At 35.3% G+C, this 72,089-nt stretch overlaps 1 pseudogene; it reads left to right on the top strand.

The window, feature by feature from the left end:
- The first annotated feature begins 46,255 nt into the window (after window positions 1-46,255).
- On the top strand, window positions 46,256-47,210 carry LOC131502909 (proline-rich nuclear receptor coactivator 1-like; annotated as a pseudogene).
- The last annotated feature ends 24,879 nt before the right edge of the window (window positions 47,211-72,089 follow it).

The following is a 72,089-nucleotide window of genomic DNA, read 5'->3' as shown; positions in this document are numbered from 1 at the left end:
GTTTAATATTCCAGCAACAGAAACCAACACTGAGTCCCAAATGTATGACATCATGCCCCAAGGTATTAGCCAGCTTACCTGTGGGTAGGCTGATCACACTGATTTACTTCCATTATGGAAGGAGTAGTGTTTTGTCTTTACTGAAATATACACAACTCTGGATATGGATTTGCCTTCCCTACATGCAATCCTTTTGCCCAAATTACCATCCATGGACTTACATAATACCTCATCCACCATTATAGTGTTCTAAATAACATTGCTTAGATCAAGGAACTCACTCCACTGTGTGGCAATATATGGAAGCCCATGTTGCTGAGCCCATGAATTTCCTCCTAAGGCTGTCATCATATCCACTTTCCTACTGGCCCCATTGAGCAATGACAGTAGTCACTAGAGAAAGAGGCCACCTAGTATTCATAGAATGAATAATGCTATCCACTGGATTATTAAAATCATCCTCTACTGAGGTCACTTTTTGGTGAACATTCATTTGCAACACACATATCTTCATATTTTTTCCCATTCAGAAAGGTATATCCACATATCTTTCCACCAAAATTCCTTGCCACCACTTTTCCAGTAATGTTCCTTTCACTTAATTCACCATCCAACCAAACCATTGTCCGCAGCCTATGAGTCAGCTTATAAACGCACATCTGGCCATTTCTCCTTATATGCAAAGTGAAAAATCAGGTGCACTGCTCAAAGTTCTGCTGGATTGGATGATTTCCTTTTGCCACTGTACTTCAGGGATGTCCCAGAAAAGGGATGCAATGCTGAAACTGTCCATTTTAAGGTAGTACTTGTATATCATGCAGAACCATCTGTAAATCAGCCTCTATTCTTATATTCTCTAGCAGCTGGTTGTAAGGAACTCTTCATTAAGCCATAAATATGGTCTGGGAGAGAACAGACAGTGTAGCAGGGGTGGATTCATGATCTTCATGTTACTTACTTCTTCATGTTACTTACATGTGCCTTTAGGACCTGCTTGGGCCAATCACTTATGTGATTTCCATTTGATGATGGAGTGGTGCTGTGCATGTAAAACTTTATGGCTTGGTGGGTCAGATCTTGATGGGAAGCTAAGTTTGAATGGTAACTTGTTGAGCCATAGTTAAGCAATCAAGTTTTGCTAAGACCTAGTAACAGGTCAAGAGATTTTTTCCAAAAGGAGAGTAGTTATCCACAGAGTATGGTGAGCTTCACTCTGAAATCCTGAGGATCTGTGCCATGATTCATCTATAGGAGCCTGCTAAAGGTTACTAAGAGCATCCTGTCTGTCACTGACACTTCAAACATCATTGGATGTATTGGATCATATGACCCAAGTGGCAGAGAAGCTTGCACAGAAGCATGGATCTGTTGAAGGCCATTCTCTTGTTTTGAGTTCCACCCAAATCTACTCTCATGACCTAATAACCTCCCAATGACCTCACCTCCAAATACGATTGCATTGAATATTAGGTTTCAACATTTGAATTGAGGGAGGGGGCAAAACATTGTCCATAACATTTACCTTAAAAAGAATACTTCAATATGCCCCATAACCCACTGCCATAGATATTTAACTGAGGTAGAAGGACTGAAATCTTGTCAGATCCATTTCCCACCCTATAACATGCAAATGTCTTACCATTAAGTCAATAGTAGCTGCTAATTCTTCATAACTATGTCCAATAAGCATAATGTCATCAATGTAACGAATGAGTGTAACATCTTGGTAGAGGAAAAGGTGATCAAAATCCCTGTGAAGTAAATTATGACATAAGGCTAGAGAGTTGCTATATCCCTTCAAACTGGACATAAAGGTATATTACTGGACTTGCCAGCTGGAAGCAAACTGCTTCTGGTGAAGTATATGGACAGGGATATATAAAAACCATTTGACAAATCAGTAGCTAAAAACAATGTACCAGGGGATATATTAATTTCCTCAAGCAATAAAACCACATCTGGTACAGCAGCTGCAATTGGAGTCACCACCTGGTAAAGCTTACAATAATCCACTATCATTCTCCAAGATCAATCTAACTTCTGCACAAGCCAAATAGGATGATTGAATGGGGATGTGGTGGGAATTACCACCCCTGCATCTTTGAGGTCTACAAGTCTTTCAAGTCTTGGCACTAATCTCTGCAATTTTTTCCAGGATGTAGTATTGTTTAGGGTTTACAATTCTGCTAGGTAGAGGTAGTTCTAATGGCTTCCATTTGGCTTAATCCACCATAATAACCCTCATTCCACAGATAAGGGAATCAATGTGAGGACTATGCCAGCTGTTGGGTGTATCTATTCCAGCTGCATCCTTTGGGGATATAACCACAGGGTGGGGTTATGGACCCACTGAGTCCCCTGTGAAATCTGAGCTAAAATTTCCACTAATTGTCTAATCTTAATAAATCCCTAATTTGAATGGTTAACTACAGTGATGTTTTGGGTGTCCTCAAATTGTTGTCCTTTCATAGCCAGGGTCAGGTGGTCCTCAAAAGGTCTGATTATTTATTTTCCCACAACACAGTTGCCCTGGTACAAGACTATTGATGCCTTTGGAGAAATCTGGGAAAAAAGAGTAAATGTGTAAAATTTTGGCAGTGTACTGGAGTCCTGTCTCAAGAGGACCTTTCCTCTCTTTCATTCAAAGAGTTCTGGGTATATAGATTGGCTCAAGACTGGGAAGTGATTAAGGATCCATGACTATTTTTATGATCCAATTTTGACTTTTTTTAACTTCACCTAGAACTTTTCTGATTGTACAGATGGAGTAAGAATGTAGTAGACTTCTTATCTATTTCACTTCCACAGTAACCATAATCAATTATCCAATAGTATATAGGTCTGCATAAGTCAGACTATTCTGATTGCTGCTTTGACTCTACTGTTCATTATAATAACAACCACACTCACTTTGCCTTTGCTGGTTGAGTGCTGTGGTTTGGTTCCCGCCATCTGGCATCTACTTACTTATTGTATTTAGTTTTGCCAATTTAGTGACTGTGATTCCATGAAAAAGTCTTGCTTATATAAAAGAACAATTATATAAAAGATGCTGGGCCCCTTCAGAAATTTATTTCTCAAAGATATGGTGAAAGGTGAAAGGCATACCTTCTGATTCTTCCCTGTGTTGGTGAGTAGGTCTTAAATGACATACTCACTCTAACATCTCAATCACCCTATGCCTTTGAATCCCTTCCTCTACATTGAAACAAGGCAGGTCTGATTTTTCTAATTCACTCACTGTGGACCAGTTTTTATCCATCTTTCAGCCAATCAAAATGTTAGATCTCTTTCTAACTCATTGAGCTACAACATTAAATGCAGAATTTCTGCTTGGTGTGGCCATTTCAATAAGTTTTTTTCTGATCCAACACTAAGCTTGTTCCGTCATTCCACACCTTCAACTCTCCTATCCATTCTCACACATGTCCTTGAGATCTGTCTGCATAAATTAGAAAACGCAAGTAGTTCTTTTGGTGTGTGAAACACATTTTCATGAGTCACAATTTGTACCTCACCTTTAGGGACCTGCTGGGACTTGAATCTAGTTAAAGGTCTAGAAGCAAAGATAAGTGGTAGGGGTGGATCCTGAAAAGAATTAGCATTGTCTTGCAGGGCAAATCCCTTAGGGATGCCATTACAATTTTTTCATGCAATGCAAGGCTAATCCCCTTAAATGATGGTGGGGACACCACTCTCAATGGAGTTGAGTCCTCTTCCACTGGCGAAGAAAATTATTCAAAATTTAGGGATTCAGTGTTTACCTAGTTAATAGTCATTTTGAAGAATTCATTATTCTTATTCACATCAAAGAGGTGGGAAGAAAATCTGAATCTGGTTATGTTACTTTGAATAGTTATATTAATAGTTTGTAAACAATATTTTTCTTCCCATGTAGCATTTATTTTGCCCTAAAGTAAAAGATACATGTTATTCTAATAGTTACAAATAATTTTTAAAAAGAAATGTTATTTGCAGATACAAATTTGAGAAGATATACCTGAATATTCATTCATTAGTAAATTTGCAAACCTGAGATTTTTTTGGAATTAACATTGCTCACATAGGCCTTGTTTTGAGAATGATTTTATAAATACACACAAGCAAATGAAAAATATTCAGTTGTCCATATAATTGCTAGTTGAACTAATCTTATGGAAGCTAAAACTAAATTAAACATATATGCTATAGATAGTGTAGAAAATTGACTTTTTTTCCAGGTTTTTTGACATACAATTGACATAAAACATTATGCTTAAGGTGTACAACATGGTGATTTAATAAACTTACACATTACAAAATGAGTACCACAATAAGGTTAATTAACACATTCATCACCTCACATAAGTGTAGGTATATACATAAATAATATACATACATATACATATATACATATACATACATATATGTATATGTGTATGTATATGTATATATACATTTTTGTGGTAATAACATTTAAGATCTACTGTCTTAGCAACTTTCAAGAATATAATACAGTATTGTTAACTATAGTCACTATGCTGTATATTAGATCCCTAGAATTTATTCACCTCATAATTGGAAGTTTGTATCCTTTGGCCAACATCATCCCATTTTCTCATTTCCCTTACCCCCAGCCCCTAGAAATTACCATTCTACTCTGTGTCTATGAGGTTGGATTTTTTTTAAATTTTTGATTCCACATAAAAGGGAAATCATACAGTATTTATCTTTCTCTGTATAATTTATCTCACATAGCATAATACCCTCAATATCCATTCATGTTGTCACAAATAGCAGAATTTTCTCCTTTCTTATGGCTGAATAATATTCATATGTATAAAATCATTATATAATTACATATGATAATCACATTTTCTTTATCCATTCATCCACTGATAGACACTTAGGTTCTTTCTAGGTCTTGGCTAGTATGAATAATGCTGCAATGAATATGGGGTGGCAGATACTTTTTGAGATCTTTGTTTTATTTTATACGGATATATACTCAGAATTGGTATTGTTTTATCATGTGGAAGCTCTATTTTTATTTTTTTGAAAAACTTCCATACTTTTTCTATAGTGGTTGTATCAGAAACTTGACTTTTAATAAAAAGAATGTACAGAGTGTGTCAGTGGACATTTTTCCATGTCTTTGACATTGTCTTCCTGTAGGTCTATTTCCACAAGATAAAATTCAAGTTAAAATTAAATTAGAGATTTCTGTCTGATATTTTATACTACAGATACTTAAAATATTTACTACAGATATTTAAAATATTTTAAAAAATCAATTTTATGGATTTGTACAACTTAACTACTCACATATTCATAGATTGCTTATAGTTACCTACTTTTGAGGAGAATGTGGTAATATAAAAATATAATCTCCACATATCAGTGGATTAATTAAGTTTTGTAGTGCTCTAGTGACTTACCAGAGTCAAACAGGAATCTAGGTTTCCCTCCAATAATTTCCACTTTATAAATCCTTTTAGGATTTATTTTAAATATCCAAATTTAGATTAGCTATAGAAAAATTATTTTTGGTCACTGTGCAGATGCTTGTTTAATCAGAAAAAAAAGATAATGATTTAGTTTTGTCATAAAGGGGGGAAGAATTTTAAAAGAAGTAAAAATAAATAGTTATGCTACTGATTTAGCTTCTCCTGATCATCTGATTATATTGGGCATTGGGAATGACACCTCAGCCACAATTCAACATCATCCTCAGCATCATCCTATGGCTACTTTTATCTATCCGGTACTTCCCTGTAGTTAACTATAAATGGATGAATGAACTTGGACTTAAAGATGTAAATGTGATTGAAATGGTATTATATACAGATGACTGGGTATTTTTCAGACACCTGAATGAGAGGTTAGACAGGCAGATGCTGATACAATCCACATATTCTCTCCTTGTCCTTTTGATATTCAACATGCACAATTTTTCACATGTATCATATATTTCTCAGTAAAAATAACCAGCATTTGAGAGCTTACTATGTGTCAAATGTGATTCTGGGTACTTTTATGGATTTTCTCCCTTATTTATCACAACAGTCCAGTGTCTAAGGACTATCATTACCTACTTTTTACATATTATTAAATTGAGACCTAGAGAGTTAACTCACCTAAAGCTATACAGATAGTAAGTGGTTAAACAGTTATGTAAGCAATTTGTTTCAGAATCTTTACTCTTAATTGCTAACCTATGTCATTATCAAATCCTATTGTTTTTTTTTCCCCACATACAAGTGCTTTGTTGAATTCAATGGTAGACTGACATATACATAAAATGCTGTGAAAGGATTGATAGCCTCAGGCCATGGGCAGCTACTAGTGGACTCCATAACCTTTTATAATGTCTGAAATTTCTTGGAAAATCATCAGTGAACCAGAGGTGTAAATAATGATGAACATAATGATCAGAAGGAGGCTCAAGATCAGGGCCCAGATGTTCAGGCACCTGGGCCCCAATCACGTAACCCACCGTCTTTCAGTCCTTGGACTTCACAGAGTAGGTGAATGTCACAAAGCCCAGGCAGCACAAGTTTATAAAAATTATGTTGAACAAGGAACAGACTATGTGGTCAGACACAGATGTCTCACTGTGGATGTTGATCATGGTAGTTGTCAAGGGAGGAAAGCTCTGGGTACCCCAAGTAAAGCCACTTCCTGCTCCTCGAGCATTTCCTAGGTTGTGGGAATGGGGATGTAGGCACCAGGGAAGAAGGGCTGGGAATTGTGGTTGATGGTAGGAGTGGAACAACTGTTATTTTTTCTCTTTAGATAGCCTTCTAAGCTGACAAAGTTTCATTTATCAATGAATAGTCCAATGTTTTAATCCCTCGGTATTATTTATATTAAATCTTTATTCCAAATAACCATTTATTTACATATAAAAAGGACTAACAAGAGGTGCCTGGGTCGCTGAGTCAGTTAAGCATCAGACTTTTTGTTTCAGCTCAGGTAATGATCTTGGCGTTCCTGGGACGGAACCCCCACATCAGGCTCAGTTCACACTGTGCAGAGTCTTCTTGGGATTTTCTATCTTCCTCTCTCTCTTCCCATTTCCTGCTCATATCCTTTCTCTCAATAAATAAACATTTTTTTAAAAAAGCAAAAGGACTATCAAAACATAAGTGAAATAAAAATGAGAGTTTCCTCTTAATCTCACAAATGCTACTGAGTTAAATTCTTTGAATTTCATTTTCTTCGCCTAAATCCTGAGGTAATATCTGTGTATTTCTATCATCAACTTGTTATTATTCAAATCAACTTGATATGAGTGAATATTAATTTGGAATATTTTAAGTATGCTTGAAATTTTAATAAATACTATCTTTTAATTCCTTCACACAACACACGCACACAAACTGACACACAATTGTCAATTATGTATTATTAAGTAGTTTTCAGATGAGGAAATTGAGGCAGAAAGGTTATAAACTACACCAAGTAACACAACTACAATAAGGCAAAGTGAGGTTTAAACTGATGTCTTCTGACATCCAAAAACATATACGTTCTAACACATTATACTGAGTACAAATTAAAGTTAACAATGAAAAACACTAAACACCTGAAAGCCATACTTATTATGAGATGGATGGTGATGAGAGACTAGTGTTCTATATAGCTCCATTTTGGTTATAGAAGAAAAGACTGTTGAGTATATTAGAGTAAGCTAGACTGCAATAAAATATTAAAATATGAAATGGATATATATATATATATATATATATATATATAGTTTATTTCTTGCTCACCTAAGAGTCCGGGGTGCTTATAAGTTTGTTCTGTCTTTTCTAAGACTTGATTTCCATGTTACCCAGGCAATTGCCATCCAGGTGGCCAGAAAGGGAGAAGAATATGGAGAAAGTACACTGGCTTAAGAGCTTTGGCTTGGAAGTGACACAGATCAGTTCCACTAAACTAACACTCACAACTTGCTGGCTGGATACCTCAGTACAATTGATACTGAAAAATAAAAAATCAGATTGAGATGGACAGATATACAGCTTTACCACAGGAGGTTATTGATATTGAGTTCAACAATGCCCTAAAATTGATTGTATATAAAGAGGGTATATTTTTTATTATTATATGTAGAGCAATGGGCCAATATACATTTAAGTGAGCACCCATTGCATTTGTACACACACACACACACACGCATGTGTGTGTGTGTGTCTGTATATATATATATATATATATATATATATATATATATATACATATTTGGATAATTTTTCTAAGTGAGAAGATATGCTGAAGACAATTACCAATGAAAATAAACATAATAAAATTGTATAAGTTTCATTTTTTCACTTGTAAAGTTTCTTTAATAGCCACTCACTTTTAATCATTCTCAAATGAAAAATAAATAGAATTGTAATATTGTTAGAATAATTTACCGTTCATCATAAATGAGAAAAGAATAGAATAATTTACTGTTCACATATTTATAATCAAAATCAAATGAGAACAATTCTTTCTTTTATTGAAGCCTTTAGCTTCTAGGCCATCAGAAGACAAAATTTTAGCAAGTAAGGATAAAAGTCACTTAGCTGCATCTGTTATCTTGGTAAACTGTTGGTTTCTTCATTTAAAAAGCCTTCACCATAAAAGGTAGTACAGAAATACACTTTAAACCTATTTTATTCTGAAGACTGAGAAAAATACCGAGATAAGACATAAATGTCAGATTTTGTTTGGAAGACTAAATAAAATAATGGTAATTTGCATGTTGTCATAAAAAAGCACTTTTAAGGGGATGTACAGTGATCATTTTAACTATAAAATAAATTTGGTTATTGGATCATTTATACAGACCTAAGTCACATCTAGAATGATATGGAATAAAGAATAAAATTGTACCCTATGCTGCACCATTTATGCTACCCAAATATCATTATATTACTTTTACATCTTCTTCAAGGTCAATGAATCGACAAACATATTGCCTACATAAGTGCTATATGACTAAAGACTATGTATTTTTATCAATGTGCCACTTGTAATGGTTTGCTAAATTTACCATATGCTTTTATTTCCCACATTAGAAACCTAAATGTGAAAAACACCACCAACAATGGGACAGTTTAACTTGCTTTTCCTTTCTCTGTATATTTCTCAGTTACTCAAGTACTTCTAGGTCACAGAAAGTTGAAATCATTAAATTATTATGGTGCTTGAATTTTCTTTGCAAAAATATGAAGGTGTATATTTATACTAAATTATTATACTTCTTGAATTTTCTTTGCAAAATATATGAAGATCCCATGACTTGCTTGAAAGTTTAGAGTCCATATAGAGAACATATTTGATGATTGTTGAAGTTTTAACCTTGAAACGAATAAAGGATATTTTAACAGACTTTGACATAGGTAGAAGTTGGGCAAATGTCTTCTTTCATATATTCAAAATGTATGTTGATTATAAATACATCACAAAAGTTTCACAATTATTGTAATGTTCAAATATCTTTAGCTAACGGTAATAAATTATAATTGACCCATTAATGTAGTTACAAAAGGTAAAAGGCCATTAAAAAACTGGATAATGGTATTAGATTCTTTCCCTTGAGCTATCTGAAGAGACATGTTACGTTCACCACTTATAAGTGTTTTGAGCTATATAGAATCCATAATGCTTGAAAGTTAGATTTGAAAATATATCATAATTCTGGCATTCTTTCATTGTAATATAAAAATATACAATAAGCATATCACTTTGGACAATTTGATTTTTTTGAATGTCTTTATTGGCAGATGAGTATTTGAGAAACAAAGATGAGTAATATTGAGATTAAACAGATGAGTGAACCTGTCTATTGTTTGCAATTGAACAATACAACCAATCTTCACATGAAAATGACTGTACATAAGATTGAATTCACAGTTTAGGCTGAGGAAAAAAAATAATTTTCCATCAGGTGCATTGTAGTAAATAAAATGTGGGTTTCTATGTTGATTCTAGTGCTTTACTAGCTATCAAAATGAATTGTATCTATTAGCTAATTTTTAAGCAATATTTATTTTAGTTGCTATAAGTACATTTTAAAATAAAACTATCTACAGGGGTTTCTGGGTGGCTCAGTTGGTTAAGTGTCCAACTCTTGGTATTGGCTCAGGTCATGATCTAACAGTTCATGGGGTTGAGACCCATGTCATGCCCGCACTGACAGCATGGAGCCTGCTTGGAATTCACTCTCTCCCTTTTTCTCTGCTCCTCCCCACCCATTTCTCTCTTTCTCAAAATAAATAAATAAACTTTTAAAAAATAAAATAAAACTTTCTATAAAATAAATGAACAGCATAACAAATGAAAAATATAAAATTAAGAGAATATTGTTCTTTAGGGCCCACTACTTTCAATTTAACTCAGAGAAGTTGTGTATACTTCTCTATCTGTATTAGAAAATAATATAGGGGTGCCTGGGTGGCTCAGTCGGTTAAGCGTCCGACTTCGGCTCAGGTCATGATCTCACGGTCCGTGAGTTCGAGCCCCGTGTCGGGCTCTCTGCTGACAGCTCAGAGCCTGGAGCCTGTTTCCGATTCTGTGTCTCCCTCTCTCTCTGACCCTCCCCTGTTCATGCTCTGTCTGTGTCTCAAAAATAAATAAACATTTAAAAAAAAAAGAAAATAATATATAGTGAAACATTATTTTCAAAAGTATATATCTAACTTTCACAGTTCATTGTATTGCTACAGACTATTTGAAAAATATTATATACTCATATCTACAGCCTCTAAAGTTGTTGGTGATGCAATGAATTGCATTATATAAAAAGAAACATAACTACTGTATTACTTATAAATATAAACTACAAGGAGAAACATCCAGGATTAGTAAAGTTCAGAAGAAAATATGATTGAGAAGGATGAATCTTTCAGTCACTATGAGTTTTAGACCTCCCTAGAAGACAGATGAATTAACTTCATTAACTACTGGGGAAGAGTTAAGATGGCAGAGTAGTAGAGGGATATTATGCTTGCCTCACCCCTTGTACACAGCTAGATAAATATCAAGTCATTCTGAACACCTAGGAAATCAATCTGAAGACTGGGAGAACAAACTGCACAACTAGAGGGAAAAAAGAGGCCACATTGTGGAAGGTGGGATATTCAGAGAGGTTATTTGGGGGAGAAAAGAATGGCTGGTGCTGTGGAGGTGGTGGAAACCTGATCAGGGAGAGAGGATAGAGAAGGGGAGGGGGGAAGAAAGAGAAAGAGAGAGAGAGAGAGAGAGCAAGTGAGCATGAAGCAGAGAATTGTACAATGAAAAATATTTCCCCAAAACCATTAAAGGGGAAAATGAGAGGGGCTGATTGCTGCAAGTTTTTACAAGCAGCAGAGCTCAAAGCTTGAGTTTTAGAAGTCTGCACCATCACCCGGGTGATGCGTGGGAAGTGTATAGATGCTCCTGTGGAAAAGGAAAACAGAGTCTCAGGAGCGGACAGCATGGTCTGAGGATCCCCCGGATCACACAGGGAGAGACAGTTCTTCTTGGAGTGGATTTGGGAGAGGCGGCACTACCTCTCAGGGGCAAGAGAGCCTGCAGGCACCATTGCCCTTTCCTGTTCGTTAGCACAGGAACAGTGGCACCTTCTAAGGGCAGGTAAACTGGATGCTGGCTTATTGCTGTGATTTACAATAAACACCAAATCCCTTCACATTCATACAACTGCTCTTCTGGGACAAACCAGCACCAGCCACAACACAGTGAGACACTCACTCAGATGATCATCATGGGTCAGTGCTATACAAGGTCCCTAAAATTTAGAGTTTTGAAACCCAGCTGGTAAGCCCAAGGTAAAACACAGGAGCACTGCACTGCCAAGTGGGCAAATGGCTCAGACACAGACAGGGTGAAGGCAGGGACCTGAGGAATGCCTGAGAAAAAAGGAAGGGAGATTGTTTGCTCTTCTTTGTGGGTCTCCTGAACCAGGAAGGGCATGAACTTTCATCTCCAGGGATGAGAAAGCCAGCTGAGGACATTTTTACCACACCCATTAGCACAGGCAGACTTTAGTGAGCAATACAGTACCCTCAGTGGAGGCTTGACCTGCTTACACCAAGCCCTACACCCCTGAACTCTGCAGGTAATTTGTTTTAACTAGAACAAGTGTGCCTGAGACTCAGAAAAGCAGTGGGGTCCTCCCCTAGAAGACCAGCACAAACACTCCTATGCACCAAGTCTGCTTACCATAGAGTACTGCAAAGTTTCAGCTCTAGTGGAAATAAGATCTAGCCTCTTTTAATAAGCACACCAAAACACACTAATTAAAACTTGCTACACCGTGGATAAGGTCCAAACACTCACCACTGCAGACAAAGAGAAACTTAAGAAGACTGACCTGAGGGAAAGAGCAGCCAAAACACAATAGCAGAGTGCACACAATATACACCAGAAAAACTTCCTGAAGTTCCAGTCTCTGGACAGTACACTCCCTTTTCTTTTTTAAATTTTTTTTTTCAACGTTTTTTTTATTTATTTTTGGGACAGAGAGAGACAGCATGAACGGGGGAGGGGCAGAGAGAGAGGGAGACACAGAATCGGAAACAGGCTCCAGGCTCCGAGCCGTCAGCCCAGAGCCCGACGCGGGGCTCGAACTCACGGACCGCGAGATCGTGACCTGGCTGAAGTCGGACGCTTAACCGACTGCGCCACCCAGGCGCCCCTACACTCCCTTTTCTTAATGTAGCCAGTATTCTCAGGAGCAATGAATATAACAGACTTTACTAGCACACAGAGGAGAGACACCTAGACAAAATGGCAAGATGGAGGAATTCATCCCCCCTAAAAAAAGAAAAAGAAGAGGTCATAGGCATGGATCTAATCTAAATAAAAATCAGATGTAAGTAATATGCCTAAACCAGAATTTAAAACAACAATTATGGGGCTCCTGGGTGGCTCAGTTGGTTAAGCAACTGACTTCAGCTTGGTTCATGATCTCATGGTTCATGAGTTCAGACTCTGCATTTGGTTCTGTGCTGACAGCTCAGAGCCTTGATCTGGAGCTTTGGATTCTGTGTCTCCCTCTCTCTCTGCCCCTACTCTGCTAGTTCTCTCTCTCTCTCTCAAAAATAAATACTTTTTAATTTAAGAAAAATGAAATAACAATTATAAGAATACTAGTTGGGCTAGAGAAAACCATAGAAGACAGCAGGGAGTCCCTTTCCTCAGAGATAAAAGACTTAAAACTAGTCAGACCAAATAAAAAAAAAATGCTAAAACTGAGATGCAAAAATGACCAGAAAGAATTACCAGAAGGATGGAGGAAGCAGAAGAACAAATAAGTGATACAGAAGATAAAATTATGGAAAATAATAAAGCTGAAAAGAAGAGGGAAAGAAAAATACTGGATCACAAAGGTAGACTTTGGAAACTCAGTGACTCCATAAAGTGTAATAACATTTATATTATAGGAATTCCAGAAGAAGAAGAGAGGGAAATAGGGGCAGAAGGATTATTTCAGCAAAGCTTAGCTGAAAACTTCCCTCATCTGGGAAAGGAGACAGGCATCCAAATCCAGGAGACACAGAGAACTCCCATCAAAATCAACAAAAACAGGCCAACACCAAAACATATAATAGTAAAATTTGAAAAATATAGAAATAAGGAATAAATCCTAAAAACAGCAAAGGAATAGAAATCCCTAAACTACAAGGGAAGACATCCCTAAACTACATGGGAAGACAAATAAGGTTAGCAGCAGATCTCTCCACAGAAACATTACAGGTCAGAAGGGAGTGGCATGATATATTAAATGTGCTGATTGGAAAGAAATATGGAGTCAAGAATAGTTTTTCTAGCAAGTTTATTGTTTAGAATAGAAGGAGAGATAAAGAGTTTCCGAGACAAAGCAGAACCAAAAGAGTTCATGACCACTAACCAGCCCTGCAAGAAATATTAGAAGGGTCTCTTTGAGTGGGAACAAAAATGAAAAACAACAAAGTCTGAGAAAAGAGCAAGGAAAATCTCCAGAAACACCAACTTTACAGGTAATAGAAAGGCACTGTATTCAAATCTTTCAATACTCACTCTGAAGGTAAATGGACTAAACAATCAAAAGACATAAGGTATCAGAATGGATAAAAGAAAATAAATAAAACCCACCTATATACTGGCTACAAAAGACTCATTTTAGACCTAACATAACCTATGGATTAAAAGTAAGGGAATGGAGAACCATCTATCATGCTAATGGACATCAAGAAAAATGGAGAGTAGCCATATTTATATCAGACAAACTAGATTTTAAACAAAATATTGTAACAAAAGATGAGGAAGGGCACTATATCATTATACAGGGTCTATCAAAAAAGATCTAACAATTGTAAATAGTTATGCCCCCAACTTGAAATATCTAAATATATAAATCAGTTCATCACAAAGAAACTCATTGATAACGATACAAGAATAGTAGAGGACTTTAACTCTCCACCTACAACAATGGACAGATCATCTAAACAGAAAATCAACAAGGAAACAATGGCTTTGAATAACACACTTAACCAGATGGACCTAACAGATATATACAAAATAAAAAATATAAATCAAAACAACCATGAGATATCACCTCACACCTCTCAGAATGGCTAAAATTAACAACTCAGCAAACAACAGATATTGGCCAGGATGTGGAGAAAGGGGAACACTTTTGCATTGCTGGTGGGAATGCACCCACTCTGGAAAAGTGCAACAACTATGGAAAACAGGATGGAGGTTCCTTAAAATACATACGGTATCCGAACGGATAAAATAAAATAAGACTCATCTATATGCTGCTTCCAAAAGACTCATTTTAGACCTAATGCACCTGCAGATTAAAAGTAAAGGGATAGAGGACCATGTATCATGCAAATGGATGTTAAAAGAAAGCCAGAGTAGCCATAGTTATAGCAACAAACTAGATTTTAAACAAAAGACCTTATCAAGATATGAAGAAGGTATTATATCACAATTAAGTGGTCTATCCATAAAGACTTAACAATTGGAAATATTTATGCCCCCATAAATATCATAAATATCTCTTATGTAGATATCCCAAATATATAAATCAATCACAAACATAAAGAAAATCATTGGTAATAATACCATAATAGTAGGGGACTTTAATACCCCATTTATAGCCATGGAGAGATCGTCTAAGCAGAAAATCAATAAGGAAACAATGGCTTTGAATGACACACCTGACCAGATGGACTTAACAGATATATTCAGAACATTTCATACTAAAACAGCAGAATACACATTCTTTTTGAATGCACATGGAACATTCTCCAGAATAGATCATATATTGGGTCATAAATCAGGCCTCAACAAATAAAAACGATTGAGATTATGCTGTATATATTTTCTAAACACAACACTATGAAACTACAAGAAAAAAATTGGAAAGACCATGAATACCTGGAAGTTAAAGAATATCTTACTAAAGAATGAGTGGGTTAACCAGAAAATTAAAGAAGAAATAAAGAAATAGATGGAAGCAGATGAAAATGATAACACAACAGTTCAAAATTTTGGGATGCAGCAAAAGCAATACAGGCCTAAATCAAGAAGCATGAAAAGTCTCAAATATACAACCTAACCTTACACCTAAAGAAGCTTGAATAAAAACAGTACATGAAGCCTAAAGCCAGAAGAAGAAGGGAAATAATAAATATTAGAGTACAAATAAAACACACTGAAACAAACAACCAAAACACAGAATAGTTCAATGAAACTAGGAGCTGTTTCTTTGAAAGAATTAAAAAAATTGATTAACCCCCAACCAGACCTATCAAAAAGAAAAAAGAAAAGACCCAAATAAATAAAACCATGAATGAAAGAGTAGAGATGACAACCAACATCACATAAATACAAAGGATTAAATGAGAATATTATGGAAAATTATATGCAAAAAAAAGGAAAGAAACCTCTGAGCAATCTACAAAAAATGGACAAAATCCTAGAAAACACATAAACTAAAAAAACTGAAACAGGAATATAAAATTTGAATAGGTCCATAAGCATCAAATAATTTGAATCAGTAATAAAAAAAAATCTCCTAAGAAACTAAAGTCAAGGGCCAGATGGCCTCCCAGGGGAATTCCACCAAACATTTGAAGAAGAGTTAACACCTATTATTCTCAAACTGTTTCAAAATTGAAATGGAAGGAAAACTTCAAAATTCTAAGAGGTCAGATTACCTTGATTCCAAAACCAGACAAAGACCCCAATAAAAAAGAAATATACAGGCCAATATCACTGATGAACATGGATGCAAAAATTCTCAGTAAGATATTACCACATTGAATCCAACAGTGCACTTAAAGAATTATTCATTATGAAAGTGAAATTTGTTGTTTTTCACTATTGTTTTTCTAGTATCTATTTAATTTTTACTCTAATCCTTATTATTTTCTACTCCTGCTTATTTTGAACATAGTTAATTTATCCTTTTCATGTGTCTTAGGCTGTAAGATTAGGTTGTTAATATGAGACCTTTCTTCTTTCTTAATATAGGCATTTACAGCTCTAAATGAACCTCTCTGAACACTGTGTTAGCTGCATCCTTTAAGTTATGCTATATTGTAATTTTTGTAATTCATCTCAAAGTATTGTATAGTTTCCCTTGTGATTTTGTCTTTGTCTTTTTTTTATTAGTAATGAGTAGAATGTTGTTCAACTTCCAACTATCTATTAGTTTCCCAAATTTCTTTTTAGCATTAATTTTCAATTTAACTCTATTGAGATACAACACACTTTTCATTTTTACAATTATTGAGGCTTGTTTCATGGTTTAGTTTATGATCTATCCAGGATAATGTTCCATTTGCGCTTGGGAAAATGTCTGTCCTGCTGTTGTCATGTGGAGTAATCAATAGATGTGTATTAAAACTAGTTAGGTTATTTTATTGCTCAATTCTCCTATAGCCTTGCTGGTCTTCTGCATAGTTGTTTATCCATTATTCAAAATGGAGTATTGTGTCTCTTGTTGAATTCACTGTTTCTTCCTGCAGTTATACCTGCTTTTGTTTTATATATCTTGATGTTCTGTTGCTCACAGCATATATTTTTCATGATTATTATAACTTTCTAATGTTTTGACACTTTTATCATTATAAAATGTTTTATTTCTAATAACATTTTTTGGCTCTCAAATCTATTTTGTCTTATATTAGTATAGACCCTGAAGCTCTCTCATTTCTGTTTGCAGAATACATCATTTTCCATCTTTTTTTCAACTTATTTTTTTTATCTTTGAATATAATCATTGATAAAATATCTAAGGTGCCTCTTACCTAGACATTATATATTTGAATCTTTTTAAAAATTAATCTAATTTGGCAATATGTATCTTTTGTTTGGATTATTTAATATATGCACATTTACTCTAATTCCTGATATAGTTGAATTTATATCTACCATTTTACTTTTGTTTTCAATATGTCCAAATATTTTTCTTCTATTTCTTTCTCACTACTTTCTTTTTCATTAGGTGAATATTTTCAAATTTAATATTTTGATTCATTTAATGAATTTCCACTATATTTTTGAGTCATTTTCTTAGTGGTTGTTTTAGGGTATGCCATATGCATCTTAAAATTCTTGGAATCTTTAGATTAATACGAATTTACTTTTAGTAAGATATAGAAATGTTACTGGTATTTAGCTCCATTCCATTTTACCCTTTTTGTGTTATTATTTGTATACAAATTATATTTCTATATGTTACAAACCTAAGTATGCATTGTGATAATTATTGGTTTTGAAGAATTTATGTCCATTATAAGGCTGATAAAAGAAAGGAGACAAGGTACACATTAATAAGACTTGTTATATTTAGCTTTTTATTTACCATTTCTGATTCTCTTTACTGGTTTTTGTATATTCAGATTACCATTTAATGTCATTTCCTTACTCCATTACAGCCATACTTTTACTTATTTCCTGTTATTGTCAAATATCTTACATTTCTAAATGCATTGGGCGCAACAACACAATTACATAGATTTTTTTCAAATAATTTTATTTTCTTATATAAGAAGAAAATATATGGACATTTATTATTTTATAATTTCATAATTCCTTGTACCAATAATCTTTGTTTTTTGTTGGTTTTTGAATTTAATTATTTGTTTACTATCTTCAACCCAGAGAACTTTCAGCATTTCTTGTAGTATGAGTCTACTAACAATGAATTTTATCAGTTTTTGTTCTTTGGGGAAAATTTTTACTTTGTCTTTTTTTTTTTTTCTTTTGAAAGATAGTCTTACTGGCTATAGGTTTCTTGGTTTACAATATTTTCTTTCAGTACTTTGAATATATCATCCCACTTCTGGTTAAGCCTCCATTTGTTTTTCTGATGGGAAGCCATTAATATTATCTGGGTTCCCTTGTACATGATGATTTGTTTTTCTCTTCATATTTTCAATACTTTCTCTTATTTTTGATTTTTTTGGCTTTTCCACTATGTTTCTAGATATGGATCTCTTTGCATTCTATGCATGATTCATTGAACTTTATGAATGTTTAATTCTTAAATGTTTATTTGTTTTGAGAGAGGAAGAGAGAGAGTGAGCACATGAGTGGGGTAGGGGCAGAGAGAGAGAGAGGGAGACACAGAATCTGAAGCAGGCTCCAGGCTCTGAGCTGTCAGAACAGAGCCCAACACAGGGCTTGAACTAGTGAACCGCAAGATCATGACCTGAGCCAAAGTCGGAGGTTTAACCGACTGAGCCATCCAAACACCCCAAACTTTATGAATGTCTAGTGTAATGTTTTCTAAGCAAATATGGGAAGTTTCAAGGTATTATTTATTTACATATAGATATTTTTGCTCCATTCTTTCTCCTCTCCTTCTGATATCCCAAGTATGTTTATGTTGTTAAATGTGCCCTATATTTCTCTCTGATTCTGTCCATTTTTCTTTATTCTCTTTTCTCTCTTATTTAGATAGGATAATGTCTATGAATCTGTCTTTAAATTTGTTGATTTTTTTTCTCATGCAGTTGTATTCTACTGTTGAGACTTTCTAGTGAATTTTTCATTTTAGTTCGTGTAATTTTCAACTCCATAATTTCCATTAGTTTATTTGTTGTGATATCTGTCTCTTAATTGACATTCTCTATTTGATGAAACATTATCATCATACCTTCTTTTAATTGTTTAAGCATAGTTTCCTTTAAGTCTTAACATATTTAAATTGGCTACTATGAAGTTTTTGTCTGTTAATTTTGACATTTGACCACTCTCATGGGCCGTTTGTGTTGCCTCTTTTTTCACTTGTATGGGTCACAATTTATTATTTGAATGTCTCTTAATTTATTGAAAATTAGACAACTTAGAAAATATATTATAGCAACTATAAGTGTCAATTCCCCTTCACCCTTATCCTGGGATTATTGTTGTTTGTTTATCTAATGACCTTGATGGACAATTTTAGTGATGTGTATTTCCCTTAAAATGTGGAGGACATGAACATAATCACAATAGGATGCATAGAGTTTCTTAGTAGGACTCTCTGCCTTTTTCCCTGATATTCTCTGCTATGTAGTCTGTTTCAATCGGTATTACCCCCAGCATTTAGACTCCAGTAATCACCAGTTGTTTGCTTTATAGTTTTCAACAATGTCCTGGGGCTAACTTTTTCAATATTCTTTTTCAATTGAATTTGGACAAAGTTGTTCTTGATGCCAGTCTTTGAAGTTTGTTCTGACTCCAGGAAGGCTCTTAACTCTCTTTCTCTTGTTCTCTTTGGTAAACTTGCTGGCCTATATTTTATCTTGTTCTTAATTAGAAGGAATTATTATTACTATTATTAAAATTTTTTTTTGATTTATTTATTTTTGAGAGACAGAGCGAGACAGAGTGCGAACAGCTAGGGGGCAGAGACAGAAGGAGATGCAGAATCTAAAGCAAGCTCCAGGCTCTGAGCTGTCTGCACAGAGTCCAATGTGGGGCTTGAACCCATGAGCTGTGAGATCATGACCTGAGCCGAAGTTGGATGCTCAACCAACTGAACCAACCAGGCGCCCGTTATTACTATTATTTTTAAAGAGAGTAAGGCTGACTGTATTCAAGGGGACTAATACATTGGGGTGTCATAATAAAGGAGACAGATTGGGCTCGGTTCTGTGTACAACAAAGACAAGGAACAGAGTAGGGATCAATAGATAGAAAGTTACTAAGAGGAAACATTAGGTGTAAGGGGGATTTGGGCTGAACCAAATTCATAGAACTATTGCTGAAGGCAAATCAAGATAATAAGATATCAAGACTTGGGGATAGGTAATTTGATCAGATATCAAGGTTGGGGGATCTTCACCAAACTGACTCAGCAGCATTCTTGCTAAAACTATATTAAACTGGCCAAGGACAGAGCTCATGATCAGGGACTGGTCAGAAGGAGGACTCAGAGGTGATTGAATTGAGTTTGGTTGAAAGAAAAAAAATCTTTATCTCCTCTCATTAAAGGAAAAAAAGATACATTCTTTGTATTGACCAACATAAGTCCATTTCTTATTTGATGGAGGATATTTGCTGGATAGTGAAAGAAGTCAGGCATTTGATGAAGGAGACTTCTCTGGAAATAAAAGAAAAACAAAGATTAATAATTGGAAATCCAGTTCCTAAGCCCAGAGGACAACTAGTTGAGAATATATCTAGATGTTGGTCCTAAGCATGACAGTGATAGATTTTCTGGTTTGCAGATTGAATGTCTTTGGTAATGGCATTGGATATTCCAGTGAAATTACTGAATCACCCACACAGCAGCAGGAATGTCTACCTGTAATCTGTTGTAATTTTCTTAAAGTTTATATCAAGTCATCCAGATTCAGTTTGCACAGCTTTGGGAGAAGAGCAGCAATTAGGTAGCTATTATTTTTTAGAACACACTTGGGCTTGAACTTCCCAACCTTCTGCTTCAAATAAAGTCAGTTCCATTGGGGAGAACTTAGGTGCGCTTTTTTCTTACAGACTGCTTCTCCACCTGGACAAAATATATGAGCCACTATCTGGGGCACAGGGTAGAACAGGAGTGTCTGGTCTCAGCTTGCTTCTCTTAGCATAAAACTGCCCTGCAAGCAAACTAGGTTGAGGGTATTTAGGACCCAGTTCTCTCAGCCTGCTACAATTGACATAGAACTTCCATCCTATAGGTAGAGGCTGAATAAAGAAGCTTCAAATATCTCAGTTGCAGTCATCAAGAACTTATTCTCTTCAATTAGGAAGTGCAGGGGATGAGAAATTATGGCTTTATGCCCTTCCTAGAAAGTAATGGTAACACTTGGTTGGAAGTTCCGGGGAGAGGGAATTCCTTCTTCTTGACCACACATAATGGAATTTACTTCAAGGTTAGGTGGGCAAAAAGGAGGGAGGGAGCAGGAATACTGTAAGTTTCCTTTTCAGTTTATACACCAAATTAACAAAAAAACTAAAAACGTTAGAGTTGGGAGAATAGTCCTGACTCAAACATCTTAAACTCTCACTATACTTACTATGTGTTAGTAGTTTTTTTGAATAAATATTTTCTCATTTTCTGTGCTGCTCCCTTAACACAATTCCCAGAGACTTTAAATGGTTGGGGGTTCAAATATAGTTTTCAACAACTTTGTTTTGTTTTTCCTGGAAGTGGGTCTGTGGCAATCTTATGTTACCACCTCAGAAATAGTTGTCAATCTCATACTAATTTTGAATTTGTCCTGATTTGTCAGTTGGTAATGGAACTAATATAATATATTCCCATAAGCTACCCAGTTACCTTAATATTTACTAAAATAGTCCTTATAGATTATATCAAATATTTTAATGCTCCTTTTCTGACTGTTACAGCAACTTTGTTCCATTGGAAGAGCAATGCCTACTATAACTGTCAGAAAAAGAAGGATTAAAATTACTTATAAATTCTGAGATCTACAAGTGGAAAATGAACCAGACAATAAATTTATTAGAATGACTAAAATTTATAAATTTACTTTGGGATGAGTGGAATATTTATGAATTTAAGTCTTCTTTTATGAGACCATATATTTTCCTGTTTTTAAGTCCATTTGAGCATCTTTAAAGTATTCTTTCTCATATAAGCTCTATATATTTCTTGTTAGGCTTATATTTTCCCTCTATATATTCTTATATATTACATCATAAAATATGTAAATTATATATATTACATAATATACAATATATTATAAAAAGTATATAAATATATATATAATTTTATGTTAATATACAATTTATTTATTTTAGTGTAGTTTTAGATTCATTGAAATAAAACTTTTTACATACCCAGATGCAGCTTCTCCTACTATTAATATCTTACATTACCACTATATATTTGTCACAATTAATGAATAAATACTGATCAGCTAAAGTGCATAGTTGATTCATATTTCATTGATTTTTACCTCACATCATTTTAAAAAAAATTTTTTTTTAATGTATATTTATTTTTGAGACAGAGAGAGACAGAGCATGAACGGGGGAGGGTCAGAGAGAGGGAGACACAGAATCTGAAACAGGCTCCAGGCTCTGAGCTGTCAGCACAGAGCCCGAGGCGGGGCTCGAACCCATGAACCGTGAGATCATGACCTGAGCCGAAGTCGGACGCTTAACCGACTGAGCCACCCAGGCGCCCTTACCTCACATCATTTTTATGTTCCATAATTCCATCCCAGATACATCTTACATTTAATCATTGTATTTATTTAAACACCTCTTGGCTGTGACAGTTTTTTAGACTTTACTTATTTTTGATGACCTTAAAAGTTTTTAGAAATACTTGTCTCATATATTGTAGCGTGTCCCTCAATTGGAATTCGCATGGTGTTTTTCTCATGAATAGATTAGGGTTATGCACTTTTGGAGGGAAGACCACATAAATGAAGAGCCATTTTCATCACATTATATTAAAGGTACATATTGTCAACATAATTGACTTATCACTGATGATATTAACATTGATAATTTGGCTGAGGTAGTGTTTGTCAGGTTTTTTTTTTTTTCTGTAAAGTTACTCTTTATTCCCTATCAAAGATATACTGTCTGTAAGGAAGTTGACATGTGCATTCCATATTTAGGGAGGGGAGATTTATGGTCTACCTCCATGGAGTTAGAATTTCCATAAATTACTTGAAATATTTTCTCACTGAAGTTTGTATTTTCTTCCTCATTACCTTATCCAATAATTTATTTATATTAGTATAGACTGAAGTATATTTTTTATACTTTGGGTTATTTTATATTTTCATTTATTATTCATTATTACTATAGTTTTCAAATTCTTATAGCTTTGGGCTTTGGGAGTGCTTTTTGTTGGCTTCCACATTCCTTTGATATATTAACATCATTTTAAGTATTTCTTTTAAGCACTTGCTTTCTGGCACTAAAGGATGATCCAGGGACATTTTGTATATATTTTTCCTACTTCTAAAATTAGCCATTTATAGTCAATTTAAAATTTTATTTCATAAATGGGATATTCTTTTACTTTACATACTCAAATTAGTATTTCTTTTCATTCATGAGTATTTATTTTTGTGAATTAGTTCCTTCACCTAATAATTTATTTAATTTTCCTATTTGTCATAGGAGTTTTTCCATGGATTCTTTTAGTTGTCCAGATATGTAGCCATATCATTTACAATTGGGTTAAATAAAATTTTCCTTTCTGATTTGTATACTTTACTTGTTTTATTTTATTTAATTGCACTGACTAATAACTACACTCTATAGACAGAGTTCAGAGATGTTGTGGGTTTGGTTGCAGAACACTGCAATAAATCAAATGATACAATAAATTTAGTCAAATATATATTTTTTTGGTTTCGCAGTGCATATAAATGTTATGTTTATAGGGTATCATCAGAATGGATAAAAAAAAGATTCATCTATATACTGCTTGCAAGAGACCCATTTTAAACCCAAAAACACCTGCAGACAGGAAGTAAAGGGATAGAGAACCATCTGTCATGCGAATGGATGTTAAAAGAAAGCCAGAGTAGCCATACTTAAGTCATAAAAACTACATTTTAAAACAAAAACTGTAACAAGAGATGAAGAAGGGCATTATATCATGATTAAAGGTCTATCCACTAAGAAGATCTAATAATTGTAAATATTTGTGCCCCCAACTTGGTACACACAAATATATAAATCAACTCATCACAAACATTAAAAATAACTCACTGATAATATCATAAAAGTTGGTATTACAGCAATGAACAGATTATCTAAGCAGAAAATCAACAAGAATGACACACTGGACCAGGTGGACTTAACGGATATATTCAGAATATTTCATCCTATAACAGGAGAATACACATTCATCTTGAGTGCACATGGAACATTCTCCAGAATAGATCACATACTGGTTCACAAATCATCTCTTAGCAAATACAAAAAGATCAGATCATATCATGCATATTTCCAGGCTACAACACTATGAAATTCAAAATCAACCACAAGAAAAAAAAATTGGAAAGACCACAAATACTCAGAGTTTAAAGAATATCCTATTAAAGAATGAATGAGTTAACCAAGAAATTAGAGAGGAAATAAAAAAGGACATGGAAGCCAATGAAAATGAAAACATGACAGTTCAAAACCTTTGGGATTCAGCAAAGGTGATCATAAGTGGGAAATGTATACCAGTTCAGATCTTCCTAAAGAAGGAAGAAATGTCTCAGGGGTGCTTGGGTGGCTCAGTTTAGCGTCCAACTCTTGATATTTGATCAAGTCATGATTTCATGGTGCATGAGTCCATACCCTGCATCAGGCTCTGCATGCAGCCGGTGTGGATATTGCTTGGGATCTCTCTCTCTCTCTGACACCCCTCTGCCCACTCTCTCTCTCTCAAAATAAATAAATAAACGTAAAAAAAGAGAGAAGGAAGAAATGTCTCAAATACACAAACTAAACTTACACTGAAAAGAACAGCAAATAAAGCCCCAAATCAGCAGAGGAACCGTAGAACAGATCAATGAAACCATGAGCTGGGTTTGAAAGGAATGACAAAATTGATATACCTATAAAAAGATTTATCAAACGGGGCGCCTGGGTGGCGCAGTCGGTTAAGCGTCCGACTTCAGCCAGGTCACGATCTCGCGGTCCGTGAGTTCGAGCCCCGCGTCGGGCTCTGGGCTGATGGCTCGGAGCCTGGAGCCTGTTTCCGATTCTGTGTCTCCCTCTCTCTCTGCCCCTCCCCCGTTCATGCTCTGTCTCTCTCTGTCCCAAAAATAAATAAAAAATGTTGAAAAAAAAAATTAAAAAAAAAAAAAAAAAGATTTATCAAACAAGAAAAAGGAAAGGATCCAAATAAATAATATAATGAATGAAACGGAGGGATCACGACCAAAACTGGAGAAATACAAACTATAATAAGAATATTGTGAGTAGTTAATGCCAAAGAATTGGGCTATCTGGAAGAAATGGACCAATTCCTAGAAACATATAAACTTCCAAAACCGAAACAGGAAGAAATAGAAAATTTGAACAGACCAATAACCAGCAAAGAAATTGAATCAGTAATCAAAAATCACCCAACAAACAAGAGCCCTGGACCAGATGGCTTTCCAGGGGATTTCTATAAAACATTTAAAGAAGAGTTAATATTTTATTCTTTTGAAGCTGTTCCAAAAAGTAGAAATAGAAGAAAAACTTTCAAACCCATTTTATGAGGCCAACATTACGTTGATTCCAAAACCAGACAACAATTCCACTAAAAAGAAGAATTAGACAATTCCCTGATGAACATGGATGCAAAACTTTTCAAGAAGATACTAACAAATCAAATCTAACATTATATTAAAAGAATCATTCAACACAATCAAGTGGGATTTATTCCTGGGATGCAGGGCTGGTTCAATATCTGCAAATCAATCAATGTGATACATCACATTAATAAAAGGAAGGAAAAGAACCACATGCTCCTAAAAATAGATGCAGGAAAAGTATTTGATAAAATACAGCAAACTTTCTTGATAAAAACCCTCAAGAAAGTAGGGATAGAAGGAACGTAATTCAAGATCATAAAGGCCATATATAAAAGACCCACAGCTAATATCACCCTCAATGGGGAGAAACAGAGATTCCCCCATAAGATCAGAAAAAGGACAAGGACATCCAATCTCATCACTGTTGTTCAATGTAGTGTTGGAAGTCCTAGCCTTAGCAATCAAAAACAAAAAGAAATAAAAAGCATCCAAATCAGTAAGGAAGAATTCAAACTTTCAGTCTTCACAGATGACATGATACTCTTTGTTGAAAACTTGAAAGACTCCACCAAAAAACTGCTAGAACTGATATATGAATTCAGCAAAGATGCAGGATATAAATCAGTGTACAGAAATAAGTTGCATTTCTATACATCAATCATGAAGCAGTGAAAAGAGAAATCAAGGAATTAATCTGATTTACAATTTCATCAAAACCCATAAGATACCTAGGGATAAATTTAAGTAAAGAGGTAAAAGAACTTTTTGCTGAACACTATAGAAAGTTTATGAAAGTAATTGAAGAAGACACAAAGAAATTTAAAAACAGTCCATGCTCATGGATTGGAAGGACAAATATTATTAAAATGCTTATACTACCCAAAGCAATTCACACATTCAATGCAATACAATCTCTATTAAAATAACACCAGCAAAGTGCCTGGGTGGTTCAGTAGGTTGGGTATCCAACTTCAACTCAGGTCATGATACCTCAGTTTGTGAGCTCAAGACTCACATCAGGCTCTGAGCTGAGATCTCGGAGCCTGGAGCCTGCTTTGGATTCTGTGTGTGTGTGTCTCTCCGTTCCTCCCCCACTTGCACTCTGTCTCTCTCTGTCTCAAAAATAAAGATTTTAAAAAATAAAAAAAAATAACACCAGCATTCTTCACAGAGCTAGAACAAACAATCATAAAATTTGTATGGAACTAGAAAAGACCCAGGTAGCCAAAGTAATGTTGAAAAAGAAAAAGAAAGCTGGAGGCATAACAATTGCAGACTTCAAGCTGTATTACAAAGCTGTAGTCATCAAGATAGCATGGCACTGGCACAAAAACAGACACTCAGATCAATGGAACAGAATAGAGAACCCAGAAATGGACCCACAAATATATGGTCATCTAATCTTCGACAAAGCAGGAGAGAATATCCAAATGAAATAGCCTCTCAAGCAAATGGTGCTGGGAAAACTGGACAGAAAGAGAAGAATGAACCTGAACCACTTTCTTACACTATACACAAAAATGATCTCAAAATGGATGAAAGGCTTAAATGTAAGACAGGAAAACATCAAATTTCTAGGAAGAAAACACACAATAACCTATCTGGCCTCTGCTGCAGCAACTACTTATTAGACACGTCTCCAGAAGCAAGGGAAACAAAAGCAAACAGTAAGTATTGGGACCTCATCAAGATAAAAGTTTTCTGCACAAAGAAACAGTCAACAAAACTAAAAAGGCAATTGATGGAATTGGAGAAGATATTTCAAATTACATATTGGATAAAGGGTTGGTATCCAAAATCTATAAACAAGTTATCAAACTCAACACACACACAAAAACAAATAATCCAGTGAAAAAATGGGCAAATGACATGAACAGACACTTTTTCAAAAAAGATATCCTGACGGGGCGCCTGGGTGGCACAGTCGGTTAAGCGTCCAACTTCAGCCAGGTCACGATCTCGCGGTCCGTGAGTTCGAGCCCCGCGTCAGGCTCTGGGCTGATGGCTCAGAGCCTGGAGCCTGTTTCCGCTTCTGTGTCTCCCTCTCTCTCTGCCCCTCCCCCGTTCATGCTCTGTCTCTCTCTGTCCCAAAAATAAATAAAAAACGTTGAAAAAAAATTAAAAAAAAAAAAGATATCCTGATGGCTAAAATGACACATGAAAATATGTTCAACATCATTTATCATCAGAGAAATAAAAATCAAAACCACAATGACATACCACTTCACACTTGTCAGAATGGCTAAAATTAACAACTTAGGAAACAACAGATATTGGTGGGGATGTGGAGAAAGGAGAACATTTTTGCACTGCTGGTGGGAATGCAAAGTGCTGTAGCTATTCTGGAAAACAGTATGGAGGTTCTTCAAAAAATTAAAAATAGAGCTACTCTATTACCCAACAATTGTCCAATACCAAATATGCTTTGGTATTGATCCAAATGATACAACAATGTTGATTTTAAGGGTTACATTCACCCCAATGGTTATAGCAGCACTATCAACAATTGCCAAATTATGGAAAGAACCCAAATATCCATCAACTGACAAATGGATAAAAAAAGATGTGATATCTATCTGTATCATCTATATCACCTATAGCTATATATAATGAAATATTTCTTGGTGATCAAAAATAATGAAATCTTGTAATTTTCAATGATGTGGGTGGAACTAGAATGTATTATGCTAAGTAAAATAAGTTAGTCAGAGGAAGACAAATATCATATGATTTCACTCATATGTGAAATGTAAGAAATAGAACAGATGAACATAGGGGAAGGGAAGGAAAATAATATAAAAAGAGAGAGGGAGACAAACCACAAGAGACTCTTAAATACAGAGAACAAACTGAGGGTTGCTGGAGGGGTGTTGGGTGTGGGGATGGGCTAAATGATTGATGGCCTTAAGGAGAGCACTTGTTGGGATGAGCACTAGGTCTTATATGTATGAGATGAATCACTAAATTCGATTCCTGAAACCATTATTCCACTGTATGATAACTAACTTGGATTTAAATAAAATTTTAATAAATTAAAATATGTTTACCTTATACTCTAGTTTTTTAAATGTGCAATATCATTAAGTAAAAAAAGAAACTGTACATACTTTAATTTAAAAATGATTTATGGGGGCGCCTGGGTGGCTCAGTCGGTTGAGCGTCCGACTTCGGCTCAGGTCATGATCTCACGGTTCATGGGTTCGAGACCCGCGTCAGGCTCTGTGCTGACAGCTCGGAGCCTGGAGCCTGTTTCAGATTCTGTGTCTCCTTCTCTCTGTGACCCTCCCCCGTTCATGCTCTGTCTCTCTCTGTCTCAAAAATAAATAAACATTAAAAAAAAAAAATTAAAAAAAAAATGATTTATGGGCCAACAATGCAGACCATTTTTGTGCTTTCAGTGATTCATAATCCTTTTTAATTAAAAATTGGTTGACCTACATTATACTAGTTTCAGATGTATTAATTTGACAGTTATATACATTACAAAATGTTCACCAAGATTAGTATCATTAGCACCTGTTACCATATAAAGTTATTATAATATTATTTATCATATTCCTTATGCTGTTCTTTTGATTTCCGTGACTTACTTATTTTATAACCAGAAGTTTGTACCTCTTAATCTCCTTTACCTATTTTGCCAATCCCTCCATTACTTCCCCCCTGGCAACTACCACTTTTGTCTATGTATTTAAGGGGCTGTGTGTCTTTTTGTTCCTTCGTCTATTTTTTTTTTTTTACATTCCACATATAAGTGAAATCCTAAGGTATTTGTCTTTTTCTGTCTGACTTATTTCACTTAGCATAATACATTCTAGTGTGAATTGTAACCTTTTTACTGGTGGAAGATTTTGCCTCAGTGTTGATGGTTGCTGACTGATCAGGGTCTTGGTTGCTGAAGGTTGGCATAGCTATAGCAATTTCTTTTTTTTGATATTTATTTTTGAGACAGAGAGAAACAGAACATGAAAGGGGAAGGGACAGAGAGAGAAGGAGACAGAGAATCCAAAGCAGGCTCCAGGCTTTGAGCTGTCAGCACAGAGCTCGACATGGGGCTTGAATTCACCAACCATGAGACCATGACATGAGCTGAAGTCAGATGCTTAACTGACTGAGCCACCTATTGATTTTCCTGTTCAAGCCTCATAGCCTTTCTATCTTTTGAACATATTAAATTTGCTATTCTCTTTGCCTAATATAATTATTTTTAAAGTTTTTTTCATAGACTATTTTAGTGTAGTCAGTCAGAGAAAGACAAGTATCATATGACTTCACTCATATGAGGACTTTAAGATACAAAACAGATGAACATAAGGGAAGGGAAACATAAATAATATAAAAACAGGGAGAGGGACAAAACAGAAGAGACTCAAATATGGAGAAGAAACAGAGGGTTACTGGAGGCGTTGTGGAAGGGGGGATGGGCTAAATGGGTATGGGCATTAAGGAATCTACTCCTGAAATCATTGTTGCACTATATGCTAACTTTGATGTAAATTTAAAAAATAAACTAAATGTAATTTAAAAAGTAGACCATTTTAGTGTGATTTTCTTTTCACAGAAAAATTGATCAGAAAACACAGAGTGTTTTGGGGCACCTGGGCTGCTCAGTCAGTGAAGCGTCCAACTCTTGATATCAACTCAGGTCATGATCTCACAATTCGTGGGTTCAAGCCCCACATTGGGCTCTGTGCTGAATTTCACTGCCCTAAAAATCCTCTGTGCTCTTCCTATTTTTAGTGTCTCCATAGTTTTGTCTTTTCTAGAATGACATATAGTTGAAATGTACAGAATATAACCTTTTAAGATTGGATTCCTTCACTAGTGATATGCATTAAGTTTCCTTCATGCCTTTTTGTACCTGATAGCTGATTTCTTTTTATTACCGAATAAATATTCCATTGATGGGATGTATGAAAATTTTATTTATCCATTTAGATAGTGAAGTACATTTAGTTGCCTCCAAGTTTTGGCAATTGTGAATAAAGCTGCAATAAACGTTCATGTACAAATGTTTTGGTAGATATGTTTTCAACCTAATTTGGATAAATACCAAAGAGCACAATTGTTTGATCATATGGTACAGTATGTTTAGTTTTGTAAGAAACTGCCAAACTGCCAAACTGTTTTCCAAAGTGGTACTATTTTACATTGACATCAGCAATGAATGAGTTCTTGTTTCTCCATATCCTCCCTAGTATTGTTATCAGTGTCTTAGATTTTTGTCATTCTAATATGTGTATAATGGTACCCGATTGTTTTAATTTTCATTTCTCTAATTACATGTAATGGTGAGCATTATTTCACATGCTTATTTGCCACCTATACACACACACACACACACACACACACACACACACAGACATATAGTGAGCTGTCATCATTTAGCTTATTTTTATTTTTTTAAACGTTTTTTTTTTTTATTTATTTTTGGGACAGAGAGAGACAGAGCATGAACGGGGGAGGGGCAGAGAGAGAGGGAGACACAGAATCGGAAACAGGCTCCAGGCTCCGAGCCATCAGCCCAGAGCCTGACGCGGGGCTCGAACTCACGGACCGCGAGATCGTGACCTGGCTGAAGTCGGACGCTTAACCGACTGCGCCACCCAGGCGCCCCAGATTTAGCTTATTTTTAAATCAGGTTGTTCATTTACTTATTGTTAAGTTTTAAGAGTTCTTCATATATTTTGGATAATACTACTTAATCAGATATGTCTTTTGAATTTTTTTACAATATTTCCTGTTTGTAGTTCATATTCTATTTCTCTTTGCAGTGTCTTTCGCCAAGGAAAGTGTTTAATTTTAATGAAGTACTGTTTGTAAATTATTTATTTAATAGATTATGTCTTTGTTATTATATCTGAAAACTTATTGCCAAACCCAATCTCATCTAAATTTTTGCTTGTTATCTTCTAGATGTCTTACCCTTTTGCATTTTAGAATTAGATATGATTATTTTGGGGTTGATTCTTGTGAAGTTTTATGGTCTGAGTCTAGATCCTTATTTTTCTTTTTCTTTTGCATGTGTATATTCAATTATTTCAGTATCATTTGTTGAACAGGCTACTTTTTGTCTATTTTATTGCTTTTGTTCCTTTGTCCAAGATGAGGTGATTATATTTTTGTGGGTCCATTTCTGGGCTCTCTATTCTGTTCCATTGATATATTTGTCTATTTGCCTATTCTTTCACTAATACCTCACTGCCTTGATTACTGTAGCTTTATACCAAGTCCTGATGGTGGGTAGTGTTAGTTCTCCAACTCTTTTACCTTTTTCAATATTTTATTGGCTCTTCTGGGTCTTTTGCCTTTCCATATAGATTTTATAATGAATTTATCAATAGACAAAAGTATGACTTGCTAATATTTTGATTAGGGTAGAATTGAATCTATAGATCAAATTGGAAATAACTGACATCTTAACAATATTCAGTCCTATCCATGAACGTGGACTATCTTTGTTTGGTTCTTTGATTTCATTCATCATAGTTTGGGACTTTTCTTCATCTAGATGTTGTACATATTTTTGACATATTCATACCTAAATATTTAATTTTGGGGGTAGATAATGTAATTCAAATGGTATTTTTTTTTAATTTCAAATGCCACTCGTTCACTGCTGGTATATAAAACATGATTGACTTTTATAATATGAACCTTATTTTCCAAAACCTTGCCCTAATTGCTTTTTAGTTTCAGGAGTTTCTTGTTAACTCTTTCAGATTTTCTACATAAACAACCATATCACCAGTGAACAAAGTTTTATTTCTTCCTCCTAATCTGTATACCTTTTACTTACTTCTCTTGTTTTATTGAATTAATGAGGTCTTCCAATATGATACTGAAAAAGAGTAGTGAATGAAGGTATCTTTGTCTTGTTCCTGACCTTAGTGGGAAAACTTTTAGTTTCTCACTTTTAAGTATGATGTTAACTGTAAGGCTTTTGTAGATGTCTTTTGTCATGATGAGAAAGTTCCTCTTTATTCCTAGTTTACTGACAGCTTTTTTTAAATGAATAAGCATTGGATATTGTCAAATGATTTTTCTACATATATTGATGAAATTATGTGTATATTCTTTTTTTCTATTTTTTTGTTTATTTATTTTTGAGAGAGACAGAGACACAGCACAAAAGTGGGGGAGGGGTAGAGAGAGATGGAAATACAGAATCTGAAGCAGGCTTCAGGCTCTGAGCTGTCAGCACAGAGCCCAACACGGGGTTCAAGATCCTGAACTGCAAGGTCAGGACCTGAGCCGAAGTCGGATGCTTAACCCACTGAGCCACCCAGATGTCCCTGTGCTTTTTTTCCTTTAGTCTATTGATGTGATGCTTTACATTAAATTGATTTTTGAATATTGAAGCAACCTTACTTGCCTGGAATAAAGCCCTCTTGGTCATAATGTATAATTATTTTTATACATTGTTGAATTTGATTTGATATTTTGTTGAGGATTTTTACATCTATGTTCATCAGAGTTATTTTTCTTCAGTTTTATTTTCTTGTAGTGTTTTGTGTGGTGTTGCTATTAAGGTCACGCTGATCTCAAAAATTACTTATGAAGTAATCCCTCTTCCTCTATCATCTGAAAGAGATTGTAGAGAACTGAGAGAATTTCTACCTTGATTATTGGGTACAATTCAACAGAAACCATTTGGCCCTGGTACATTCTGTTTTGAAAGGTTATCACTTATTGATTCGAGTTTTTAATAGACAGAGGTCTATTCTAATTGTATAGTTCCTGTGTAAGCTTTGACAGATTCTCTCTTTAAAGGAATTGGCCTATTTCATCTAAGTTATTAAACATGTGGCCATAGCATTGCTGACAGTATTTATTGTCTTTTAAATGTCCATACAATTTTTCAGTGATCTCTCTTTTTCATTTATGAGATTAGTAATTTGTCTATTCTATATTCTTTCTTAGTTACCCTGGATAAAGTTTTATAAATTGTATTGATCTTTTAAGGCAGTCAACCCTGGATTTATTTGATTTTTCTCTAATGATTTCCTGTTTAAGATTTCACTCATCTGTTGAAATCTTTTCTTCTTCTTTCTTTAAAATTAATTTGTTCTTGTTAGAGTTTCCAAAGGTAAGAAGTTAAATTAGTTATTTTAGCTGTTTCTTATTTTTGCAAAATATTCAATGAATTTTATAAACTTCCCTGAAAGCACTGCTTTCACTACATCCCACAGATACTGATAAGTTGTGTTTTCATTTTTATTAGGTTAAAATACTTTTAAAGTTCTCTTGATATTTTTTTGACCCATGTGTTATTTAGAAGTGTGTTGTTTAATCTCCAAGTGTTTTGAGAATTTCCAGTTATCTTTCTGTTTTTCATTTCTGGTTTAATTACATTTTTGTCTAAAAGCATAACCTGTATAACTTTTATATCTTTAAATTTGGTATGGTGTTTTTTATGACCCAGAATGTGGTCTATCATGATGAATGTTCCATGTGAGCTTAAGGATAATGCCCATCCTACTTTCATGTATGATTCTATATATGCCAATTATATCTACTTAATTGATAATGCTGTTCAGTTTAACTATGTACTTACTGATTTTCTGCCTAATGGATCTGGTTATTACTAACAAAGGGTGTTGAAGTTTCCAATTGTAATAGTGATTTAATCTATTTCTCCTTGCAACTCTAGCAGTTTTTCCCTCATGTATCTTTATGCTTTGCTGTCAGGTGCATACACATTATGTCTTCTTGTCGAATTGACCCTTTATCATAATGTAATGACTTTATGTATTCCTTATAATTTTCTTGCTCTCAAGTCTGCTCTAAAATTAATATAGCTACTCTAGCTTTTATCTATCTTAAATTTATCTTAGTATATATTTATTCACCCTTTTGGTTTTAATATACATGTGTCTATATTTAAAGTGGATTTCTTTTTTCTTTTTTTAATTAAATTGTTTTAAATATTTTATTATTTTTGAGAGACATAGAAACAAAACAAGAGTGGGGGAAGGGCAGAGAGAGAGTAAGACACAGAATCTGAAGCAGGCTGTCAGCTCAGAGCCCTATGCAGGGCTTGAACTCACGAGCAATGAGATCATGATCTGTTCCCAACAAACAGCAACTCAGGCGACCCTAAACTGGATTTCTTGTAGACAACATATAATTGGCCTTGTTTTTAAATTTATTTTTATTTTTTATGAGAGCAGAGAGACAGACAGACAGAGAGAGAGAGAAAAGAGAGAGAGAGACAGAGAGAGACAAAGAGAGAATGAGTGGGGGAAGGAGCAGAGGGAGAGGGAATCTTTTTTTTTAAAGTTTATCTGTTTATTTTGAGGCAGAAAGAGGGAGAGAAAGAGTCTCAAGCAGGGTCCACACTGTCAGCACAGAGCCCCATATGGAGCTTGAACTCATAAACCAGGAGATCATGAACTGAGCCTAAAACAAGAGCCAGATGCTTAACCAACTGAGTCACCCAGCATCCCAACAGAGAGAGAGAATCTCAAGCAGTCTCCAGGTTCAGCATGGAGCCCAACATAGGGCTTATTTTTCAGACCATGAGATCATGACCTGAACAGAAACCAAAAGTTGGACACTCAACTGAATGAGCCACCCAGGTGCCCCTGGGCCTTTGTTTTTTTTTGTCTATTCTGAAAAATCTGTTTTTTTTTAACTTCTATATTTATACCACTGATACTTAAAGTAATTGTTGAATTCCAGATTTCAAATTATATTACAAAGCTGTAGTAATCAAAACAGTATGGTACTGGCACAAAAATAGACACATAGATCAATGGAGCAGAATAGAAAACCCAGAAATAAACCCACAATTATATGATTAATTACCTTCAACAAAGCAGGAAAGAATATCCAATGGGAAAAAGACAATATTTTGAACAAATGGTGTTGGGAAAACCCGTCAGCTACAAGCAAAAGAATGAAATTATACCACCTTCTTACACCATATACCAAAAAAAAATCAAAAAAAGGATTAAAGGCTTAAATGGAGACCTGAAACCATAAAAATCTAGAAGAAAACACAGACAGGAATGTCTCTGACATTGCCATAGCAACGCTTTACTAGATATGTCTCCTGAGGCAAGGAAAATAAAAGCAAAAATAAACTATTGTGATTCTATCAAAATAAAAAGCTTCTGCACAGTGAAAGAAACAACCAAGACTAAAAGACAACACATTGAATGAGAGAAGATAATTGTAAATGACATATCTGATAAAAGGTTAGTATCCAATATTTATAAAGTACTCAGACAACTCAACACCCAAAAAACAAATAATCCAATTATAAAATGTTCAAAGACATGAACAGACATTTCTCCAAAGAAGACATCCAGGTGGCCAACAGACACATGAAAAGATGCTCAACACTATTCATCATTAGGGAAATGCAAATCAAAACTACAATGAGATATCACTTCACACCTGTCAGAATGGCTAAAATCAACCACACAATAAACAACAGTGTTGGCAAGGATGCACAGAAAGGGGAAAACTCTTGTACTGTTGATGGGATGCAAACTGATACATCCACTCTGGAAAACAGTATGGAGGTTCCTCAAAAAGGTAAAACTAGAACTACCCTATGATTCAGCAATTGCACTACTGGGTAATTATCCTCAAGAGAGAAAACCAGTAATTCAAGGTGATACATGCACCTTTATGTTTATAGAAATAATGTGGACAATAGCCACATTATGGAAGCAGCCCAAGTGTCCATCGATTGATAAATGGATAAAGAAAAGGTGTGTGTATACATATACATGTACATATACATATACACATACATTATAAATATATCTCTATATATCATATATATATATATATATATATATTAGATACACACACATATACATATAATGGAATATTATTCAGCCATAAAAAGGAATGAAATATTGCCATCTGAAACAACACAGAAGGAACTAGAGAGTATTACGCTAAGTGAAATAAGTCAGAGAAAGACAAATGCCGTATGATTTCACTTATATATGGAATTTAAGAAACAAAGCAAATGAGCAAAGAAAAAAGAGAGAAACCAAGAAACAGACTCTTAACTATAGAAAGCAAACTGATAGTTACCAGAGGGGCAGGGATAGGGAGATAGATTAAATAGGTGATGAGGATTAAGGAGTGCACTTGTCATGATATGATAAGCACTGGGTAATCTATGGAATTGCTGAATCACTATATTGTATACCTGAAACTAATATAATACTGTGTGTTAATTATACTGAAATTTAAATTAAAAAAATAATTGTTGTTATAGTTGGATTAATGTATAGCACATGTGTTACTGTTTTCTATTTGTTGAGCTTTTTCTTCATTCCTATTTTGTCTTTCACTTCTTCTGTCTTTTGTGGTTTTAATTAAACATTTTATGATTCCTTTTTCTTTTATCAGTATATCAATTATACTTCTTTTTAAATTTATATTAGTGATTGCCCCAAATTTTGCATGTATAGCTACTCCAATTCTACATTCAGATATACTATACTACTTCATAGGTAGTATAAGTACATTATATAACAAAGTATGCCTGATTCCTCCGTCGAATCCCTTATACCATTGCTGTCATTCATTTCAGTTATACATGTTATCGTTATTAAATTCATCACTGATATTATTTTTGACAAAACTGTTATCTACTAGATTATTAGAAAAATGAAGGATTTTATTTTACTTTCACTTTTTCTTTCTCTAGTGCTCTTCTTCTAGTAGGTCCATGTTCCGACCCATATCATTTTCCTTCCTGAGGAATTTTTAAAATATTTCTTGAGAGATATGGCTACTACAACAAAGTCCCTCAATATTTATTTGTCTGAGAAAGTATATACTCCTTCACCTTTGAAAAAAAATTTTTTTTAACGTTTATTTATTTTTGAGACAGAGAGAGACAGAGCATGAACGGGGGAGGGGCAGAGAGAGAGGGAAACACACAATCGGAAGCAGGCTCCAGGCTCTGAGCCATCAGCCCAGAGCCCAATGCGGGGCTCAAACTCACGGACCACGAGATCATGACCTGAGCCGAAGTCAGACGCTTATCCGACTGAGCCACCCAGGCGCCCCAACCTTTGAGAGATAATTTTGTAAGATACAGAATTGTGAGTTGGTGCTGTTTTCTTCTCAATATTTCTTTTTTTTTTAATATTTATTTATTTTGAGATTGGAAGAGAGAGAGAAAGCAAGCAGAGGGACAGCGAGAGAGAGAGAGATGGAGGGAGAGAATCCCAAGCAGGACCCGTGCTGTCAGCACAGAGCCTGACATGGGGCTCGAACTCACAAACTGTGAGATCATGACCTGAGCCTAAATCAAGAGTCAGACGCTCAACTGACTGAGCCACCCAGGCACCCCTCAATATTTCTTAAATAGTCACTTGTTTCTCTTCTTGCTTGTATGGTTCCTAAGGAGAAATGATATGCAGTTTTTATCTTTTCTACTCCATAGGTAATAGCTTTCTGTCTGCCCTCACCCCGAAGTTCTTTCAGGACTGTTTTTGTGGGGGGTTTTTGTGTTTGTTTTGTTTTGATTTGGTTTGGGTTTGGTTTGTTTTCATAGTTATCCTGTTTGGCATTCCCGGAGCTTCCCAGATCTGATTTCTTTTTTGACATTAATTTGGGGGAATTCTCAGTCATTATTACTTCAAATATTTCTTCTGTTTTTTTTTCAATTCTCCTTCTGGTATTCCTATTTCACATACATTTAAACTTTCATAGTTTCCCCACTCTTTTTGGATATTCTCTTTCATTTTTTTTTCAGTTTTCTCTGCTTTTCAATTAAGAAGACTTTATTGACATGTACTCAAACTCAGAGATTCTTTCTTCGGCTGTGTCTAGTCTACTTATAAATTTATCAAAAGCATTCTCCATTGCTGTTACAATGTTAGCATTTCTTTTTTGAATTCTTTCTTAGAATCTCCATTTCTCTGTTTCCATTACCTAAATATTCTTGTGTGTTGTTTACTTTTTCCTTTAGAGACCTTAGCATATAAATCTAGTTATTTTAAATTATTTGTCTAATCCCCAAATTCCATAGTATACTCTGATTCTAATGCTTGATCTATCTCTTGAAACTGTGTTTTATGTCCTTTAGTAATTTTTTTTAATGAAAGCTAGACATAATGTACTGGGTAAAAAGAACTGTGAGGCTTTAGTAATACACTAAATGGGAATGCAGAAAACATCTCATAGTACTATAATTATGTCTCAGTCTTTTAGTGACACTGTGCCCTTGAATTGTAAAACTCAAAAGTGCTTTTATCCTCCCACCCCTTTAGGTGGGACAAAGGACTGGCTAGAGGCCTGGATTGAATTAAATATTTCTATTTCCCAATTTGGAAAGCTAGAAGGAGCTAGAGCTAGATACTTCTCCCCACTCTGACACTCCCAGGTCAGTTAAGCTCTAGTAAAATAGTTTTTCTTGAGGGCAGTCCTTGTTAAGAAGAACAGAATGCTCTGGTATATTTCAAATGACTATGTTCCCCTCCTTATGACAGAATCATAAGGTGGTTTCTCCATGATTGTAACTGAGAACGTAATAGTTTCTGAAAGTAAAAACACAAAAGTATGTGCTCCCCAAGGCTGGTACCTCCTAGAATTTTTAACTCTCAGAAATGTTCACACTGAGTATCCAGCAATTTGCCAATTACAGTTTACATTTTCATATTTCAGTACTGGTTTTTGCTCATGGCTCTCTGCTCAGAAAAGTTGTGATGTATGTAGCTGATCAGCTGTTTATTCAATTTTGGGTCAGTGATTTGCCCTGCGATCTCAGTTCTCTGATAGATTTAAAATGAATTTTATGTTTTTAGTTTTTCAGCTTTTTAGTTGTTAGAATGGAGTGATGACTTTTAAGCTCCCTTCATGATGGATTTCAAACCAGATTTCAAAAATTTTTGGTCTTCATGTAGCAGTCCCACTTTCTAAGTAACTATTTTGTTTAATATATCTTATAACTATCAAGTATGAACTAATTACTTAATTTTTTGTGTCTATCTCCCCAACTAGAAAATGAAAGCTCTTCCATGAAAGCATAAACTTGTGTCTTCCTAACCACTGTATACTTTTCACATAAAACACTTACTAATACCCAGTAGGCTCTCCTTGATTATTTTTTAAATTAATGTCGGTATGAGTCACCAATTATTACTTGAAATACAGGGTAAATTTGTGATTTAATGTTAGTATGATTTAATGATTTGATTTTTTTAATTTATTTGTCATAGAGATAAGAACAGTTTCCTTCAGTGTAAATAGCACTCTAAATATGCATTTGAAATAAAAGCAATCAGAATGTGGCCCAGCATCAATAATAAGAGTTGCAAATCTCCCAGTCTTTGCTTGTGCATTTAAGCAGAATTAGTGTAAAAGTTGATACTGGATGCAATTTCTGTTGGATTCAGTTTCTTAAAACATAAATAAATGCAAAGCCAACAATGGGAAGCAGCATGAGATAGACTGAAAAAGTTAATAGCAAAGTAAAGGTTATTGTTACATGGCACTGGTGAGTTTTAGGTAACCTGATAGGCCTTCCACTGCTCCTGAGAGCACATTCATCTCTAACTTGAGAAGTTTTAAATGTTACATATTGAAAGCGATTAAAATTGTGATTCTGGGCACAGTCGGATGCCCAGTTTCCACTGAGCTACTCTTTAGCAACATTTCCAAACACTAAATTTGTCATTGTCATTGTAGTTTCCAGGTTTTATTTGTTTTCCTTACTGTTTGTAATTCTTAATGCTGTTTATTTATAATGGTTTCAAGACATTCTGTAAGTCATGTACTAAAGATATAAGAATATAGATGGAAATTTTAATAATTCTTCTATATGCTTAAAATAAGAATACACTTTTCAGACAAACCGAATGCCTTACTGTAAAAATAAAGAATTTTCTAAATTGTGAATATTTAAGAGATCTTCAAAAATCATATCTAAAAATCTAATGATGATCATCATCTTACTCAGACTGTATCAAATCCTTCAGAAATTACGTTAGCTTGGTCTTCAACTCTTAAGAGGAGTAGGTTTTGTCTATTGATGACATATATCTTAATATATAACTCACAGTTAAGAATAAATAAAGAAAGCTACTCATGGATATTTTTTTCTTATTGCTTCTACCACATTGTGTTTATAATCAAGTTTACTGATTAAAAATAAGGCCCTGGGGTGCTTGGGTGGCTTAGTCAGTTAAGCATTTGACCAGCTCAGGTCATGGTCTCACAGTTTGAGTTCGAGCCCCATGTTGGGTTCTGTGCTGACAGCTCAGAGCCTGGAGCCTGCTTCCAATTCTTTGTCTCCCTCTCTCTGTGCCTCCCCCACTTGCGTTCTCTCTCTCTCATAAATATGAAAAGAATTTAAAAAATAAAATAAAATAAAATAAAATAAAATAAAATAAAATGCCCAAAGAGCTGACATGATCGCCTGTGATTATTTCATTCTTTTTTTTTTTTTAATTTTTTTTTCAACTTTTTTTAAATTTATTTTTGGGACAGAGAGAGACAGAGCATGAACGGGGGAGGGAGATTATTTCATTCTTATTAATTCTCTGGTAGTTTTCTAAGTGTAATCTGACAAAACTGTTTATGAGGATATTAATTATGGATTTTATTGTATTTTGATAATCAATATGACAATTGATTATACCAAACAGTGAGCCATTGTGACTGAATTGATCCTACAAGCCCCAGTCCAGCTGTAGCTATTTAATTTTAGAAAAGAAAATTTTAAGTAGTGTTACAGGATCATACTGGTACAATTTTACCAATTAATGCTATGATTTTAGATTGTGTGGTTTAACAAACAGGAACATATTCTCAAAGGCTTAAAACAAACAAATTATTTGTTTATTTTTTACTTATATTACCTTGGGGTTTAAATTCTTCCATAATTCTGTTGAGCTCTTGAATTTTGATGGCATTTTTGGTCTCACCAGACTCTATTGGGCCAGTATATGATGGGCTCAGCTAGGTTTGGATAAAAGTGTCTCCACATGTCTTCCCATTCAGGAATCTACACTGAAATAATGTATCCATTATTCAGGACATACTTTTAAAAAAAAAATTTTTTTAACGTTTATTTATTTTTGAGACAGAGAGAGACAGAGCATGAACAGGGGAGGGGCAGAGAGAGAGGGAGAAACAGAATCTGAAACAGGCTCCAGGCTCTGAGCTGTCAGCACAGAGCCTGATGCGGGGCTCGAACTCACGGACCGTGAGATCATGACCTGAGCCGAAGTCGGACGCTTAACCGACCGAGCCACCCAGGCGCCCCAGGACATACTATTTTAATGATTAAAGGTCATATATTTTAATGACTAACAGCAAAAAGGCCACAGGTTACACAATTGTATCCAAAGTTTGTGTTCACATGCAGCAAATATTATAAGGCCATAACCAAACTCAAAAAGTCAGATAAACAAGGGCAAAAATGGAAGAACAAAATGCAAGGACAAAAATGGAAGAAATGTTAGTGAATAACAGATCATTTTATCACAAAAGATTTATTATTCACCAATGTAAACTTCTTTACTCCTAATTTCTTTCCCTTAACATGGGTAATAAATATGTGTTTTTACATCAGAAAGGTTACAATTTATGACATTATGTTCAAAAACTAACAATAAACACCAGATATTTTCATATCATAGCCATCACAAATATTATTGATTAATGTATCTAATCCTTCTTAAACCTATAATTTCTTAAGGTATAACCTTTTGAGTAATGTACTTCACACATTTAGTTTTGACTGAATTTTCTTAGTTTTTGTTTTTTATTTTTATTTTACTGAGAAAAGACAATTGTGTATATATAGATACAACTTCAAAACAACTATCAGATATGGCAGTTTTGGGAAACTAGTTAAGATTTGATTAGATAAACATGAATATCAATATATCAAAAGCAATAGTTCATTGACACATTGTATTTTCCCTTCATTATACAAAAAATATGCTGTTTGGAAATTTCACTTGGTTATGTTTCTAACGTGCTCAAAACAATAAGGCATTCTTCAGCTGTCAATTGGTTCTATTTTGGCAGAAGTTTTCATAATATGGAATATATTTTGGGGGCTAGGAATATACATATGATTCTATAGTTATCTTTTAAAATTAGCTCAAACAGTGAATTAGTTTTTTTCACTTTTTACTCTGTCACTATTTCCTTCTTATTTCTAAAACACAACTGTTGAACCTCCAATCACATATGGCACTACACTGGCAGACACACACACACACACACACACACACACACACACCTCACATATACACAGATACACACAGAGAGAATGTGTGCACACAAGATAGGTAAATAGATATTGAGAGAATTCCCATGATATCTTACACTTATAATCCACTGTTAGTTTTGGTCTTGTCTTCCTCTTACAAGTAGTCTTCTTATCAATTTTCCAGTTGCTTGGTTCAACATAAGGCATAACAGGAAAAACTTAGAAAGAAATATCTGTGCTTGAGCACACACAGAGAAAACTGGGACAGCTGTAAAAGTGACTAAGTTTAGTAATCTGGATCTATTCAACTATGTCAACCAAAGGAAAAATAATTATCATCCTTGCTTGTCTGAAAAGTCATAAAAGCCCATCTGTGTAGGATTCAGACAGTCTGCCTTCTTTCTGAGGAGTCTCAGGAATAATGTTCAGTAAAAAGCCCACTAGTCCCATTTACTCTGCATGATAGGGTACTGAATGCCACTAGACCTGCAGTGAGTGACTTTTTGGTCCTCATTTAATCACAGCAAGAATCATTTTCACACAGCAAGGGATAGGAGACTTTCAAACTAATAAAATAATATTTTCCAACGACATTTGCAAGAACAATTGTAATAACTAGTGGTGATTATCCAGTAAAATTATAGTAGAACTATAAGAAAAAACTATAGGACTAAGAACACTGTTGACAGGGTATATGAGATTCTTCACTTGAGACATAAGAACAAGTCTTAATATTAAAGACCAAATCTGGATTGGAAATAGCCAATAATAAGTGAATAGTATTTCAAGGAACTTAAAATGTACTACTGAAGTCAACCACTAAATTATTTCAGTGCCAGTTCTTCATGTTGACCAATGTAGAACACTATATGTGAATCACAAAATTTTATCAGCTATTTTTATCTTTTTCACTTTTATGTTTTTGTTTTTCTTCTTACATATTTTCTACATTGAAAGTTCAGTGTGGAAAACAAAGATTTGTATGAAGTGAGTGAATAAACACACATAAAGAATTCACTATTGCTGTATTTTTAGTTTCCCACTTACAGCACAAAGATCTTCCACTGTATCTATTTTGTTGCTTTGCAATAGTCTAAGTATTGGACAGCATAAATCTAAACAGTGTATTTAATCATCCACAAAACAGAATTTAATTTCCTTTAAAAAATTTTTGTCATATATGCCTATAATTCAATACTCTTATTAGTTTATTTGGTTAAACTTTTTATAATTTTAAGACAATTTTGTATTCACACAAGTTGTGAGGAGTAAAACATAGAGACATCATGTATACTTTACCCTGTTCCCTCATTGATAACACCTTGCAAAACTATAATACAATACCACAACCTGTATATTGACCTAAATACAATTTAGTTATCTTGTTCAGATTTTCTCATTACTCATTTGTGTGCATTCCTGTTTAGATTCATGCAGTTTTGTTCTTATATATGCCACTGCAATCAATACAAAACAGTTCAAAATTGCAAGGATCCCTGATATTGTTTTTTAATAATCAAACACAAGCATCATTCCCTGTATCCTACATTAACACCTGGTAGTCAGTTCTCCATTTCTACAACATTGTATTTTCAAGAATGTTATAAGGAGATAGCAGAGAAAATGGAAGACTAAGGAAATCTGAAATATTGTCCATCCTTAAAAGTAATGAAAAAACAAAGTAAATAGTTAGAATTAACTTTTTTGGGCATTAACTCAAACCTTGATGCAACTCAAAAGCTTGCAGCAACCTATTTCTAAGTAAAATGGCTAAATATTAGTAAGATGAGAGACCTTTGGAGAACTTTAGCTAACTCTAGTCTGATCTTACACTCCCTATCTCAGAAGTAGCATTGAAAATAACACATATTCCCAGTACTATTGAGAACAACATGCACCTCATTATCAAAGAATTGTTGCTATTTGATCTGTCTGGTAACTCACTGAAAGATCACCTAAAAAGACTTCATTGTTTTGCCCAGGTCAGAACTCATGGAGTGCTCAAGCCACTACATGAGGGCATTTGTTGAATAATTTGCAGGCAAATATTTCACTCACTGATGTCTAAAGTGATTAATAATATTTGAGAAAAACAACAAGCTAACCAAAAAGCTTAGGAGGAAATGTTGGGGAATAAAATGTACATAAGGGTTTAAAACTTCAAACATTTCTGAGAATTTAGAGGATAATATGCATGTCCAGTGCTGTGCACATGCTCGGAAAAGACCAGAGAAGACTCTAATCCTTCACTTCTGGTTGACCTTGAGGTACTGCATAAGTAGGAAGTGAATGCTAAGGCAGAGCTATAAACGTCCCAGTTGATTATTGAAAGAGTGACTGAACTTGCACAAAGAGCACGTTCACAAAATATGAGAGAGATTTTGCTTCCAGGAGTTTAAGGAAATCTCTGTCCAATCATTAGCTGACTATAAAGCTGACAAATCAAAGACTTCAATGGCCAATAAGAATACAGAACTTACAGAACTAGTTCAGAAAAGTTACTATGCAAACAAACAAACAAAACAAATACAACTTCAAACAGCAACAAAGGCAAACTACTGGGGGGGGGGATAAAAATCTAATTTCCAGAGTTGTTGAATTGCAATATTAAAAATGCCTTATTTTCAATAAAAAATTACAAGAACTGCAAAGAAACAGAATTATAGGTCATATACAAGAAAAAACTCAATCAATAAAAACTATCCTTGAAGAAGCCTAGATGTTGGATATATTAGATAAATAATTTAAATAACTTATTATAAATATATTCAGAGTTAAAGGAAATCATAAGTAAAGAAATAAAGAAGAATATGAGGCCAATGCATCATAAAATTGAGAATATCATTAAAGAGATACAATTTCTGGAATTGAAAAATATAAGTGAACTTAAAAGTTCACTAGATTGGATAAACAGCAGATTTGAGCAGGCAGAAGAAAGTATTGGTAAATTTGAATATGGTCAATGCAGGTTATCCACTCTGAAAAATGGGGGGAAAAGAATGAAGAAAAACAGAGCCTAAGAGTACTGTTGGACATTATCAAATGCGTCAACATATGCATAATTGAAGTCCCTTAAGGAATGAACAAAAATAAAAGAACAGAAAGAGTATTTGAAGAAATAATGGATAAGAAAATCCAAATTTGATGAAAAGTTTTACTTACACCTCTAAGAAACACAACAAACTCCAAGTAAGACAAACTTAAAAAGATCTATACTTTGTTGCTGCACTGCCATTGCCCAGACCATGGTCCATGTGCTCCACTGGGGTTCTCTTAGCAGCAGCCAATGCTGCCCTGTGATCTCTGGCTGCACTTCATCTTTCTCTTCCTGCTGAGCCACTTTCTTCTTAGAACTATGACTATCGTTTTTGTCCTGCAGCTGGAGCCACTTGTCCTGGGACCCCCTTTGCTTTTCTGCTCGTGGTTACTTTGGGCCGTTTCCCATGGTGACTACCGCCTAGCTGCCTTTACCCCGCATCCCATACCCCTGACACTGTCCCACACTTCTTTCCTCCCTCAATTCCTGGGGGAAGACTGTCCCTGTCTGAACCCACAGCCTCCAGGCCCAGCACATCTGTCCAACTGTTATCTAGCTACAGCAACAGGCACCCCTCTGGCAGTGCCAAAGAAGTGGTGAAAGAAGGTGCAGACCAGCCCAGTGAGGCAGCGCCCAGCAGCTTCCATCAGTACCAACAGCACCGGCCAGGTGTCAAGGGTGGGTGCAGCCCCTTGACTGCCAGAGCAGAGCACAGGAAGTATTGGGATAGACAACTAATTAGGCCTTGGGTCTTGTGGCCATAACCCAAACTGAGGAAGCCAGCCCTTACCTTGGCCTGCTGCCACCCATGATGCCCAGCCAACCCTCATTCAGAAGAGAGGTTTTAAAATCAAAGATGGGAAAATTGGAGAAAATTGCCATTCCTCACTGCCAGCTTGTTCATAGTATACATTTGTGTGAACAACCAAAGACACATAGGAAAGCAAATATAATTTACACTATCCAAGATTACTCTGTAAAAAGAAAATAACTTTTGGGTGAATTCTATTTCATCTGATGTAATTCAGAAGCAGGGGGAAAGGCTTTTATAAGTACCAAGAACATTGGAAATATGCATTTGAAGAAATCAGCAATTCTAACTGAAGTGAACCAAAAAGGAAAATTATGCTGGGGCAAAGTTTAGTGATCTACCTTCTTTTGTGTTCTTCCAAAGCCTCCTACTCACTGGACAGGAAGCAGCATTGGAAATCTCAATCAAAATAAGGAGTTAATGGCAGTATAATTAAAAACTCTCCTAAAAGTTGAAACTTAGATCTCAGATTGTACATCTGTAAAATAGTTTTTTTTCAAAATCCCTGGACTATTGAAAGGAAAATTGGTACATAAATGGAAATTTTGCTTTATAACATGTAAGTGCAAAAGATGAGCTTAAAAATTGTAAATAATTTGTATTATATTTTATATTATTAAATATTGTATGCCATGTGCTATGTTTATATTGTTCACACTTGAGATGTACAATATACTATTGTTATGAAAATATGTATTTTGCCCTACAAAATGGTAGATGTTTTGTGTATATACAATGGAGAAATTTTAAGTGTTTTAAGGCACAAGGAAGACTGATTTATTTGCATAAAGTACTGAGATTTATTTTTAAAGAAATAGCTATCTAATCTTAAGGTGAAGATCTAAATGTGAACAGTTCACTAATACACTACTAAAATTTAAATCTGTGGCACAATCATTGTAAACATGAAGTTTGTCTGTGTTTCTCTAAATTGATTTCTGCCTTCTAATCTGTAATTACTAGAAAACACTCATTCCCAAATTTACCAAACATAATTTCTGGTTTTTGATTTATCCATTCAAATTTAAAATACCTCTGGGGCACTTGGGTGGCTCAGTTGAGCATCTGACTTCGGCTCAGGTCATGATCTCACCGCTTGTGGGTTCAAGCCCAGTACCGGGCTCTGTGCTGACAGCTCAGAGCCTGGAGCTTGCTTCGGATTCTGTGTCTGGCTCTCTCTCTCTCCGCCCCTCCCTCGCTCATGCTCTCTCTCTCTCTCTCTCTCTCTCGAAAAAATAAAACATTTAAAAAAATTAAAAATTTTAAAATACCTCTAACTTTAATGCCTACAAAATTGGGTGTAATCAGACTTTTAAATAATAATATAATACAGTGGCCCTTCCTTTAAAAAAAATCTACACTTAGACAAATTATAATCTGTCACACATCAAAAACAAAGAATCTTAAGAGCAGTAAGAGAAAAGTCATCTTCTACAAGAAATCATCAATAAAAGAAATAGATGATTTCTCGTCAGAAAACATTGAAGACAGAAAATGGTAGGTGATCTATTTAAAGTGCTGAAAGAAAAAAAATGACAATTAAGAATTATATATATGACAAAATTATCCTTCAAAAGCAAAGAAGTAATTAAAACTCTGGGTAAACACAATTTGATTTTGTTGCTAGCTGATTTGACCTAAGAGAAATCATACACAGTCCTTCAGGCTGAAATGAGAAAATGGAAATTCAAATTCTTAAAATGAAACAAACACAGAAACAAATAAAACACCAGTTAAGGCACATATTAAAGTGAAGGCAAATATACAGGAAAGTATAAATACAGTTTGTATTTTTTTTTCCTGTATGAGTTAAAAGACAGCTATGTAAAACAATATTTGCAAATGCATATAGATGGGCACAAAATATATAAGAATGTAATTTGTGGTAGTAAAAGCATAAAGAGAGGTTGAAAAGTCCATATACAGTCAATGGTTTTGCATACTATTCAAATTAAGTTGTTATAAATTCAAACAAAGCTGATGTGAACTTAGATGATAATTACAATCCCCTGGGCAATTAGTAAGAAAATAAATTAAATATATATAACTTGGGGCGCCTAGGTGGCTCAGTCGATTAAGTGTCCGACTTCAGCTCAGGTCATGATCTCATGGTCTGTGAGCTCAAGTCCCGCGTCGGGCTCTGTGCTGACAGCTCAGAGCCTGGAGCCTGTTTCGGATTCTGTGTCTCCCTCTCTCTCTTCTAATCCAACTCACAATCTATCTCTCTCTTGCTCTCAAAAATAGATGAACATTAAACAAAAATATATATGTATGTATATATAATTAAAGGAATTTAATTAATTCAAGGGAATTAAAGTAGTACACCAGAAAATATTTACTTAACACCAAATAAGTCCATAACGGAGAAAGTGAGAAATAGAAATGATACAAGACACAGTGAAAACAAATTGCAAAAAGTAGAAGTAAGGTCTAGCTTGTTGATATTTACATTAAACTCTCCAAGTAGAGAAAATGAACACAACCAAGAGTTATTCCTTTGAAAAGATGAAAAAGATACACCTTTAGCAAAACTAACCAAACAAAAAGAAGTTAAAAACATCAAATTGTTAAAATCAGGCATAAGGTAGGAACATTACTATTGACCTTACAGAAACAGTAAGGATTGTAAATAAATATTATTAACAATTGTATGCCAATTTATGAAGTAATTTAGTTGAAATGTAAAAATTCCTAGGGGACACAAACTATCAAAAATTATTTATAAAACAAATAAAATGCTTGGATAGACCTGTCACCAACAGAGAGATTAAATTAGTGGAAAAAAATAAGCTTCCAACAGAGAAAAGTGAATGGTGTCACTGGTAAATTCTATCAAACATTAAAAAAAATAATAATAATACCAATCCTTTAGAAACTCGAAGAAGAAGAAGAAGAAGAAGAAGAAGAAGAAGAAGAAGAAGAAGAAGATGTGGAAATATTTTTCAATTTATTCTGTGAAGCCAGTATTAATCTGATACCAAAATGAGACAAAAGTACCACAAGAAATTAAGCTTACAGACCAATATTCCTTACATTAGTGCAAAAATTCTCAATAAAATACTAGCAAATCAAACCCAGAAACATATTAACAAGATTATATACCATTTATAAGTGGTGTGCAGGTAATGCAAGGTTGGTTTAGCATCTGAAAATCAAATAATGTAATACATGTAAAAAACCACATAATCATCTCAATAAATGCAGGACATGGATTTTTTAAAATTCAATATCCCTTCATGATATAAACAATAAATAAACTAGTAATAGAAGGGGATTTCCTGAACCTGATAAGTAACATGTGTGAAAAATTCACAGCTAATATTATACTTAATGGTAAAAGACTGAAAGTTTTCCTCCTAAAATTAGGAATATTATAAGGATGTCATCTCCTTCCACTACTATTCAATATTGTACTAGAGGTTCTAGCCAGGACACTTTGGTAATAAGAAGAAAGCAAAGGCACTCATATTGAAATATAAAAAGTAAGATTATTTCTATTCAGAGATTATAGGATGTTCTCAATATAAAACACTTAGGACTTCCAACAAAGTACCAAAACTAATAAATTAGTCCATTGATATTTCAGAATAGAAGAAAAATACACAGACAAATTATATTTCTATACGCTAGCAATGAACTATCTGAATGAAATTTAAAAAAAAACAGTAACATTCAAATCATCAAAAATAATAAAATACTCAGGAATAAATTTAAACAAGGAAGTACAGTTGGCATACACTGAAAGCTACAATTTGCTGAAAGAAATGATTGAAGACTTAAATTATAGAAAAGTATTATATGTTGAAGGATTAGAAGATTAATATCATTAACAGGGATATACTAGACAAAACAATCTCCAAATACAAGCAATCATAAAAATTTTCACAGGTTTTTGCAAAAATGAAAACTTATCTTAAAACGAATATGGAAATACAAGGGACCTAGAATATTCAAACATTTTTGGGAAAAAAATATTGAAGGACTCACATTTCCTCTGCTCCTATCCCCTTTTAGCAACGATTTAGAAGTAATCTATGGAGACAAGTACTTTTGTGGCAGTTTTAAATACAACAACAGGCCAAGAGCATTTGTTTTCTCCTAGGGAAGCAATAGGAGTCATGCTTGACTGAACTCCCAGAGGTAGGCTTCCTAACATTGTTCTGACTGCAGATCCTGAAGTGATCCTGTAAATTGTCCAAATCCCTGGATGCAGGCCCCTGATTCCATACTGACTGCAGATCTTGAAATGTCTGTGTAACTTGGTTCCAGACTCTCTCATCTGCAGGTGAAGAATAGTGCTGTCTTCCCAGGGACCCACAGGAGACATGCCCCTCTCTGTCCCCAGAGGTACACTTTCTAACCTGAGTCCAGCTGCAGTTCTTGTAATGGCCCTGTAACTAGTCTCCATCTCCTTTCAACAATAGTCCAGAAGCAATTCTGCCTACCCAGGCACTGGGCAAGACACATGCCCATCTCTGCCCTTGGCAGGCCCACTAACTTCATTCTGACTGAAGATCCTGAAACAGCTCTGCAACTTGGCTCCGCATCACACGGTCATGGCCAGAAAGTGGTCCTGCCAACCTAGGGACTGGGTAAGAGGCTTCTGTGTCCCCAGAGGCAGACCTGCTGATCTCACTCTGACCATGGATCCTGGTGCAGCCTTCTTGCATGGCTCCAGCCTCTCTTAGCTAGTCAGAGAACAGTCCTGTCCACCCAGATACCAGGAAGGAGACATGCTTGTCAGTTTTTTTGAGGCAGGCCTGAAGACCTTGGTCTTGATTATGGACCCCGCAGTATCCCTTTGACTCAGTTGTAGCTTTTCTAAAGAAGAGCCAATCATGCACACCCAGAAACCCATCGAACAACCCTGTGAGAACCCACCAAGCCAACCAGGAAGAACCACACCTGTCCACGAACCTGGTAACAGGCCTGATATTTGCAGATCCTGAAGTGGACCTTTATTTCAGAAGCAGCCCTACTGACCAAGGTCCCAGAGGCCGTTCCATCTACTCAAACACAAGACAGGGTCCATGTTCACAGACCTTGGTAACAGGCCATGTAACCACAAATCTCATTGCTGATCAACAGCAGCCACATAACTCAACAACTCCCCTTGAATGTGATCCAGGAGAATATACTATCAGCCCAGAGACCTGAAAGGAGGTCTTTACAAACCAAACCATTCTGTAAAGTCTAGAAAAGGGTGTTTTTTTCATTCAAAAATGAAGAAACCAGAGCACCTGGGTGGCTCAGTGGGTTAAGCACCCTACTTTGACTCAGGTAATGATCTCAGAGTTTGTAGATTCAAGCCTCACATCAGGCTCTGTGCTGACAGCTCAGAGCCTGGAGCCTGCTTCAGATTCTGTGTCTCTGTTTCTCTGCCCCTTCCCTACTTTGCTCTCTCTCTCTCTCTCTCTCACTCTCTCTCTTAAGAATAAATAAATATTCACAAAAAAATGTAGACACCAACACAAGATTACATGGATCACAAAGAGTCAAGGCAAACATGACACTACCAAATGAAACTAATAAACCACCAGCAACTGACAACAAAAAAATGGAAATCTAGAAATTAATGAACAAAACATTTAAAAAACTAATTTTAAAGAAGTTCAATTAAATTCAGAAAAATGCAAACAGATAATAAATTAAGTAAAAAAGTACATGAACAAAATGAGAATTTTAATAAAGAAATAGAAACAATAACCCAGAAATTCTGTTCTCAACTCACTGATTTTCTTCTGTTATCTTTATTCTCTTTTTGAACCCATCTATCAAGTTTTTGTACTGATTATTATAGTGATGACCTCTAATTTTTTTGTTCTTTAGCATAAATTATATTTATTTGCCAGTATTTCATATTATTGTAAATTGACACAACACACTTTGCCATTTCCCTTTGAAGTATTTTTGTGATGGCCGCTTTATTTTTTTTTAACATAAATTAGATTGAAGTATAATTGCCAAAAGTTATATATATTTAAGGCACACAAATTGATATTTTGATATATGTATACATTGTGAAATAATCACTATAATCAAGTTAATTAACATAGCCATATGATGGCTGTTTTCAAATTCCTATATGATATTCCATCATTGGATTTATCTTCATATTGGTGTTCTACTGATTGTGTATTTTTAATTCATATTGAGTTTTCCAGATACTTGATGTTAATGTGTAACTATCAAATGTATCCAGTATATTTTTTGTATTATGTAGGAGACTCATGATACTATGTATTTATTTATTGTTTTTTTTCTTTATGTGATATATAACTAACATAATAGTGTCATGCTAGTATATGGTGTACAATATAGTTATTCAAAATTTTTTTACATTACTTAGTTCTCATAAAGATGAGTGTACTCTTGATCCCCTTTATCTGTGTTGCCTCTCTCCCCACCCACCTCCCCTCTGACAACCACCAGTTTGTTCTCTGTATTTAGAGTCTGTGTTTTTTGTTTGTTTGTTTGTCTCTCCTTTCTTTGCTCATTATGTTTTGTTTCTTAAATTTCACGTGAGTGAAATCATGAATACATCTTTCGCAGATATATTCACTTAGCATTGTATTCTTTAAGTGGATACATATTATTGTGAATGACAAAATCTCATTCTTTTTTATGACTAATATTTAACTATAGATGTATATATGTGCCACAATTTCTTTTTTTCCTTCAATATTTTATTATTTTAATATTTATTTATTTAATTTTTTTTAGAGAGAGAGAACAGGAGAGGGGCAGAGAGAGAGATACAGAGACAGAGAATCCCAAGCAGGCTCTGCACTATTAGTACAGAGCCAATGCAGGACTCAAACTCATGAACTGAGATCATGACCTGAGCTGAAAGTGAGATTATGACCTAAGCTGAAATCAAGTCAGACCCTCAAACAACTGAGACGCTTCCAAGATTTTATGTAAATTAAAGTTAGTTAACATATAGTGTAGTATTGGTTTCAGAAGTAGAATTTAGTGATTCATTACTTTCATATAACAGTGCTGATCACAAGTGCACTCCTTAATGCTTGTTACCCATTTATACCACATCTTCTTTATCCATTCATCTATCAATGGACACTTGAGGCAGGAAGAGTTAAGATGGTGGAGATATAGAGGGATCCTAGGATTTCCTCCTCCCACAAACAGCTGTATTGAGGTAAGATCACTTGCAACACCCATAAAATTGATCTGAGGACTGGCCGAAGATTTTCCACAGTTGGAGGGAGCTAGCATGGCAGAAGTGAGGCTTATATTAGCAAATCGAAGCACACCTAGTTAAAGGTACAAACACTTCCCACTTCAAGCAAGGATAAGCCCTGCAGAGGACTGACCATGTGAAAAAGCAGCCAAAATTCAAGAGCATAATAGACACAGCATACACCAGAAACACTTCCTGATGTCCTAGCCTCAGCAATCACACAACACAAAGGAATAAAAGGCATCCAAATTGGCAAGGAGGAAGTCAAACTCTCACTCTTTGCAGACGACATGATACTCTATTTGAAAAACCCAAAAGATGCCACCAAAAACTGCTAGAACTGATCCAGGAATTCAGCAAAGTCAGAGTATATAAAATCAACGCACAGAAATTGGTTGCATTTCAATACACCAATAATGAAGCAACAGAAAGAGAAATCAAGGAATCAATCCCGCTTACAATTGCACCAAAACCCATAAAATACCTAGGAATAAACCTAACCAAAGAGGTGAAAAATCTATACACTGAAACTATAGAAAGCTTAAGAATGAAATCAAAGACACAAAAAATGAAAAAAATATTCCATGCACAATTATTGGAAGAACAAATATTCTTAAAATGATGATACTACCCAAAGCATTCTACATACATAATGCAATCCCATCAAAATAACACCAGCATTCCTCACAGAGCTAGAACAAAAATCCTAAAATTTTTATGGAACCAGAAAAGACCCCCAAATATCCAAAGTGATCCTGAAAAAGAAAATGAAAGCTGGAGGCATTACAATCCCGTACTTCAATATATATTACAAAGCTCTAATCATCAAGGCAGTCTGGTACTAGCACAAAAACTGACACTTAGACCAATGGGACAGAATAGGGAACCCAGAAATGGACCCACAAACATATGTCCAACTAATCTTTGACAAAGCAGAAAAGAATATCCAATGGAATAAAGACATTCTTTTCAGCAAATGATGTCAGGAAAAGTGGACAGCAACATGCAGAAGCATGAACCTGGACCACTTTCTTACATCATACACAAAAATAAACTCAAAATGGATGAAAGACCTAAATGTAAGACAGGAAGCCATCAAAATCCTTGAGGAGAAAACAGGCAACAGCCTCTTTGACCTCAACTGCAACAACTTCTTACTCAACATGTCTCCAGAGACAAGGGAAACAAAAGCGAAAATGAACTATTGGGACCTCAACAAGATAAAAACCTTCTGCACAGAGAAGGAAACAATCAGTAAAACTAAAAGGCAACCAATGTAATGGGAGAAGATACTTGCTAATGCCATATCAGACAAAGCGTTAGTATCCAACACCTATAAAGATCTTCTCAAACTCAATAACCAAAAAACAAATAATCCAGTGAAGAAATGGGCAAAAGACATGAATAGACACTTTAAAAAGAAGACATCCAGATAGCTAACAGACACATGAAAAAATGCTCAACATCACTCATCATCGGGGAAATACAAATCAAAACCACAATGAGATATAACCTCACACCTGTCAGAGTGGCTAACATTAACAACTCAGGCAACAACAGATGCTGGCAAGGATGTGGAGAAAGAGGATTTCTTTTGCACTGCTGGTGGGAATGCAAGCCAGTGCAGCCACTCTGGAAAATAGTATGGAGGTTCCTCAAAAAACTAAAAATAGAACTACCCTATGACACAGCGATTACACTATTAGGTATTTATCCAGGGTACAGGTGTGCTGATTTGAAGGGACACATGCACCCCAGTGTTTATAGCAGCAATATCCACAATAGCCAAAGTATGGAAAGAGCCCAAATGTCCATCAACAGGTGAATGGATAAAGAAGATTCAATATATATATAAACAGATATAAACATATATATATATTGAAGTATTATTTGCCAATCAGAAAGACTGAAATCTTTCCATTTGCAACAATGTGGATGGAACTAGAGGGTATTTTGCTAAACAAAGTTATTCAGAGAAAGACAAATATCATATGACTTATATATGGAATTTAAGGTACAAAACAAATGAACATAGGGGAAAGGAAGCAAAAGTAATATAAAAACAGGGAGAGGGACAAAACATAAGAGACTCTTAAATATAGAGAACAGGGGCGCCTGGGTGGCGCAGTCGGTTAAGCGTCCGACTTCAGCCAGGTCACGATCTCGCGGTCCGTGAGTTTGAGCCCCGCGTCAGGCTCTGGGCTGATGGCTCGGAGCCTGGAGCCTGTTTCCGATTCTGTGTCTCCCTCTCTCTGCACCTCCCCTGTTCATGCTCTGTCTCTCTCTGTCCCAAAAATAAATAAAAAACGTTGAAAAAAAAATTAAAAAATAAATAAATAAATAAATAAATATAGAGAACAAATTGAGGGCTGCTGAAAGGGTTGTGGGTGGGGGGATGGCTAAATGGGCAATGGGCATTCAGAAGGACACTTGTTGGGATGAGCACTGGGTGTTATACATAGGGGATGAATCACTGGACTCTACTCTTGAAATCATTATTGCACTCTATGGTAACTAACTTGGATGTAAATTAGAAAATAAAAATAAATAATAATAAAAAAGTAAATAAATAAAAATGAGAGAAATACAGGCCAATATCCCTGACGAACTTGGATGCAAAAGTTCTCAACAAGATACTAGCAAATCGAATTCAGCAGTACATTAAAATAATTATTCACCATGATCAAGTGAGATTTATTTCTGGGTTGCAGAGTGGTTTCAATATTCACAAATAATCAACATAAAATACCACATTAATAAGAGAAAGGATAAGAAGCATATGATCTTGTCAATAGATACAGACAAAGCATTTGACAAAATACACCATCAATTCTTGATAAAAAAAAACAAAACTTCAAAAAGTTGGAATACATGGAACATACTTCAACATCATAAATTCCATATATGAAAGACCTACAAATAACATCATCCTCAATGGGGAAAACCTAAAAGCCTCTCCCCTTCGGCCGGAAAGAAGATAAGGATGTCCACTCCTACCATTACAATTTGACATAGTCATGTAAGTCCTAGCCTCAGCAATATGAAAACAAAAAGAAATAAAAGGAATCCAAACTGGCAAGGAAGATGTCAAACTTTCTCTACTTGCAGATGACATGATCGTCTATGTAGGAAACCTGAAAGACTACCAAAAAATTGCTAGAACTAATACATGAATTCAGCAAGGTCACAGAATATAAAATCAATGTGCAGACATCTGTTGCATTTGTATACACCAATAATGAAGCAGTAGAAAAAGAAATCAAATAATAGATTCCATTTATGATTACATCAAAACAATAAGATACCTAGGAATAAACCTGACTAAAACTGCAGAACACTTATGAAAGATACTGAACAGGAAACAAAGAAATGGAAAGCATTCCATATACTCATGGATTGGAAGAATAAACATTATACTACCCAAAGCAATCTACACATTTAATGCAACCCCTATCCAAACAAATACCACCAGCATTCTTCACAGAACTAAAAAAAAATCTGAAAATTTTTATGAAACCACAAAAGACCCTTAAAAAATAAAAAATAAATAAATTAAAAAAAATAAAATAAATAAATTAAAGAAAAAAAAATACCAACAATATTTTTCAGAGATCTTGAACAAACAATCCTAAAATTTGTATGGAGCCATAAAAGACACCAAATAGCTAAAGCAACCTTGAAAAAGCAAAGCAAAGTTGGAGACATTACAATTCTACACTTCAAGTTATATTACAAAGCTGTAGCATTCTTGTTCATTTTTCTATTATTTATCATGTAATATGTAGTGTTTAATAAGTACTTTCATAACAATTTAATTAAGAAATAAAATATGTTTTTCCTTAGGGCTGTCCTCTGGGATAAGATTTCTTCAAAAGCAGAGTTATAAGTTGCAAATAATTCTACTTCATAAACTTTTATTTATTTTTTTTATTTTTTATTTATTTTTTATTTATTTATTTTTTAATATATGAAATTTACTGTCAAATTGGTTTCCATACAACACCCAGTGCGCATCCCAAAAGGTGCCCTCCTCAATACCCATCACCCACCCTGCCCTCCCTCCCACCCCCCATCAACCCTCAGTTTGTTCTCAGTTTTTAACAGTCTCTTATGCTTTGGCTCTCTCCCACTCTAACCTCTTTTTTTTTTTTTTTTTCCTTCCCCTCCCCCATGGGTTTCTGTTACGTTTCTCAGGATCCACATAAGAGTGAAACCATATGGTATCTGTCTTTCTCTGTATGGCTTATTTCACTTAGCATCACACTCTCCAGTTCCATCCACGTTGCTACAAAAGGCCATATTTCATTTTTCTCATTGCCACGTAGTATTCCATTGTGTATATAAACCACAATTTCTTTATCCATTCATCAGTTGATGGACATTTAGGCTCTTTCCATAATTTGGCTATTGTTGAGAGTGCTGCTATAAACATTGGGGTACAAGTGCCCCTATGCATCAGTACTCCTGTATCCCTTGGATAAATTCCTAGCAGTGCTATTGCTGGGTCATAGGGTAGGTCTATTTTTAATTTTCTGAGGAACCTCCACACTGCTTTCCAGAGCGGCTGCACCAATTTGCATTCCCACCAACAGTGCAAGAGGGTTCCCGTCTCTCCACATCCTCTCCAGCATCTATAGTCTCCTGATTTCTTCATTTTGGCCACTCTGACTGGCGTGAGGTGGTATCTGAGTGTGGTTTTGATTTGTATTTCCCTGATGAGGAGCGACGTTGAACATCTTTTCATGTGCCTGTTGGCCATCCGGATGTCTTCTTTAGAGAAGTGTCTATTCATGTTTTCTGCCCATTTCTTCACTGGGTTATTTGTTTTTCGGGTGTGGAGTTTGATGAGCTCTTTATAGATTTTGGATACTAGCCCTTTGTCCGATGTGTCATTTGCAAATATCTTTTCCCATTCCGTTGGTTGCCTTTTAGTTTTGTTGGTTGTTTCCTTTGCTGTGCAGAAGCTTTTTATCTTCATAAGGTCCCAGTAATTCACTTTTGCTTTTAATTCCCTTGCCTTTGGGGATGTGCCGAGTAAGAGATTGCTACGGCTGAGGTCAGAGAGGTCTTTTCCTGCTTTCTCCTCTAAGGTTTTGATGGTTTCCTGTCTCACATTCAGGTCCTTTATCCATTTTGAGTTTATTTTTGTGAATGGTGTGAGAAAGTGGTCTAGTTTCAACCTTCTGCATGTTGCTGTCCAGTTCTCCCAGCACCATTTGTTAAAGAGACTGTCTTTTTTCCATTGGATGTTCTTTCCTGCTTTGTCAAAGATGAGTTGGCCATACGTTTGTGGGTCTAGTTCTGGGGTTTCTATTCGATTCCATTGGTCTATGTGTCTGTTTTTATGCCAATACCATGCTGTCTTGATGATGACAGCTTTGTAGTAGAGGCTAAAGTCTGGGATTGTGATGCCTCCTGCTTTGGTCTTCTTCTTCAAAATTACTTTGGCTATTCGGGGCCTTTTGTGGTTCCATATGAATTTTAGGATTGCTTGTTCTAGTTTCAAGAAGAATGCTGGTGCAATTTTGATTGGGATTGCATTGAATGTGTAGATAGCTTTGGGTAGTATTGACATTTTGACAATATTTATTCTTCCAATCCATGAGCAGGGAATGTCTTTCCATTTCTTTATATCTTCTTCAATTACCTGCATAAGCTTTCTATAGTTTTCAGCATACAGATCTTTTACATCTTTGGTTAGATTTATTCCTAGGTATTTTATGCTTCTTCGTGCAATTGTGAATGGGATCAGTTTCTTTATTTCTCTTTCTGTTGCTTCATTGTTAGTGTATAAGAATGCAACTGATTTCTGTACATTGATTTTGTATCCTGCAACTTTGCTGAATTCATGTATCAGTTCTAGCAGACTTTTGGTGGAGTCTATCGGATTTTCCATGGATAATATCATGTCAACTGCAAAAAGCGAAAACTTGACTTCATCCTTGCCAATTTTGATGCCTTTGATTTCCTTTTGTTGTCTGATTGCTGATGCTAGAACTTCCAGCACTATATTAAACAACAGCGGTGAGAGTGGGCATCCCTGTCGTGTTCCTGATCTCAGGGAAAAAGCTCTCAGTTTTTCCCCATTGAGGATGATGTTAGCTGTGGGCTTTTCATAAATGGCTTTTATGATCTTTAAGTATGTTCCTTCTATCCCGACTTTCTCAAGGGTTTTTATTAAGAAAGTGTGCTGGATTTTGTCAAAGGCCTTTTCTGCATCGATTGACAGGATCATATGGTTCTTCTCTTTTTTTTTGTTAATGTGATGTATCACGTTGATCGATTTGCGAATGTTGAACCAGCCCTGCATCCCAGGAATGAATCCCACTTGATCATGGTGAATAATTCTTTTTATATGCTGTTGAATTCGATTTGCTAGTATCTTACTGAGAATTTTTGCATCCATATTCATCAGGGATATTGGCCTGTAGTTCTCTTTTTTTACTGGGTCTCTGTCTGGTTTAGGAATCAAAGTAATACTGGCTTCCTAGAATGAGTCTGGAAGTTTTCCTTCCCTTTCTATTTCTTGGAATAGCTTGAGAAGGATAGGTATTATCTCTGCTTTAAACGTCTGGTAGAACTCCCCTGGGAAGCCATCTGGTCCTGGACTCTTATTTGTTGGGAGATTTTTGATAACCGATTCAATTTCTTCACTGGTTATGGGTCTGTTCAAGCTTTCTATTTCCTCCTGATTGAGTTTTGGAAGAGTGTGGGTGTTTAGGAATTTGTCCATTTCTTCAAGGTTGTCCAATTTGTTGGCATATAATTTTTCATAGTATTCCCTGATAATTGTTTGTATCTCTGAGGGATTGGTTGTAATAATTCCATTTTCATTCATGATTTTATCTATTTGGGTCATCTCCCTTTTCTTTTTGAGAAGCCTGGCTAGAGGTTTGTCAATTTTGTTTATTTTTTCAAAAAACCAACTCTTGGTTTCGTTGATCTGCTCTACAGTTTTTGTAGATTCTATATTGTTTATTTCTGCTCTGATCTTTATGATTTCTCTTCTTCTGCTGGGTTTAGGCTGTATTTGCTGTTCTGCTTCTATTTCCTTTAGGTGTGCTGTTAGATTTTGTATTTGGGATTTTTCTTGTTTCTTGAGATAGGCCTGGATTGCAATGTATTTTCCTCTCAGGACTGCCTTCGCTGCGTCCCAAAGAGTTTGGATTGTTGTATTTTCGTTTTCGTTTGTTTCCATATATTTTTTAATTTCTTCTCTAATTGCCTGGTTGACCCACTCATTCGTTAGGAGGGTGTTCTTTAACCTCCATGCTTTTGGAGGTTTTCCAGACTTTTTCCTGTGGTTGATTTCAAGCTTCATAGCATTGTGGTCTGAAAGTATGCATGGTATAATTTCAATTCTTGTAAACTTATGAAGGGCTGTTTTGTGACCCAGTATATGATCTATCTTGGAGAATGTTCCATGTGCACTCGAGAAGAAAGTATATTCTGTTGCTTTGGGATGCAGAGTTCTAAATATATCTGTCAAGTCCATCTGATCCAATGTATCATTCAGGGCCCTTGTTTCTTTATTGACTGTGTGTCTAGATGATCTATCCATTTCTGTAAGTGGTGTGTTAAAGTCCCCTGCAATGACCACATTCTTATCAATAAGGTTGCTTATGTTTATTAGTAACTGTTTTATATATCTGGGGGCTCCGGTATTTGGCGCATAGACATTTATAATTGTTAGCTCTTCCTGATGGATAGACCCTGTAATTATTATATAATGCCCTTCTTCATCTCTTGTTACAGCCTTTAATTTAAAGTCTAGTTTGTCTGATATAAGTATGGCTACTCCAGCTTTCTTTTGGCTTCCAGTAGCATGATAAATAGTTCTCCATCCCCTCACTCTCAATCTAAAGGTGTCCTCAGATCTCAAATGAGTCTCTTGTAGACAGCAAATAGATGGGTCTTGTTTTTTTATCCATTCTGATACCCTATGTCTTTTGGTTGGCGCATTTAATCCATTTACATTCAGTGTTATTATAGAAAGATACGGGTTTAGAGTCATTGTGATGTCTGTATGTTTTATGCTTGTAGTGATGTCTCTGGTACTTTGTCTCACAGGATCCCCCTTAGGATCTCTTGTAGGGCTGGTTTCGTGGTGACAAATTCCTTCAGTTTTTGTTTGTTTGGGAAGACCTTTATCTCTCCTTCTATTCTAAATGACAGACTTGCTGGATAAAGGATTCTCGGCTGCATATTTTTTCTGTTTAGCACACTGAAGATATCGTGCCAAGCCTTTCTGGCCTGCCAAGTTTCAAAGGAGAGATCAGTCACGAGTCTTATAGGTCTCCCTTTATATGTGAGGGCACGTTTATCCCTTGCTGCTTTCAGAATTTTCTCTTTATCCTTGTATTTTGCCAGTTTCACTATGATATGTCGTGCAGAAGATCGATTCAAGTTACGTCTGAAGGGAGTTCTCTGTGCCTCTTGGATTTCAATGCCTTTTTCCTTCCCCAGTTCAGGGAAGTTCTCAGCTATAATTTCTTCAAGTACCCCTTCAGCACCTTTCCCTCTCTCTTCCTCCTCTGGGATACCAATTATGCGTATATTATTTCTTTTTAGTGTATCACTTAGTTCTCTAATTTTCCCCTCATACTCCTGGATTTTTTTATCTCTCTTTCTTTCAGCTTCCTCTTTCTCCATAACTTTATCTTCTAGTTCACCTATTCTCTCCTCTGCCTCTTCTATCCGAGCCGTGGTGGTTTCCATTTTGTTTTGCATTTCGTTTAAAGCGTTTTTCAGCTCCTCGTGACTGTTCCTTAGTCCCTTGATCTCTGTAGCAAGAGATTCTCTGCTGTCCTGTATACTGTTTTCAAGCCCAGCGATTAATTTTATGACTATTATTCTAAATTCACTTTCTGTTATATTATTTAAATCCTTTTTGATCAGTTCATTAGCTGTTGTTATTTCCTGGAGATTCTTCTGAGGGGAATTCTTCCGTTTGGTCATTTTGGATAGTCCCTGGAGCGGTGAGGACCTGCAGGGCACTTCCCCCGTGCTGTGGTGTATAACTGGAGTTGGTGGGTGGGGCCGCAGTCAGACCTGATGTCTGCCCCCAGCCCACCGCTGGGGCCACAGTCAGACTGGTGAGTGCCTTCTCTTCCCCTCTCCTAGGGGCGGGATTCACTGTGGGGTGGCGTGGCCCGTCTGGGCTACTTGCACACTGCCAGGCTTGTGGTGCTGGGGATCTGGCGTATTAGCTGGGGTGGGTAGGCAATGTGCACGGGGGCGGGAGGGGCAGGCTTAGCTTGCTTCTCCTTAGGTGATCCACTTCAGGAGGGGCCCTGTGGCAGCGGGAGGGAGTCAGATCCGCTGCCGGAGGTTTGGCTCCGCAGAAGCACAGAGTTGGGTGTTTGCGCGGAGCGAGCAAGTTCCCTGGCAGGAACTGGTTCTCTTTGGGATTTTGGCTGGGGGATGGGCGGGGGAGATGGCGCTGGCGAGCGCCTTTGTTCCCCGCCAAGCTGAGCTCTGCCGTCCGTCCGGGGGCTCAGCAGCTCTCCCTCCCTTTGTCCTCCAGCCTTCCTGCTTTCTGAGCAGAGCTGTTAACTTATGACCTCCCAGACGCTAAGTCGTGCTTGCTGTCAGAACACAGTCCGTCCGGCCCCTCCGCTTTTGCCAGCCCGACTCGGGGGCTCTGCTTGGCCGGCGAGCCGCCCCTCCGCCCCGGCTCCCTCCCGCCAGTCCGTGGAGCGTGCACCGCCTCGCCGCCCTTCCTACCCTCTTCCGTGGGCCTCTCGTCTGCGCTTGGCTCCGGAGACTCCGTTCTGCTAATCCTCTGGCGGTTTTCTGGGTTCTTTAGGCAGGTGTAGGTGGAATCTAAGTGATTAGCAGGACGCGCAGTGAGCCCAGCGTCCTCCTACGCCGCCATCTTCCGGAACTCCTTGATAAACTTTTAAAGATAGATTATTTTCTTGCTTTTAACTATCCACAGGTGGCAGATATTAGATTGACAACTTGTAGTGTCAAGTGTAGAGACGATTTATGTAGAACATCTGGGTCTTTTCTTTAAAGAGAAATGCAGAACAATATTATTTCTTGCTATTCAGGTAACAATGATATTTTTAAAAATCTCTGAGCATTCTAATAGTTCTAATTCATATTAAGTAATCATCATCATCATATCTGGAATATTCCAAGATTGTGAACTATACTGAGGAACACAGTAGGTCTGTCATGCCAATTACACTGTAAAACTTGGAGAAAAGGACTCATGGTTATTTATCATGAGAATTAACAAATAATGCAGATTGCCTTGATATGCCATTTCCTTTGCGACTGCTTTCTCATTAAAATGTAAAAATGCTAATACAATGAAAAATTTAATTTAAGGAGCAGCACTCAAAATATTTCATTTACTACTCAAAATTCTTTTTCATCTTAACATGTTCAAAATGTAGTTGAAAAGATTATAGCACATTAAACAATTGATACAATCACCCAAATATAAGGCTTTTTTAATTTAAGAGGCTCTGTTAATTAACTGTGAAGACAAATTTTCTCTTTGATTTTCCAAGAAATTCCCTTGTGACCTGCATGCTCTTGATCAAAGACAAAGTATATGGATGACTTAAGAACAATGTGACCTCCTTTTCTTCTATTTTAATCAGTACTCATATATCTTGGTGGAAAACCATCAAATAGACCTCATTATTTATTGGAACTCAGTGCTATTCTTCTTTTTTGAGTTAAATGAGTCACTGGAACTCAGAGGAAGATTAAAAATATTCTGTAAAATGTTATTTGTTTCTAAGGCAATATTCCAGGTGACTCCTTGAACTCTACATAGAAGTTAGTTAATAAGTTATTATTAAGATGCATTTAATGATGTTCTACACCAGCAACTCTATTTCTAAAGAGGACAGTCATGGGGCGCCTGGGTGGCGCAGTCGGTTAAGCGGCCGACTTCAGCCAGGTCACGATCTCGCGTCTGTGAGTTCGAGCCCCGCGTCGGGCTCTGTGCTGACAGCTCGGAGCCTGGAGCCTGTTTCCAATTCTGTGTCTCCCTCTCTCTCTGCCCCTCCCCCGTTCATGCTCTGTGTCTCTCTGTCCCAAAAATAAATAAAAAACATTGAAAAAAAAAATTAAAAAAAAAAAAAAAAGAGGACAGTCACATTTGTAGCTCTTAATATAGTCTAGCTTTTTTTTTTTTTAATGGTGGCAGGTTCCCATGAGTTGCCTGCTGCTGAGGTAGCAGAATTTAGTTTGTTGAACTTAGTCAAACTGGGCAGGGTCAGGAAAAAACGTTAGAGTCTGTTCTTCCTTAGTTAGAAAACAATGAAATACCCAAGCAAGAAGCTATTCATAACCAATGCCAATTTAAATACCAAGTCTTTCACACAGGATTGCGAGATGGTTTGAGATTGGAAGATATATTTCATGAAATAAGTAATATCTGAGCTTATTCTTTGGTTGTGGCATTTTCTCATTATGTGTATTTATGTATTGTGGCTCATCCTAAGGGAACTTGTTGGGTTATTTCTAAAACTGGCTGTTCCTCTCTTTTATTTCTAGATTTATGGGTATTTATACTTTCCTGATAATAACTGCAGTTGTTAAGTAATAAATGAAATGCTAAGCTAGAAAGAAAATGAAAAGGTAACAATGGTATTCAATATGTATTATTTTTTAAATTAATTCAGAATGAATGTATTTTTACATATTCTCTTTTACACTCAATAATTTCGGAGTTAGATATTTATGTGATACATTTGTATTTCCAGAAGCATGGAACAAATTAACCTTGATCTGTTCTTTCATAAACACATATCTTATTGGAAATAAAATTTTAGTAATTTATTTTGTTGAGATATACACAGACAAAAAGATCTTCTACAAGTCTCTTCTTTGGTTTAGGAAATAGACAATGTCTTTTCTTAGTAAAGTATTTTGCTAAATAGTAAGTATTTTGCTTACTAAAATATTTTGCTCCTAAAGCAAACCTTCTTTTCTAAATTGTATATTTTTAAGTTGTGTGGCAATTTTCTGTAATTGCAACTGAACAAAGCCTCTCCTCTGAATGTCTTGTTCACTTATTTGTGCATTCATTCCGTTCACTAAATAAACATTTGAGTCCCTATCATAAGCTTTCAAGAAGGTATGTGCTAACTGCTGGAAAAATAAAGATTAATTATATAAGATCTCTGTCATAGAGGAGCTCACAGTGGGATGAAGAAGATAGGCACATAAACAGATAATTATAATTCATTATGTTAAATGCAAAGATTAAAAGAAAATTGACTACCAAAAATAGTGAAGTTATGTGCCAAAAAACCCTTCATAAATCCCCAAATTCTTGAGTAATTTTATAGTGTATTCATTCTCTCATAAAATGCAGCAAAGAATAATGATCAGTTTGGCAGCAACTCTAGAGCCACTTCTAACAACTGGAAAGTTGGATGTTTGCACTATAAAACAAGAACCATATGTATATATTAGAGGCCTGGGTATTAAGCAGATAGATTAGCTTGGGGGTGATTGGTAGTTATCTGCTCATAGACTTGAGATATAATATGGTTCAAGTTATCAGTGAATGGTATATAATATTTTATAAATTCATCAATATTACTCTGTGTATCAGTTTTTTTCCCTTTTGTTGCTGAAGAGTACTCTGTTGTATTCTGTAGAGATAGCACAATTGGTTTAACCACCCATCTGTTGTATTCCAGGGAGATAGAACAATTGGTTTAACCACCCATCTGTTGATGGATATTTGGATTTATAATATTACAAATAGAGCTGCTATAAACATTCTTCCTGTACATATCTTTGTGCATACACATGTTCTTATTGGTCTTGATTAAATACTCAGGAGCATGACAAGAACCTGCCAAACTGCACCATCAGTGGTAGCATTGTTATCATTTATGGAGGACTCATTTTATGCTAGCCATGTTCTACATGCTAAACATTTTACAAAAATAATTGCACTAAATTCTTGAAACAACCTTATTTGGTGGATATCATTCTGATTATTTTACCAATGAGGAAGCTGAGAATCAGAGAAACAAAGTCATGTGCCTAAGCTTACACAACTAATAATTGTGAAGTTGGGATTTGATTACAGGGTCCTCTGACTCAAGAATCTGTATTGTAACAGGATCAGGCAGCTAGTGTCATTCCTGGCTTTAGCTTTTGAAATTTTGAAGATTTATGAGTGGACTTAAATTTTCAAATTTTCTGGATGGTTGCTGGTGAGAACTGATTATTTGTCAGTTACTGAACTACAACGACTTTGATGTTGTTTTTTTATTTTTGCTTATTATCTAGCAGTAACACTAGTAATGTGTTTAAGCAACAATAAATACAGCTCAATATGTCAATTGCTTGTAGTTGATGTACATGAAGAGATAACTATAGGCCTAATATTGAAGTCAAACAAATTAAAGAGAAGAATTCAAATTTAGTAGTGGTTTACAACTTTGACATAAATGAGGCTACCAATACAAGCAAATGGTGAAATTGTTTTAATGAATTCTAAGTCCAGTGCAAATGTGTGTGTGTGTGTATTCAGATTACTTATTTGGCAGAAATAAGTCCAGAGACTCAGGAGAGGAAATGGTGTAATTCTAGTCTAAATATGAATACCTGAGAAATAGGAGAGCTGATGTTTTAATTTCCTGTTCAAAAGCTAGCAGGGTCAAGACCTAAGAAGAGCTGAGTTTTTAGTTCTATTCTGAAGATAAGAAAAGATCAATGTCCCAACTCAATCTGTCAGGCAGGATGAGATTCTTCTTCCTCAGCTTTTGTGTTCTATTCAGATCTTCAATTGATTGGATGAGGCTTGCACACATTAAGGAAGCCAATGTGCTTTACAAACTCTACTGATTCCAATATTAATCTCATCTAGAAATACCCTCACAGACAAACACAGAATATTGTTTGACCAAATGTGTGGGTACCCTGTGGCCGGGTAAACTTGCCACATATGTATCCTTTGTTAATGTGGCATCCATTCATGTAGCATTAAACCATACTTCACCTCCTAATAAGGAAAATAACAAGGTAATATTTTCACCTAACATGATACAACTACCCTGTGTACAATCTAAAACACTAAATTCTTCACAAGAAAGGGAAGTAAAGTTCTTGAATTATGTTTACTCTTGTCCTTGATATCCCATACCTTAAATATTATAATATAAAAGTACCAATGCTTAAATATTACACTAAAAATTCAATATATTATATGTTACATGATAAGGAAATAAGGGAGATTAAATGCTAGACAGATAAATGGTAGATAGAGATGTACTAACACACAAACACATTCATAACAAAGTAAAGAGGAAATACTAATGTGAATTATAGTATTTTTTTCTATAACTGATCACTTGGTCACAGCTGGTATTTATAGCTACTTTCTTCTGCTATCCATTCTGTATTCCTCTTGACTTAGCAAGCTCTTAAGCTTGTCACAGTTCTTTACCTAGTGGAGTGACCCAAAATGCCATTCTTAAAAGTACTGTGCCGTTAGTAGTCCTGCCTTCATTGGGTTATTGTAGTTTTCATTTACCTTAATCACAGGGCATGGTAACACAAAGAGGCACCCTAAGGGATCTCCTGTATTCCGGGCATACTCTTCCTCCATTGTGGAATAGTAGTCAGATTTCCCCTTGGTAAGCAGGATTATCAACCCAGCCAGCAGTTATTCCCTTCTTTGCATTCAGAAACATTAAGGAACCCAACGTGGCCTGGCAGCAGTCATAACTTTCAGTTCAATGAAATCACTGTTGTGTCTTCTGGCAGAAGCATTCCTCTCTTCGTAGCTAAAATCTCTGCACCAACAGATCTTAAGGTTGCAGAAACAGGAAGTAACCTTTTTGCTAGTGGGTCACTAGGATTAATGGTAAGCAATAGTACTACCACTTCCATTTTTTATTACTATTCTGTGAACACTGGCTTATTCACAGCATATACAGCATTCTGGAGAATCAGCCCTAAAAGGTATTTTCACCTTGTTAGTTCTGTAACTGAGTTCTCAAAAGGCTGTTCACTATTCTGTTGGCAGCTGCTTGAGGATGGTGGTGAATATGATAAGATCAGTAAATTCCATGAGCATACGTCTATTGTTGCACTTCATTTACTGTGAAGTAAATGATGGAGGTGATCCAATGTAATAAACCTGCCACCAGGTAGCTAGTTGACCACCCCAGGGAATAATGCCATATTAGGGACTCAGTGTTGGTCTCTGTTGCTGGCATATTGGGCTCTCAGCAGTGGCTGTAGTCAGGTCAACTTTGGTCAGTTGAGGTCCATGTTGCTGAGTCTATATGTAACCTATATCTTTGCAATCACAAGCACTTTATTACTGAGCAAAGTGAAAAAACAAGTGCACTGCTTGAAGTTCTACCCATATAGAAGATTTCTCTTCATCACTGTCCTTATAGGATGTCCCAGAAAAGGGCTATAATACTGTAGCTGTCCATTTACAGGTGATGCTTTCATATCATGGAGAACTATCTGTAAGCCAGGCTCAAGTCTTCTTTTCCTCTCAATTAGCCCATCTCGTTATATTTATTGTTTAGTCAAAACTGTTCAAAAGTATTATGTATATACTCACCCAGCTTCTTGCTTAATTATAAGTGGTTGATTAGGATCATCCAATGGTGATATTTTCATATCTCCATTTCTAGATCACACCATAGACTATCAGTACTCTCTTTACTACAGAAATAGAACCATTAGCATCTATAAACCTATTCAGATTACAGGGCCAATTCCAGAGCCAATTTTGAAAGTTCATCATTAAAATTCTGTTCTCTTTGAACCACTCTCAGTATTAAAAACTATTATTCAGGGGTCAACCTGAAAGGAACTTAGGGATTATCTATTCAACAATTTTTGAGGATGTGAATCCTGCCAAGACCTATGTGAGTAGGCTTGGAAGTAGATCTTTGCTTTATCAAGTTTTCAAATGAGAATACAGTCCTTGCTGATACGTTGCTGGCAGTCTTGTGAGACACTCTGAAGTAATAGACCCAGCTACATAATGCTTGGATTTCTAACCCATGAATATTGTGAGATAAAGAATGTGTGTTTTTAAGCCACTAAGTTTGGGGTATTTATTTTTTTTATGAAGCAAGCGGTAATGCAATACCATATGCCAATATGCAGTCTTGAATTCACATTATTTTCCTGAGTAAACTTAAACAGAGAATTCATTCTGAGGAAGTCCAAGTTTGATGCTGTCCCATGAAATTGAAAGAAAAATGAAAATTTCCTCTAGAGAAACATAAGTTCAATACAGGACTCAAAAAGACAGATGAACCTATGACAAACATGAACTTATAGATAAAACAGAATATCCTAAAAGGAAATAAACCTTATGAATTACAGTAATCAGAAAAAAAAATGGAACAGAATCAAACCTACCAAGATTTCACAGAAGGTTTTATTAGGTACTGTAAATAAAATCAGTGTTGATTATGTTTTAAAAAGAGAAAGCCTTGAAAATACTAACAAGAAGCAGGTGAATATAATGCTTATTGATAAGATTTTAAAAACCAATGAAATAAAATTTTTAGAGCTGAAAAAAAGTAATTGCTAAACAAAAAGATCAACAAGCTGGTCAAATATCAGATTAGACACATCAAAAAATATAATCAGTGAAGTGGAAAGTAGAGCAAAGAAATTACTCAGAATGTAGAACGTAGATTCAAAGTTGTTAAAAAATAATGCAAAAGAAAATTTAAGAGATGTATAAATGTAGAATGAATAATAAGATTAAATATATATTAAAATGAGATGCAAAATGGAAGACTATATAGAATTGGTTAGAAGCAATATACTAAGGCAAAATGTTGAAAAATTTGTAAACTACTATGACAGAAAAATAATAATAAATGACAAAAGAAAATGAAATATTACTTTCAAAGTATTAAGGAAAAATAACTACCAAACAATAATTTTATATGCAACTGAAAAAAACAAATAATAATTATGTCAATTAAAAATATTTTACAGGCAAATAATAAAATAATTATGATTCATAAGTTATTGCTAAAATAACTATTAAAAATGTATTTCTGGTGGATAAAAATTGAACCAAGAAATATTGTAAGAAGCAATGGTGTGCAAAAAAATTAATAAACATGTGTATTATGGTAAACAAAATTAGAGGAAGACAACTATCATATGACTTCACTCATGAGGACTTTAAGATAAAAAAACAGATGAACAAAAGGGAATGGAGGCAAAAATAATATAAAAACAGGGAGGGGGACAAAACATAAGAGACTCTTTAATATGGAGAACAAAAAGAAGGTTACTGGAGGGGGTGCAGGAGGGGTGATGGGCTAAATGGGTAAGGGACATTAAGGAATCTATTGCTGAAATCCTTGTTGCACTATATGCTAACTAATTTGGATGTACATTAAAACAGTAAAATTAAAATTAAAATAAAGAAAACATTTTAATAATTAGTATACAGTGTTTCTGTATAGTTATTTTCATATGATGTTGTATTATTTCACCAAAAATACCATTTTCCAAGGTTACTTAGGCCATCTCCTTTCCTCTCCATTCCCTTGGTGTAACTATGTGACTCATTTCTTTAAAGATTTTATTTTTTTAAGTAATCTCTACACTCAACATTAGGCTCGAAATTACAACCTTGAGATCAAGAGTCATATGCTCTACCAACTGAGCCAGCCAGGTGTCCCTATGTGACTCATTTTTAAATAGATTCATTCATCACAGTTTATATTCATACTGAAATACCACCACATTCTGAAATGTTTTTAAAATTTTTCATATAGTAAATTTCACTCTTTATTTTGTACAGATCTATGGGTTTTGACAAATACATAGAGTAACCATCACCACGATTCCTTACAGGATGGTTTTTTCACCTCCCAAATTCCACAAGCTCTACTTTGTAGTCTCACTTCCCACCACCCTTATACCCCTGGCAACCAATTAACTACTGTTTTCCATCCCTATGTTTTCTCTTATACCAAAATAGCTAAAATTAAAATGGCTGACAATTTCAAGCTTGGTAAAGTTTCAGAACAACTAGAAGGCTCATATGTTGTGTGGTTGTGTGAAATGGGGCAATAACTTTGGGAGGAGAAATAACTTAGTACCTACTGAAGTTAACAATGTTCTTGTCTACGGCTCAGCCCAGCAATCCC

Source organism: Neofelis nebulosa, chromosome X (assembly GCF_028018385.1).
Source record: "Neofelis nebulosa isolate mNeoNeb1 chromosome X, mNeoNeb1.pri, whole genome shotgun sequence".
Taxonomy (NCBI): Eukaryota; Metazoa; Chordata; class Mammalia; order Carnivora; family Felidae; genus Neofelis; species Neofelis nebulosa.
Note: the sequence above shows the minus strand (reverse complement) of the source record. Positions and strands in the feature narration are given on the sequence as shown.